This window comes from Silene latifolia, chromosome 3 (genome assembly GCF_048544455.1).
Source record: "Silene latifolia isolate original U9 population chromosome 3, ASM4854445v1, whole genome shotgun sequence".
In the NCBI taxonomy this organism is placed as follows: Eukaryota; Viridiplantae; Streptophyta; class Magnoliopsida; order Caryophyllales; family Caryophyllaceae; genus Silene; species Silene latifolia.
The window spans coordinates 45,886,441-45,958,529 of NC_133528.1; the positions used below are offsets into that span (position 1 = coordinate 45,886,441).

At 39.0% G+C, this 72,089-nt stretch overlaps 4 protein-coding genes across 4 annotated transcripts; 1 reads left to right on the top strand and 3 right to left on the bottom strand.

Annotated features, from left to right (window-relative positions):
- Positions 1–7,554: 7,554 nt before the first annotated feature.
- Positions 7,555–20,755, top strand: LOC141647612 (1,4-alpha-glucan-branching enzyme 2-2, chloroplastic/amyloplastic-like). The gene is made up of 22 exons (XM_074455881.1): positions 7,555–8,046; positions 9,653–9,801; positions 9,996–10,240; positions 10,659–10,757; positions 11,961–12,003; positions 12,495–12,554; positions 12,941–13,021; positions 13,762–13,878; positions 14,010–14,093; positions 15,345–15,466; positions 15,552–15,671; positions 16,044–16,173; positions 16,259–16,369; positions 17,263–17,391; positions 17,896–17,999; positions 18,344–18,488; positions 18,774–18,921; positions 19,024–19,124; positions 19,419–19,496; positions 19,648–19,803; positions 19,893–19,967; positions 20,322–20,755. Exons 1-22 carry the CDS (start codon positions 7,896–7,898, stop codon positions 20,427–20,429), a joined length of 2,556 nt encoding a protein of 851 aa, XP_074311982.1. The 5' UTR covers positions 7,555–7,895; the 3' UTR covers positions 20,430–20,755.
- A 326-nt stretch (positions 20,756–21,081) lies between these two features.
- Positions 21,082–23,862, bottom strand: LOC141647613 (growth-regulating factor 3). The gene is made up of 4 exons (XM_074455882.1): positions 23,554–23,862; positions 22,919–23,104; positions 22,433–22,751; positions 21,082–21,710 (listed from the first exon to the last, which is right to left on the bottom strand). Exons 1-4 carry the CDS (start codon positions 23,759–23,761, stop codon positions 21,290–21,292), a joined length of 1,134 nt encoding a protein of 377 aa, XP_074311983.1. The 5' UTR covers positions 23,762–23,862; the 3' UTR covers positions 21,082–21,289.
- A 4,842-nt stretch (positions 23,863–28,704) lies between these two features.
- Positions 28,705–29,538, bottom strand: LOC141649021 (uncharacterized). The gene has a single exon (XM_074457724.1). It carries the CDS (start codon positions 29,536–29,538, stop codon positions 28,705–28,707), a length of 834 nt encoding a protein of 277 aa, XP_074313825.1.
- A 6,709-nt stretch (positions 29,539–36,247) lies between these two features.
- LOC141649022 (uncharacterized) lies at positions 36,248–37,107 on the bottom strand. The gene is made up of 2 exons (XM_074457725.1): positions 36,717–37,107; positions 36,248–36,579 (listed from the first exon to the last, which is right to left on the bottom strand). The coding sequence occupies exons 1-2, from the start codon at positions 37,105–37,107 to the stop codon at positions 36,248–36,250; spliced, it is 723 nt and encodes a 240-aa protein (XP_074313826.1).
- Positions 37,108–72,089: the final 34,982 nt, after the last annotated feature.

A 72,089-nucleotide genomic window follows, 5' to 3' on the forward strand; every position in this document is an offset into this window, starting at 1 on the left:
GTGCTCGTGCCCCAATGAGGCCTCCTCTTGCTTTTTCAGCGAAATTTTGGGCTTTGGTCTAATTTCCCCACCCAAACTATCAAATCTCAAACGACGGCAATTAAAACCGTCATTTCAACAATAATAGTGAAAATTCCAAATTCACTATTCCTTCAAATTCCAACGACGGCGATTAAAAACCTCATTTCGAAAATAATGGTGAAAGTTCAAAATTCACTATTCCTTCAAAATTCAAACAAACGGCAATTAAAACCGCCATTTCATTTCAAAATAATAGTGAAATTCAAAATTCACTATTCCTTCAAATTTCAACGACGGCAATTAAAACCGTCATTTCAAAAATAATAGTGAAAATTCAAAATTCACTATTCCTTCAAATTTCAACGACGGCAGTTAAAACCGTCATTTCAAAAATAATAGTGAAAATTCAAAATTCACTATTTCTTCAAATTTCAACGACGGCAATTAAAACCGTCATTTCAAAAATAATAGTGAAAATCAGAACTCACTATTTTCCACGGCGGCATTCAAAAGCCCCCATCTGTCAAAGACAAAATCAATGGCAAGTCTTAAACCCGCCATTCCCACAAATTTTCAAATCATGGAAAGACGAAATTGAAATCGTCCTCCCCAAACACACATCAAACAACAGAGCACTCATCTGTCTCTTTTCTATAAAATCAACGGTAACAAAAACCGCTATATCCCCTTCGGATTCAAAAATCGTTGCCGACCCTGGTGGCTAGGCTCACAAACCTATCCCTTTCGAGCACCAGAAACAAACACCGAGATTCCCCAACAGGATATCGGGGGCTTCCTCATGAAGCCGACCAATTCAAACAAACTGCTCAAAACAAGCCTATCATGGCTATTTTCCCACGGTCGATCAATCGACCTTCGATATGGCTGGCGAGCCTCAAAACGCAGCACAAACGCATATGGCTGGCGAGCCTCACAACGCACCATGGCTGGCGAGCCTCACAACGCACCATGGCTGGCGAGCCTCACAATGCACCATGGCTAGCGAGCCTTACAACGCACCATGGCTGGCGATCCTTACAACGCACCTTGGCTGGCGAGCCTTACAACGCACCGCGGCTGGCGAGCCCTCTTCATATACGCACCGCGGCTGGCGAGCCCTCTTCATATCCGCAACACAGCTGGCGAGCCTTTGTCCGCAAACAAGATACAAATCAAGGACGTACCTCGAAGATGCCTCGGGTACGACTCCTCCACATAGCTGGCGAGCCTTTGTACGCAAACAAGATATGATTCAAGGACATATCCCGAAGATGCCTCAGATTAGTCATGTATGACTCCTTCTTATGGCTGGCGAGCCTTTGTACGTAGTCTAACGGACTTTAAACGACCGACATGGATAGTCGACATACTCTAAACTGTTCCCGACGACAGGTCCTTGGCTCGTACCCTCGAGTCGCCTTGGCGTCGCCCTTCCCGACGGTAGGTCCTTGACCCGAATCCTTTCGAGCCGCCTCGACATCGCTTGGGTCTCCAGGTTGTAATTTTCGATTGACCTGGGGGCTCTACTTTGACTTTCGCCCTGTCCAAGCCTCAGTCAAAGTGGGGGCTCTGTAGATACCCAGTATCTGCTGAGACTCAACAAACACCCGATGATTATCGGACTACAACATGCTTTGGAATCGCGGCGTTTGATCGACAGTTTGTGTACAACTTTACGTCGGAAAACTTAAAACGATTTCGAAAATAAAACATTTCAAAACATTTCAAAAGTACCTGGAGTGTTTAATGCATGACGACGGGGTCGCAATGACACTAACTAGAGTCAAAACCGACACCGGACCAAAAACCGACTCAAAATTCAAGTCCCGACTGCAACAACGAGTCAAACCGATTCAAACACAAAAAACAAAACCATTCAAATGTTTCTATGTTAAGATTTCCCGGAATCTTACATAGTCAAGTACCAAACATGTTCATCCAAATCCTAGGATAGAACAAATCATGATTGCACTTGTGTGAAAGCGACAAGACACCTCGAAGACGTGCGACGTGGCTCGCGCCTCTTTGAGCAGCCCAGGTGGCCACGTCGCTCAAAACTCACACAACCACTCATTTTTCCTATAAATACCCCTCAAATGCAACCATTTGAGAGTTACGCGAGCGTCCGCCCCCTCATTTCTCCCTTAAAATTATCGACTCGACTTCCTAAGTTACAATCCGACACGTGTTTACGACCTACCGATCGTAAATACAAGCCTTACACATTGTTTGGTACCGTCATCGTGCATTAAATCATTTGACCGACCATCTCGACCACTACACCATCACTAAACTTAACAAAACACTCTTTTTACTTACCAAAATGGTTTTAAACCGAGTTTTTCCGACCAAACGAGTTGATACACTTACGTCGGTTTCTCGCCATAAGCCAAACATGTAAGTATGAGGGTGTAAAAAATCTTCTTTTATCATGTTTTCATTTGTTTTATGACTATAACATGCTAAATCATGCATAACATGGTCTAAAACATGGGAAGAATGAGCCAAAACCGGATTTTTGGTTGAGGCAGAGGCTACTTACGTAGCAGATAGGCTCGCGCCTAAAGGACCCTGTCCAGCCTTAAGTCCAAACCGTGTTTGGTCTCTTCATCTCCCTTATTTTCATTTTCATATTTGTAATCGGTTTTTACCATTTCAAGTATTTTCAAATCATTTTTACAAGTCTTTAACCATAAAATATTTTTCACCCTTGGTTCCTCATACCATGACGGTTTAATCCGTGTTTCGGTGATAATATTTGGTTAATTACATTTAAAAGGTATTTTAAAGCCTTTTATTTCATTTCTTTACATTTTGGAAGGTATTTTAAAGCCTTTCATCATTTCTTCACATTTCCAAAATAAATGTATTAGTCATCAACACAAAGTCATCCTTGGTTCCATATACCATGTCGGATTTTAACCCGAGTACGATGATGAATATTGACTAATTATATTCAAATGAACTTAAAACAATTAGTTCATAATCATTTTCAAAACTATTCATGTCAAGCTTGCAAAGTCGAACCCGACATCGAATATCGTCAAAATAATGACGATTATTCAAGTCTCGTTCTTCAAATCAATACAAAAGCGGTCTAAACGGCCTTTTCAAAACAAAGCGGGTTCAAATACCCATTTTTCAACACGTTTTATAAACGTTTTTCAATGGTCAGAACACGTCTTCCATCGTTGACTGACCCGCGCCTAAACAGGCCATTCCTTTTTCTATTTTTCAAACCAGGGGAGACCCTCTTGCATCGCCAATAGGCCCGCGCCTCTTCTGACTGCCTGATGCAGGGTCTGTTTCCTTTCCAGCACTAGTCTAGGACGATCATGACTTCGGTTAACCCGAATACAGGACGGATCAGATGACTAGTTTGCTCATTCAAACACCGTATTTGCAAAATGCCTTATTAAGACAAATGGATCACGTTATGCACCATAAACCTAATTGGGTAAAGGATGTTTAATTTCCGTCTTTTATGCAAATCAACATTAAATCCAATTTGACATCTTATACTTGATACTTGGATTAAATCAACGGAATTAGAAAGCTCTCACATATTAGGTTTAAACCAATGGATGCGCATTCATGCATTTAAACCGTTTTATCAACTTTTGCATTCAACCAACCAAGATCGATCAGTAGAGGCCGCTACCGCGGGCGAGATTGGGTGTCTGATTAAAGGGCTTCCCAATACGTACCTTCACCTCTTATTCAGAAACTTTGGATAGCGGACGACCTTATCCAGGGCGTACGAGAGTCATTCTAGAGATAGGATGCTAAAGAGGGACGATTCCTTATCTTTAGTACCTATGTCAAACACTGCTTTGTGCTTCGTTTGACCGAGTTATAAAGTGGATTCGAACGGGTTCCAAGCATCCCACAAATGCTTGGTGGCGACTCCGAACATCTCTAATCGTTTCGAGACCCTTGCCAAGACGAAACCGACCGATCTAAAACGATCCGGTCGAAAGCATTTTTACGCCGTCGAGCGTGGCTTTCAAGAGACCGATGTATGTTCATAGATCGAGCTGGGCGCGCAGGTGGGCCATGTCCACAGATACATGTGGATTTTTAGTGTTTTTATTTAATTTTATAAAATTAAATCATATTTAGTGTTTTTATTTAATTTTAAAAAATTAAATTATTTGTTCTTCTCTCCTTTATTACACTTTTTTACCAACCACTTTCTTATATATTTTACTTGGTTTACTTTTAAGGCATTCCGGATCCTTAATTCTATTTCGGTTTTCAAAATCGTTTTAATCTTTTCTCTCGATTTAAATTTTAAGTTTTTATAAAAGAAATTCGGAATTCGATTTTAAAACCTTTAAGTTTACCTTGACTTTCCATTACATTTTCGCTCTCCCTTTTGTTTCTCATTTTCCCTTTTCTATTCGCATTTAGAGGTGTGCGTTCACCCGCGGACGGTTCTAAAGGGTGATTCATGTCAGCCGACCCCAAATCATTTTGGGATTAAGGCTCTGATGTTGTTGTTGTTGTATTTACACTTGTAAACATATTAGTCATAATTCATAATCATCCTTGGTTCCTTATACCATGTCAGTTTAATCCGGATACGATGACAAACTTGACTAATTACAAAGAAATGAACTTAACATAATAGTTCATATCAAACATTTTACATTTTAATTTGTAAACTATTTCAAACTTGCAAATCCGACAACGAATATTACTAACATAATAGTAATTATTCCGAGTCATGCAAATCATACTTGCAAATCATTTAAATACAAATACGGTTTTAAACAACCTTTTTAACAACCAGGAGGCATCTCTTGGCTCGCCCCATGGCTCGCGCCCCAAGAGCCTGCCTATTTCCACCTTTCAAAACCTGGACAGGCCTTGTTCCCTCGCCAATAGGCTCGCGCCCTAATGGGGCTGCCTAGCACTGTTCTGTCACATTTTGGTACTTGTCTAGGATGATCCCGATTACGGTTAACCCGAATACGTGACGGATTGGATTGACGAGTTTGCATTTTACACTTTATCCTTTAAACACACTTTTCAAATAATGGATCGTGTTAAGCACCATAATCCGAATTTGGTAAATGAATGTTTAATTTCCGTTTCACATGTAAATCAATCTAAATCCAACTTTGACACCAATTTCTTGGTACATGCATAAACAACCGAATTAGTAAATCTTCACATGTTAGGTTAAGACTTTTGGATGCGCATTCATGCATTTAAACCGTTTTATCAACTTTTTCACTTAAACAACCACGATCGATCAGCAGAGTCCGCTAACGCGGGCGGGATTGGGTGTTCGATTAAAGAGCTTCCCAATACGTACCCTCACCCCTTACTCAGAACCTTTGGATAGTGGATGGCCTTATCCAGGGCGTACGAGAGTCATTGTAGCGATATGATGCTAAAGGGGAACGAGTCCTTATCTTTAGTACCTATGGCAAACACCGCTTTTTGTCTTGGTTGACCTAGGTATAAAGTGGATTCGAACGGGTTCTAAGCATCCCACAAATGCTTGGTGGCGACTCCGAACATCTCTACATCGTTTCGAGACCTTTGCCGAGACGAAACCGGCCGATCTAAAGCGATCCGGTCGAAAGCATTTTCAACGCCGCCGAGCGTGGCTTTCAAAAGACCGCTGCATGTCCACAGATTGGCTTGGCATGCAGGTGGCCCGTGACTACAGATCGGTAGGTGCCCGATGTCCACAGACCGGTATGTGGCCCATGTCCACAAAATGTATATGACTACAGATAAGCAAAACATCATGTGGATAATTTGAAGAGGGAAAAAATACAAAAGGCAAAAAAATGAGGCAAAATCAAAGGTAAAGAAAATGTAAGGTATAAACTCATAAGTTATGAATGTATTGTTTATTAGTAGATAATCTCAAATAAAAGAGCACATATTTTGTGTAATATGTCAATGGGTTAGAAAGTTTCTGGAACAAATTTTGGATATCAATTTTGTTCAAATAACGATAATTTATTTCATAATGTCATATTTGTTTTCGTAATTGACACAAAAAATTAAAATATTTGTCTTCGTAATTCAAACTATTTTTTTTAAAAAGACGTAATTGTCTTGTACTATATATCGTGATTTGTGCAAGAATTTGTTACACATTTATACTCAAAGTTAAACATTGGTGTTCAATTTTACGTTTAAAAATAAACGTCAAAATTCTAATAAAACATAATTATTTTGTTGGTTAATTCGTACTAATTACTGAGTTATTTTTTTTCATAGGGACGATTCATTGGAGAACGAAGACGATATGTAGAAGTGAAATAATAGAATTGATCAAACAAATATATATTGGAGACTAACTACAAGATTGACGACATCAACGTGAATGACTAATATTTTTTTTTTCAAATGTATGATTTATTTTGGTATTTGTTGGGTTTTTTCATCATTTTACCTTTGAAAAAGTAGCACTCTTCACCTACTTGACTGATTTAATTTATCGATTTTGATCTTTACGTTAACATGTCAATGCCCGTTATTTAAGTACACGATCTATCATCAATTATTCATGAGGCGATCTTACTATGTGGTTTGATATTTTACAAAATTACAATTTCTAGAAACACTAAAAACATCACACTAAAAACAAAACATCCAGTGAATTTCACGGGTCACAAAACTAGTTTTAATTTGATTCACATAAATTTTTTAAAAGAATTGGGATTTTAGATGAATTTTTAGGGTTTGAAATTTTGATTTTTCTGAGTTTATTTGGTTGGACCAAAAACCAATTGAGAAATTGCGAGACAAAGTGACAATGGACGTGTCGAATTTGGTAATAAAAATTGAAAAAAAAAAATTGAAACTTAATGTTTGAAAGTGGTTTTAGCATTAGAGGAGAAGTGACAGCGCTGATAAGAACTCCAGGTCAAAGACGGCGGTGCTATCTGCTATCCGGCAGCTCCTCAACACCATCGCTACCTTCAACGCTGACGCCACAGAGTGTCCCCTATCTTTAACGCCCTCTCTTCTCTTACTCTTCAACCGAGTAATCCCTGATGTCAGAGCAGCGCTGGTTTTGAAAAGTTGTCAGAGTACAGCGGAGGTATGGTGATGTTTTTTACGGTGTTGATTTTGGAGGTTGTTGAGTGGTGGTGATGGGTGAATGGGAATTATGATAGTGATCAGGAAATTACATGCTTGAAACCATTTACAAGCCATAGATACCCAGATAACATGTTGGGTGAAATAAGGTTTGTGAAAATGAGGAAGTCTTACAGGTTATTAGGATTAATATTCAGGAGAAACCGGTTGTTAAGGTTGCCCTTCCACCAGTTTACTAAAAGTTAAACTGTAGTTTGGATTAACATGAAAAGAGTAGTTGAGTATGGATTATTCCCGTGAAATAACCAGAAAAAGTAATACTCCCTCCCATTCAAAATAAACCTCCCTATTTCCTTTTCCGTCTATTCACAATAACCTCCCTATTTCCTTTTTTGATAAGTGTTTGTGTGGTCCAAATTTAATTATATGGTGGGGTAGTGTATTTGTGTGGTTCAAATTTAACCAGAAAAAGTAATACAATTTTAAGCAAAATCTACCCAAGAATTAACGACACAAGGGGAATATACCAAGAATAGAAAAGAATGAACGGAGGAAGGAAGAAGAAGACAGAAGACAAGTGAGTAGAGTAAGGGAGAGTGGGACCTCAGGCAGCAATCGCCATGCAATCTGTGCAGCACACGTTTCAATAAATCTTCATAATCTTGTTAATACAAACAGCATCACTCCCTCACTCACTTATTACGCACTCTTTTATCACTCAATTTCCTTTTTTTTTCTCTCTTAATAAATTAAATAAATATCTCCATCATCAACATTTTCTGCAGAAACCCTTGTGAAATAAAATGGTGTATACAATTTCAGGAATTAGATTACCTTCTTCTCTTCCATCTGTTCATAAGCTTTCTGGGTCTACCTTTCATGGCAGTAACAGTAGCAGCAGCAGCAGAACTTCTTCTCTTCCTTTCTTTCTTAACAACACTGGAAACAACACTAGTATAATCTCTGTTTCTTCTACCCTTTTTGATGTTTGCTTCTTTGTTTGTTTGTTTTTATGATCTTGTTCTTCATTTTGTGGGTACTGGGTTAGTGTTTGATGTTTGTGAAAAGTTGGGATTTTTATGCTCATGGTGGTGAAAATGGTGGGTGTTAAGTAGTGTTTGCTTGCTTGCTGATTGATTTTGTCAAAATTTTGAACTCATGTCAATTTTTTGATTTTGGGCAAATATAGGGGGTTTGAGAGAAAATGTGATATATTCATGTCATTTTTGTGGGTTTTGATTTCGGATAGCTACTTTTTCGCCCAAGGTCATGTGATATTCATGTTATTGTTGTGGGTTGAAGTTTTATGATATGCATTCGTAAATTATGGCAGGAGAGTTTGGGGAGAAATGACTGATGTCTTCATGATCTTGACAAACTGAAAATTCTGCTCTGTTTGATTTCTAGTGCTACAATGTAGGCTAAGATCATTAAAAAAACCGACTTGGGAAAGCTGATCCGATTTGCTCCCACATTCCTATCATCCAACACTCGATAATAAGACAAAATCACAACACCCAAAATTGATCAAATCTGACCCCATTGAGGATTCTCCTTTGATAAAACAGTTATACAGCAGAATAAGAACTATTGAAAGCATGGCGCCTGTTTGTTTTTGATTGTTCATGACATGAGAACCAGGGTTGTGTGTTCTTTTCAAATTGATTGCTGGGTATTAATTTTCTTGCACATACTGAACTTGTGCTGTAGAGGTGGCAAAAATTATTGATTTTGCTAATTTCATCAGTTAGTTCATTAAGATCTGCCAATGGGAGCTTTGTAGACTGCACGATGGATGTGTAAAAAACTTTTTAACATCTGTGCTGCTGTGAGCCTGATAATGAGGTGGCAGTCACACCTACTGAACGATGTGCATAAAGAAATAGAAATCCTCAAACTAGACGGTCTCACATAATATTATTTTTTGTGAGGCTCGTCCATTTACGCACTAATGTTCTATTGATAAATTTAATACAACCCTTGTTGATTGCATGTCTCACAGATTTTAGACATGAAACATCCTCACAGGTGGAGACTAATTGTAAAGAAAATGGCTGGCTAAATAAATTGTGGTTTGGGAATGCTGTAGTCAAAATATTTACATGGTACTTGAAGGCAAATTTGAGCTGCTTAAGACACTTATAGAATCTGCTCATCGTTGGTTTGGATGGCTGATCTTCCGGGCTGCTGGGTACTAAGACCATGGAGTTTGTTTGATAATGACTGTTACATTTTTTTTATGTCTTATACCTCCACCTAAAGTGACTTTCTGCAAAAATTTGTCAGCCTTGAGGTCTAAACTTGCCAATAAACACTTTTCCTATGAACTGGTCGACATCTAGCGACTACTTGAGTGCACATTTAGTGGGATAGAGTTAGTTATTAAAGCTATATAATCCTGCTTGGGAATTTTTGATATAATTGAACCGTCATTGTTGATCTGCCATATGTCCTTGTACACTTTGTCTAGTTAGCTGAGACGGTTGCTTCTCTACTATTCTCTGGTTACACATATTTGTTAGTGTTTCTTATAAAGTTTTAATGATTGGCCTCTTTTTAGGTAAGATGTTTGCTAAAAAGCCATCATATGATTCTGATTCTCCATCAGCAACACTGACAGAATCTCAAAAAGTACTTGTTCCTGGCGTTGAGAGTGAAGGTCCCTTATTAGATGATAGTGTGGAGTCTGATCCAGTTAACAATCCTGAAGTAAGGACTTTCCCATCTCTACTCCTAGCTATTTTACGGCTTCAGGACCATTGTTTCAAATGTTTTGAGGAATGATCATAGCTGTAATTTTGTGGTGCATGGTTCTTTTGGTCTTTAATAGAACCGAGTGTTGTTCCTTTTGATGTCTTTGGGCTTACCCTTACCATTTTGTTTCACCGGTGTGCTCTTCATAGGATGTTCATAACCTAGATGTACAAACAATGAAAGTTGACCAGACGAGCGAGGTTGAAGAGAAACATATAAAAGCTACAACTGTGATTGAGGTGGAACACGAGTCAGAAGTTGGACCTTCTATTCTTCAAGATGCCACAGTGCAAAATTTTGCGGCCAAAAGTGAAATTCCCCCACCTGGCGACGGGCAGAGAATATATGAAATTGATCCGCTTTTGAAAAATCACCGCAGTCATCTTGATTACCGGTGAGTTCATTTTTTCTACTCTTTTTTTACAGAGTATACACTTACTTATCACTTAATACTCTTAGAGAGAATAATGTTATGTTATATAGCTTTGTGCTTAGTGTTAGTTGAGAAAAATAGGGTTATTTTTGCCTCTACTACTATTTTGAGCTGATCACAATTGTTGTGTTTCCATCTCTTTAGATGATCAGGCAGAATATGATAGTCTATTGGTCTCATATACCCTTTATTAAACCAGGATCCTGTATGCTTCTTTGATTTACAATGGAACATAAATTTTTGTATGCAACAACAACTAATTGCAAAGTAAACAATCCATCAACTTTGATACATTTTCTGATGGCTTTGTGATTACGTGTGTTCTAACAAAAAAAAAATATAAATCTTCAACTTATGTTTTAATGGCAATTATATGCAGTTACTCACAGTACAAGAGATTGCGTGAAGAGATCAACAAATATGAAGGTAGCTTGGAGGCCTTTTCTCGTGGATATGAAAAGATGGGTTTCAGTCGAAGGTACAGAGTTCCATTGATCCGCTTGAACGTATGTGATCAACATGGCTTCTAAAGCTGAAAAACAGTTTAGTAGACAATATGGCGAGTCACTGAAAATTAAGAAAACAACAACCTGACTAGTTGAAGAACCTACCTCCATTTAAAAGACACTGGGTATCGGGCATATGTTACATGATTTTAGACTGTTACCCTTGGTCAACCATCATAATATCTTGTGTTTGGTTTAAATTAAGTAAATAATAGACATAATTAACATGATTTTGGATATTTGTTGGAATACTGTATAAATTTCTTTAGTTTTATCTGATTGTCCGCCCCCCTTCATCCCCTAATGTGAGTTTCAGATTGTCCAAGATTTTAAAATGTTTAGTTCCAAGTTATCGGTCTACCGAATCTATGTTATTTCGATACTTCACGTTGGCAGCATGTCACTCGTCTGTCAGAATGACATGATATACCAGCTATTTAGTTATTTTCGGACCTTACACTAGAAATTTTTCACAAGATAACCGTGCAGTCGTGTACTACAATCTGACACAATTGCGTATCCGACACTTGCGGCCGAATCGAAGTGGCATTGCGCTGGTTACTGGTTGGAAAGAAAAAACTGGAAAAAGACTTATTGTACTCATACTGTTAAATTAATAAAAGCCCTTAATTATTTCTAAATGATTAAGTTTGACACTTATTTGAAATCTCATTTTGATTTTATAGCAAGTTTATTGATCATCCAACAGTAACGTTTTTTCCCTTGTGAAATGAGAAGAGGTTGGATGGGGACTGAAACACTGATAGCATCACACTATCACACGTATATATTTTTTTTATTTGTCAATGGATTGTGATTTGAGACTATTGTTATCAAAGTTATCTGAATTTTGACTGTTAATTGAACTGTTCCAAAGATCATCAAATGAGGAGATAGACTAAGATCTTGGAATTGATGATCAAGTGACTAAAATGCAGGATTATGAGCTTCTATTTTTTTCTCAACATAAGCTAATTGCACTGTATAGCCTGTCTTGATTGTTAAATGAGTGTTCCAGACTATTTTCAGTGGCATTTGAGCATATACATGCCTTTATTGTTGATTTCTCTCTGTTCATACTGCAGGTCTGACAAATGTCAGGCACTCTATCACAAAGCTGAGATTCCCAATTGGTTACCAATTTCTAATTTTTTCTCGCACTTATAATTATGCAGTGAGACAGGGATAACATACAGAGAATGGGCACCGGGAGCTAAGGTTTGTTCTGCCTTACCGTGTTATATTCATGAAAACTCCGTAGATCCACCTTGAGTTCAAAGCGACTACATTTTAGTAATGGTAAAGAAGTTCAGATATAAAATTTGCATCCAAAATGTAAAGCTCAGGAAAAATAACTTATTTTTTGTTTTATCTTCTGATTGTGAATTTGGGAGGGAGATGCTCCTATTCGTGTTTAATGGCACACTATTGTGGTTTTTAATAAATGTACGGTATAAAATTTGTAAAACAACTTTTCAAGGTGGTGCAGAGCTCAAATCAGGTAGCAGGGATACTTATGTACGATTTAAAACTAGTAAATACTAGCAATAAGAATGGTCATACACATAGATACCTTAATAACTACCTCAGAACCAAATGGCAGCTTCTCTTGTCATTCTTTTGCTTCTTAGTTTAATTAAAGTCTTTACTTATCTGTTACTTTACTGCTCTTTGTGAGGTTAACATACTCTGATGCGTTTTTGTCTCAGTCGGCATCATTAATTGGAGATTTCAACAACTGGAACCCTAATGCCGATGTCATGACTCGGGTATGCTATTTATCATCTATTGAGTGTCCCTTACATAATTCATACGATAGTACATGCTTTTGAGATGTTCTTGGCTCGAAGGCCCTTAACAAATTCCCTCTCATGAGATCCATTAATTTGTGTAATATTCTTTTGATAATAAGTACCTGTTCCTCTTCCAAGAGAAATCCACCACACTTCTTTCTTATTTCCCTTGTGCCCTTATATTTTGTCATGTATAGCAATTATTTATCGTGACAATTTTAAACTCGGTTTAGTGCAATTTCTTTTAGGATTGGCCGAGGTAATTGTAATCCCTCACTGCATTTCGTGCTGTTCTCAACCATTTATACTCAATTTAGCATTATGTTTATTTGAAACTTACAGCATTGCTTGTTTCTGTACAGAATGACTTTGGTATCTGGGAAATCTTTTTGCCTAATAATGCTGATGGTTCACCAGCTATTCCTCATGGTTCCCGTGTAAAGGTAAAAATCGAAATTTAAGTTTTAACTCTTTGACAATGAACATCCTGAGGAATAAAACTGTTCTCCATTCTGGTAACTTCTATCCAGTTTACTCGACGATAATATCTTTTACTCTCTCTCCGTTCACACAATCCCCCTTTCTCAAACGTTTTTGTCCCAGTATCATGTATTAAATATAGGCCGCGATGCCACATAGCAACCGTGTTGTAAAGGTTCTCTGAGGTTACCACATTTGAACAAATAACAATATCTAGAGCCTAGACATCACATTTACGAAGGCCATACGCACACCTTACGCATTCACACCAATCATTTCAAAACTTCAGTACTTCACAGTGGTTGCTTCTTACTTCTTGCTGACAATAATGTGAATCGTTTTGCTTGGTGTGTTTAAATACTAAAAATTCCTGTTGGTTAAATGCTCAAAAAGCCAAGTCTATTGCTGTTTCTTTTAATAATCAATTTACTTCTAGCAATTAATTTATATAGTTCACATTAACTTTAACTTTTTACTATGGTGGATGGCCTTGATTGTATGCGGTTCTTTTTCACTCTTCTTTCTTCGTGTTCGCTTTAGAATTGCTTCTCTCGTTTTTTTTTTCCCAATAGCTGTTCTTTATCAACATATGTTTTGCGGTTTATTCATGTATTAGCGGGGTTAAACTTGTAAAGTTATATGTCTCATGAGTTAATATGAGCATGGTTTTATAATAAACATTGATACATATTTCCATCCTTAGATTCGTATGGACACACCTTCCGGGATCAAAGACTCTATTCCAGCTTGGATCAAATTTTCTGTTCAGGCGCCTGGTGAAATCCCGTATAATGGGATATATTATGATCCACCAGATGAGGTATGAATATAATGTGCTATTTAGTTCAAGTAGCCTCTACGTGGGTGTTATATCTCTATCCTAGTTAACCATCTGTTCCCATCTTCATGCCCCATTTGGGTGTTATAACTCCATGGTTGAACACTATACAGGAAAAGTATGTTTTCAAACATCCTAAGCCAAAGAAGCCAAAATCACTAAGGATATACGAGTCACACGTTGGCATGAGCAGTACGGTGCGCTTTCTTCTCCCTCAAAACAACTAAATGACTTACTACACATAATGTTTGCGCAGCTTTCAATGTTACATACTTACATCAATACTTGACTTACATGATTCTGTTGACGGTGCTTATGTGGTATGAACTATGATGACGTGATGAATGTGATGCTTCTTTCCCGCATAATGTGTTTTTTTGGCTGACTATAGGATGATTAACACCCTCGGATATCGCTCGTAGTTAATAATGGAATAGTTTCGAAGGTTGTCAGATCTTGTGCCTTGGGATTATTCAGTCATGGTTGGCTAGATAGATGTTCGAATGTGAAAATTGTAGAAGAATATTCAACAAACTGTTTAGCCATCAATTGATTAAGATGAAAGGATCTGGGGAGATTAGCTTTCACAGTTTCACCTTGCTGTCCCAAATTTTTCGTGGTTGGAGTTAAGGGTAGAATTAGTGATGTCAATCTTTTTTATTCCTTTTGCACATCTTAACAAAATTCCCAGTAACAACTACACTTTCTCGTAAAGAAATTTTTGCTCGCTTTCGTTGCTATAGGCCATATTCATTGACTGTGTTAGCGGTAATATTGTTTGAAGGTTCAGGAACCGGACTTCCTGAGGACCCTGAGTGGACAGATTTTAACAAAGATTTTCATTCTTTTTACTAGCCATGGGCTGGATCCGCCCATGCTTTTGAGTAAAAGAAACTGGACAAGTTCTTAGTGTAAACGTCTCCTTTGGACATGCTGACCTTGTTCCTGCTGATGAGGCACTTGTGTGGAATCATCATCTGTCATTCCCATTCACTTTCTTGAAGCTCCTAGCTGGCAAACCTCCCACTCTCCCTGATAAGAAATTTCTTTGTATTGATGAAATTTAAAAAAAAAAAGGATCTTGAATTTGGTCTGAGTATGATCTCTTTAGGCTTGTTCCACTCTAGCTTAATCTTATTGGGATTTTTCTTCATTCATACTGTCCATTGTTCAGGTGTTTTACTTGTATTTTGGACAATGGGTTCAAGTGTGCAGTGATCTAACGTTGAGATATTTGTCTTCGTGATATTCCTGTCCTTGTCCTCACATCATTTCATGCCACTATGTCTTCGTGATATTCTTGTTTTTGCTAACTTAGAATCTGTTTGATTCCTCATTTCAGCATTTTATTATTTATATTAACTTCAGATTTAAATTTGTAGTATTTGTCATTTTCTTAATTTCAGAAAATTTTTATGGTGTTAAGATGCTTTCGCTTTGATGTTCAGGAACCGATGATTAATACTTATGCCAATTTTAGAGATGATGTGCTTCCGCGAATAAAAAAACTTGGCTACAATGCTGTTCAGATAATGGCTATCCAAGAGCACTCTTATTACGCCAGCTTTGGGTACTTCTAATTCTTCTCTGGCTACTTGGTGTACCTTGTTACTTGTATTGTGCCTGTTGCTGAAACATCATACTTTGTGCCAAAGGTATCATGTGACAAACTTCTTTGCACCAAGCAGCCGATTTGGTACTCCAGAAGACCTCAAATCATTGATAGATAGAGCTCATGAGCTGGGTTTGGTTGTCCTTATGGATATAGTGCACAGGTAAAGTTGAATTTGACCGCTAGTTTGTGAGTGCAATAAGCATTTGCTATCCGTGTTCTAAATTCATTCTGTTCCGGTCATTTTTGTTAGTCAATTTTTGTTGGTGTGTTAGCAATGGTCTATTTTCTATTATTTTTACTTGTCTGTGCGTAAGTTATTTTCTATTATTTTTAGTTAGTCACAGACGGACTTTGAGAACAATCTGTATTGATTAATATCCTCAGAAGTTTCGTTTGGAGTTATGCTTATTGTAATAATTACTGGCTTAAACTCTTAACTATTATTTTTGCATCGAGTGTTCTTATGAGCATAATATGTTTCCAATGATGTATTGTCGACCTTATCGATTCACTGATATTTGATCATATGCAGCCACTCATCAAGTAATACTCTCGATGGGCTGAACATGTTTGATGGAACTGATAGCCACTACTTCCACTCTGGCACACGAGGTTATCATTGGATGTGGGATTCTCGTCTTTTTAACTATGGAAATTGGGAAGTACGTATGACTATATACTGTGAAGGAACACACTTCATTTTATTTCATGTCTGCTATTTGTATACTAAGTTGCTACATCATATAGGTGCTCAGGTACCTTCTCTCTAATGCAAGATGGTGGCTTGAAGAATATAAATTTGATGGCTTTCGATTTGATGGTGTAACTTCAATGATGTATACACATCATGGACTGCAGGTACACTTGTGCTTATTTGTTCATCGCTCCATGGTCTTAAATTTCCAATATGGCTCTTTCGTTTACTTGTTTGTCTATAAGATACAATTTCTCCAGCTTCATGTTTATTTGAAAATTAACATCAAACATCCAGACCTACATCTGGTACATCTGGAACCAGTAGAATGTTCAGTTATGTTGTTAGATAATCACTCGTACAATGTAAAGGTAAAGAAAATTGAAAAATGAAGTGAGGTTCTGGAAGAACAAGTAGAGAATTGAAATTGAATGCATCTTTTTGATGGAATAGCAATTCTTCAACTTCAACCCTACTAAACACTATGACGTACTAGTATTACATAATTAGAGGCATTCATTTAAGCTCGCTGTATTGAATCTTGGTTTCATTCTTGATTATGGATTCGGTCATCGCTTGCATGTCTTGGCAAATTTCAACTGAAAAGCTTTGCATTAATAGGCCACAGGTAACAGGTTCCTGAATCACATGCGACCCAGCTTGTACCTATACTTCCATCTATTTCAGCTTTTAGTGTTTTTTTTTCTCTTCATGTTCTTTTATCTAGTGAAGCTATTCTTGAAGTAATACTTAGTCAGACAAAGCAAGGTTAAGTTATGGATTACCTCGCATTGGCCAATAACCTGTAAATTGTTCTTGTGAACAATACAAAGAGTGATTGAGACCAGCCTCACTCGATGCTATTGACAGGTAAAATGACAAATGTCTGCAATTCTGCACACTGTTTTTACTCTTTAGGTTTACTTTTTAGATTTTGTAAGATCACTGAAATATTGTTTAACTTGATACCTACTCTAAAAGAAACACTAGCTTTGTGTGCAGTTCCCCTAATATGGGCTAGTGCAAATGTTTGAAAGATTGTTTTTGTCGTGTTTAGGTATCTTTTACCGGAAATTACGAAGAATATTTTGGTTTCGCGACGGATGTTGATGCTGTGAATTACTTAATGCTGGTGAATGACATGATTCATGGGTTGTACCCAGAGGCCATAAGCATAGGTGAAGATGTATGTAGCTGAACATCATCTCTCTCACCCTTCTCTCCGTCTCTCTCTCTACAGAGTATTCTTCTTATTAAGATTATGCTCGCTTATAGAGCAAGACAAATTACTCCTTAGTTTGTTGCTTCATGATGTTTCTTTCCATTTTTAAGACTTCTGAGCTACGTTACTCCAACTCGGGTGAAGTGTTGGACATGACATAGTGTCAAGTGTTGGACAAGAGTATTATTTTTGGACTAAAATGAAGTATCCAAGTGCTGTATACTCGTGTCGGAAGGATGGAGTTGTGTTGGACATGTGACATGGAGCCAAAGTAAATTGTCGAAGTATCATAGCTTATGAAGTTATGAGTTATATGGCCTTTGCTCAGTGTTTATGGCCTCACATCCATATTACTTGAAATCTAATTAGCCTGCTTATTAATATTATGGTTTGGCTATGCCTTATTCCCCCCCCCCCCCCCCTAAATTATGTAATCTATTGAGATGTTTGATTCAATTCTGCTATCAGGTTAGTGGAATGCCAACTTTCTGCCTTCCTACCCGAGATGGTGGGGTTGGATTTGATTATCGTCTTCATATGGCTATTGCTGATAAGTGGATAGAGCTTCTCCAGTAAGTCCTCTTCAATCTTATCCGCTCCTTGAGAACCTTTTTGGGGAATATTTTAACGATAAAAACCTGTAAATTGAATAAAATGGTAAGAACCCGGATCAATGATTCATCGGTGAAGAAGCTGGATTCTAAAATGATGTTCCAACCCATGTTATATGTTCTTATTAGCTTAATTTACTTGGTGGGTTTCGGTTCGTCATTGCTAGATAATCCTTCTTAAATACATTTTTTATTCAGCTGGCATTCATCTTTGCCTTCACAATGAATATTTTGAACGTAAGTCCTGATTTTCCTTATGAAAAGGTGTAAAGTTTCTCTTTGTTGTCCTTGTTTGGTGACGACAGATTAAGAGACGAAGATTGGAAAATGGGTGATATTACTTTCACCCTGACAAACAGAAGGTGGGATGAGAAATGTATCTCTTACGCTGAAAGTCATGACCAAGCTCTTGTTGGGGATAAAACAATTGCGTTTTGGTTGATGGACAAGGTCAGATTAGTCATTTTCTTGTCACTCAAGTTATGCCGACATAATATAGCATTGGATATGTCAAATATCATCTATTTATCGCATCTCCCCTACCCTCCCTTTTCCCCCTATTTTTCTTTTCATTGTTTCATCTGGTATTCACGGTTTGAATACCCAACATGGTATTAAGACTTCTAGTACGTGATATCTGAAATACCAAGTTCAACAATTGGGCTAGGAAGTGAACTATTTAAGACCTTTGTCTGATCACCAAAATCTCTTGTTATCACTTCATTTCTATTTCAGGATATGTATGATTTTATGGCTTTGGATAGACCATCTACTCCACGTGTAGATCGTGGAATTGCGTTGCACAAAATGATCAGACTGATTACAATGGGATTGGGTGGAGAAGGATATTTAAATTTCATGGGAAACGAATTTGGACATCCTGGTAAAAACATACTGTTCTAAGTTCTAACCTTTGTATTTGTCTGATCCTGCAATTTTCTCTTTAGCTCCTAAATCACTGATTTTATCAACTGAAATAAATCAGAATGGATTGATTTTCCTCGATGCGATCAACATCTTCCAACTGGTGAAATTATCCCTGGCAACAATAACAGCTTTGATAAATGTCGGCGCCGATTTGACTTGGTATGTTTTTAACCTACAGAATAAGCTTCATTCTTTGACAGCAACTTTACAATTTGTAGCTATGATACTTTTGAAAAGGCCGTTAACTAAAACAAAATTATAGACAGATTTTGCAATTACTTTGATTCCAAGTTTGTGACGTCAGTTGTTTCTGATCTAACTGGATAGTTTATGAAGCATGATTAGCTTCAAGAAACTATCAGTGGCGTTATCATTAAATCTTCCCTCATACAGATCGAGCTGCCGTTTTCTGTTCGTCTCAAAGATTTCACTTTACACGTTTTTTGTTCCCAGGCAGATGCAGACTACCTAAGATATAATGGTATGCAAGAATTCGATCGCGCAATGCAGCATGTTGAAGGAACATATGAGGTACGTTGTCCCGTGTTTTAGAAAATGATTTCCTAATGCAAGAACTTTACCCCTTTCTTCAATTATCCATCCACCTCTGTTTCGCTCTATATGGACAGTGATAGGTTTATAGAGTTAAATGACATCAACCAATTATCGACATGTGTTACAGTTCATGACTTCAGAGCACCAGTACATATCACGTAAAGACGAGGGTGATAGGGTGATTGTCTTTGAAAGAGGGAACCTAGTGTTTGTCTTCAATTTTCATTGGTCAAACAGCTACTTTGATTACCGTGTTGGTTGCTTAAAGCCGGGAAAATACAAGGTATGCATCTCAGTTTCATACCTGAATGTCAGACATCTTTATACTTGAATCTGAGCTTCAACTTGACAGTAAAATGATTTATCTGGCAGATTGTGTTAGATTCAGATGATCCACGTTTTGGCGGATTCAACAGACTCGACCACAGTGCAGAATACTTCACCTTTGTAAGATTCCACTTTCACCTTCTGAGCAAGTATGCATGCTAATGTGTGTGTTGCTTTCATGCAAAAGCTCATCATATTTTTTTTCCACACAAGTTTTATAAAGGTAAAAAGTGTAAAACCCATTTGCCAAAGCAGGAAATAGTTCTAACCTTAAGAGAAGTAAAAGAGGTAAAAAGACAGTCGAAAATAAATAAATAAAGTAAAAAAAAAAAAAGAAAGAAAAAGAATCAGGAGTCCCAGAGTTTTGTAACCTCTCAAGGAACATAAAGCTCATCATATGCATATGGTAATGATATCATTACCTCGAGTTTTGTGACGCAATGCTAATAAAAGAGTATCAAACATGATTTGCAGGATGGAGATTATGACAACAGATCATGCTCTTTCTCAGTGTATACTCCTAGTAGGTCGGCTGTTGTCTATGCTTTGGTAGAAGATGAACCTGAGCTAATTCAAGTGTGACAGATAGTTTTGTTATGGTCGAACAAAGGTCTTCTTGTGCTGGAAGACATTTTCGTGGCAAATTAGCAGTGCTAAGAAAAACGAGAAGCAAGGAAGTCGAAGAACCAAGTAGGTATAGCTACAATAATAGTCATTGTTGAATGACCTAGATAGGTTAGTGAGCATGAGATATTCACATCCCTTTATCAGCTTCTATGTCTTTGCTAGTTGTAATTCCAGGCTTTGGTAGCAGACGCATGATATGCTCACTTGTTCATCTCACCTTGTATATATATTGCACAATGTTCTTCGTATGATATGTATTTGAAGGTTATGACTTCTGCTAACTGACCAGACTCGAAATTCAACTACAAGTGAGACTTAGAAACACCCAAGTCCCGGGCCCAAGTCTTTGATACATGACCCTTAGTTGGGGAACGGAGTAGGCGATTGGGGGGTAAGGGCATCATTTTTATCATCATGATCTTGGAAGTGCTTAGAAACTGCAGTTAATTTAGCTGAAAACTGCCACCAAATTTTGCATTTCACGTTTGTAAGACTTGTCAACAACTTTCCAATGTTCATATGGTTATCAATTATTTAGACAGCACAAAACTGTCAGAAGTTCTGTTCAGAAACAATGTTAAGAGGTCCAAACATATACGAGTAGTAATTAGCATTGCTTGATAGGAGTAGTTAACACAACTTGTTTTTATTAAAAAGCTTTGAATATGTAAAAAATTAAAAGATTTTGCGGCCAGTCAATTTGTTTTCGTTCTATGACGGGGAGTCGGGGACTGCTCCAACAACTGGTAAGAGAGATTGTTTGTTATGGAGTACTATAACAAAAGAAAAAGTAGCTAGTGTCTGGCTAAGACTACTTAGGCGACTGGTGTAGAACAGTGGTAGCCAGTTGGAGACGAATTGCTTGATGATCTAAGTGCTTCGGCCAAGGGCCCACCCATCGAGACTACTGGATTTCCGGCCCATGCACCAGTCCAACTTATCTGACCACGGTCCCGGTCTGCGGTCGCATATCCGTCCCTATTACCCTGATCGTCCCCATTTCCAGTTGATAGTTTCAGGAAATCAGACGTGGAGTTTCCGGGAGTAGGGGTAGATATGGAGAGGCTTGTTGACGACAAATTATTACCATTAGAGTCAGGATTGTCGGAATCATGTAGCGATCTGGGCCAGTCGTCAAAGAAATGCATTAAGACCTTGTTGGATTTGGCATGAGTAGAGGCTGAGTCATGTTGGGTATCAAATAGGGATTTCTTGTCAGATCTCAATTCTTCTGACCTAAGAAGAAGAACATGTGACATGATAGTTTGTACAAAGCAAAGAAGAATAGAATATTTAATAGAAGGAATCAACAGTACATGACAAGTAAAGCACAAATGTCAGTTTTCCTACTAAAAACAAGTGGTTTAGGTCAGTCAGGTTCCTGCAGAATAAATATTTCCTGTCTGCTCTAGATCTTGCTTAGATTTCTACAGCCTTGCTACTCCAAATTTCAACTAGCAGGAACAATAATACTTCAAAAGCTTGATCCAAAACCCTACTTTCTTTTTTCCAAAAAAATAAAAAAAGAAAAACTAAAACCCTCTTTTCTTTTTATTTTTAGTAAATCCAGATCTGATACCCTGTGGTTAAACCCCAACCTCAGATCAAAGAACATGCATGAGATGTCTAGGATACAAATATCAAAGAACATGCATGAGATGTCTAGGATAGTAATATGAAAACTCAGCGGGGGCCAAACCCCCTCCCGACATAAATAAAATCCTCCACTGGAAATAACTAATAGGATAACATAAGCACCTTTATTTTCTGTTATTGATAGATGATAGTCACACCAGAAGAGCCAAAGACACATTTAAACATAATTTATTTATCATCTTAACCTCACAAATGTGTTAGCTTAACATTTGAATTAATTGGATTGAGCATTATTTGCCTAATGATAGTTATGATTGGATATTATGATAAAAATGCAAAGGCAATTAAGCACAGCAACATACCCTTTATGAAGCTGGAAGACATCAAAAGAAGCAGCCCCAGACCCAGGGAGCGAAAAACGGGCTGCTCCACTGACAGCTCCACCATTAAAGGTGGCTGAAGGTTTACTGATAGACTCACCACCACTGCTCCCAGTGGCGGCAGTAGCTGGAAATTCCACAGGCTTTCTTGAACGGTTGCGGCCACGGTGGACGTGGCGCTCGCAATACTTGTGACCAGCCACAATATCCCTTGAACACCTCCATTTCTTCCCGTCTGTTCTCCTACATCTCCCTGGCTCTGGATCCAAACCTCCTTTTCCCCAGTATCCTCCTTGCATCACTGCATACCCAAAATCTAATGTTAACAATTTACCCTATCTACTACCAAAAAAACTAAAAGTCTGATTAGAGGATCAATAACTTTACTAGCTATGCTAACTGACATCTACCGTCACATGATTAATTTGAGAATTGAGAATAAAAAAAAGGTGAAAGAGTAAAACTTACAAGCAGCAGGCTGAAAATGGGGAGGATAATGGTGGAGGTAATAAGGAGAAGAAGAAACAAGGCTGTTCTTGACCAAATAAAGAAGGTCAGGAGGGATTGTTGCACCAGCTACCATATGCCTGTATATCAGTGCTTGTACTTCCAGTTCTTGCCATTGTGCTATACTGAAGCAATTCCTTCCTCCCACTCCAGAAATTTCATCATTATTAAATGATCAACAAAAATTAGTCATGATCCAGTAAAACCGTTTTAAAATAAAATATCGTAAAACCATCTACTAAAGACAATGATGCCCTTGTTACAAAGAAATGGTAAGTGGTTAAACTGTGAAGGTTATTTTTACCATTTGGTTTTATACTAATACTAGCCTATCTAAAACCATTTTATACAAGACTGTGTTGGTGTTCTATATTTAACATGAGAGGTGTTTTTTAAGAGACAAATTGATTGATGAAATAAGAGGTGAAATGAAATGAGCTAAAACAAAAGGCACAAATTCTTGTTTCAGACAAGCTATTTTCGTCTGAAACAATAAAACAGGGTTTTGTAACTATTTTATGGTCAAATGTAACAACCATGTAGTCCGTCTTAAGGGAAACCAACTCAAAAAAGGAAGCATTAATAGAGAAAATTACTTGAAAAAGAGGGGGTAGAAGTGGGAAATGAAGAAGGAATAGTAGAAGAAGAGTAAGCTTCTGACACAAACAAAGGAAGAGCAGCAGGAACATGGTCTTGTTCTTGTTGATGTTGGTGATTTCTAGGGATTTTGGCAGAAGGTTGTTGTTGGTGTTCATCATCTGACTCATGCTGTTGATCTCTCCATTGCTTCAAACTGAAGTCCATGGAGAGAGAAATGTAGTGTAGAGTGAGTTAGTAATTAAGTAAGAAAGATAGTGAATTTAGGAAGGAAGGAAGGAAGTTGTAGTTAAAACCCTGAGAGTGCAGTGCAGTGGGTTGCTTTTAATGCTAATTGGTGGGGTGTTTGAGGAGATTTGTTTTTAGTGTGTAAGTGTGTTGTTGGGTTTTCTTTTATCTTTTTTGCAGGTGAATGCACTGGCATTCTGGCATGCAAGGGTTTAAAGTATGAGAGTGTGTGGGGGAAAAGCCTGCACAGTTTGTTTTTAACACCTACCTTACTAGTGGAGGTAGCCTTGTTGTGCACTTGAGGTACCCTATACACTACTAAACTTGACAAGTTGACTACTGATAAATGCCACATTGGAGTATGTTTTGATACTAGTTATTTAGTTGTTCCTAACCCCGCAATTTGGGGGAGTTATTGAAATACTAGGGTAATGCAGTTGTTATTGTAGTATTAGTTGGTTCTTTAGAGGATAAGAAGAAACCTAGATTGATAATCTATGATAGGAATTAGGATCAATATATTTCATTTTTTGGATGAGCAAGATAAGTTGAAGTTAAAAACATTCAAATTACCTTATTCTTTGGGTGAGAGAGGTAAGTTGAAGTTAAAAGCATTCAAATAACCTTGAAATAGTTGGACAACAATGTTCAACAGATGCTATAAAGTCTAATTCTTTAGTAATATCACCTAAATATTAGTTGTGTTGGCATCTTGAGATTTAGATCTTGTTCAATATCGTGTGATATTACTAATTCGTTTTAATGTTGAAATAACTTGTACTTCGTATTCGATAGTATTGTATTTAGTTCACTAAAGTTGACATTGTCGTATGATCTAAAAATGTTTTGATTATTTTGATATAGCCATTTATTTGTTTCCTCATAAAAGTAGGAGCGTTTTTAGGATGTGATGGACGGAGTGCGTAAAATATTCTAAGAATGAAAAAATCTAGTTATGGATTGAACCCATGACCTTTAACTAAGAAATAGTATAAAAAACTATTAAACCCACACAATTTTTTTTTATTCCCACATAATTAATGTGCTTTTTTACTAAACAAATTTGGTGGCAAAAGGATGTGCAAATGCGCTTACTTCACTCCTCTAAACACACCCCTGTATAAAAGTAATCTTAATTATTCTTCGAGTTAAGAAGTCGGTATTCTCCGGATAAAATTGTTCCTTGAAGAGTCGTTTGAAATCGTCCCATGACTCCAGCACTCTGCTCCCTGCCTCAATCTCGGCGTATTTGGAGCGCCACCATTGTTTGGCATCATCGATTAGATACATGCTTGCGGTAGTAACCTTCAGTGTCTCGTCGAGCGCACTCGCTCGGAAGAATTGCTCCATGTCGAAGAGGAAGTTGTCGACTTCTTTCGAGTCTCTCGCCCCACTATACTTGTGCGGTGTAGGCGGCTTCACCTTGGGAGCCCCACCAAAATTCTCTTCTTCGGCCATTTTCATCAATGTATTACACATGTTATCGAGCTGTCCGAGTCTCTCGTGGACATAGCCCATCTCTTCCGCGTATTCACACGGGATTAATGCATCTACGGCGTCAAAGTGAGCCTCATGCCCCTTTATCGTCTCGTTTACGGCTTCTAGGCGAGCCTCATGCCCCCTTACCGTCTCATCTACGGCTTGGTGAGTGTCCCCGAGACTCACCACGAGTCCTTCCAGATAAGGAAGTTTCTCCTCAAGTAGTTTCTCTAAGGCCGTCACCCGGGCCCTAGTTTCTCCTTTGTTCCCACTCGGTTCTGCGTTCTTTCCCGTCATCGTAAGCTGCAGCTCGTCGTGAAGACCGAGCTCTGATACCAAGTGTCACGGTCCGGGACTGAGCCGGATCGTGGCGCGCACCCTTGTCTAACACACGACAAGAATGCAAGCGAGAGAGTCAAGCACTAGTGAAGGATCACTAGTGCATTCGTAATCGGTCTCGGTCGGCGTGTGTCGGGAATCCTAGTCACGATTATCAAGTCCGGCACACGAAAGCAATAAAAGTAAGCAATACGATTATTGAAAGTAAGCAACAAGCAACAACAAGCTTTTGGATGAGAAGCGGTTTTTCATTGACTAGCACCTCTCATAGAGGCAAATTTGATAGTTTGGTCCTGGTAGCAGGATACATTGATTGTGCAGAATAGCGATATGTTTTCTAAACCCTAAAAACATATCTTAAACTAAAAACGAGACTCCAAGATTCGACACGCAGGAAGTAGTCTTGGAGTACTAAATGAAACTAAAAACAGAAATGAAAATACATGAGTACAAATTAGAAATCTAAGGGTTCGAAGTGGAAGGACCGCGAGCGCAATTTTTAGGATTGTGCACTACAACTTCGGCTCCTTACACTCTCCCCCACATAATTTGTTGCCGTCCTCGGCAACGCTTGAAACTCTGCATGGCTGGTTCAGTCGGCTGATGTTGCTGGAAGTTGATTGGAACGGATGTTGGCACGCTTGCTCTTGTTGCGGGTGGGATCTTCAGGATCTGGATGGTAAGGTTTCATCAGACAGCGCACATGAAAGACAGGGTGACACTTCATCCAGGCAGGGCGGTCAAGCTTGTATGCTACTTCCCCAATCCGCTTGATCACTTGGATGGGGCCTTCGTACTTCCGCACTAGTCGCTTGTCTCATCCTCGGAGGAATCTCATCTGCTCTTTGTTCAGCTTCACCATGACCATGTCGCCTACTTTGAACTCCCTTGGTCTCCGATTCTGATCTGCCCATTTCTTCATGCGGCGAGATGCTTTCTCCAAGTAGGCTCGAGCAATCTCGGCGTTCATATTCCATTCTTTAACATACTCATGAGCTTTCTTTGTCCGGCCTCCATAGGTATCTGCAACTGTGGGAGACAATAACGGCTGTTGACCTATAACAAGCTCAAACGGGCTCTTGTTGGACGAGGAGCTCGTCTGAACATTAAAGCAGAACTGGGCAACATCAAGGAGTCTCACCCACTCCATTTGAGTTGCCCCCACAAAGTGTCTCAAGTACTCTTCCAACATGCTATTGAATCGTTCAGTCTGGCCATCCGTTTGGGGATGGTAACTTAAGGACATCCGCAGCTTGGAACCCAGGAGATTGAACAACTCTCCCCAAAATAGTCCTGTAAAGCGAGAATCGCGATCACTGACTATACTTTGAGGCAATCCCCAGTATTTCACAACATGCCTGAAGAACATTGTGGCAGTTTCTTCAGCGCTACACGCCTTAGGAAGGGGAATGAAAGTCGCATATTTCGAGAATCGATCCACAATGACAAGGATCACACTTAACGCCTCTAATTTCGGTAACCCAGAGATAAAGTCCATTGAGATACTCTCCCATGGTCGTGTTGGCACCAACAAAGGATTAAGCAGCCCTCTCGACTTCTGTTTCCCTCCCTTATGTTGCTGGCAAATGAGGCATGTCTTCGTATACTCCATTACATCATCCTTCATTTGCGGCCAATAGTAGTTCCTCTTCAATAGGCATAAAGTTCTCTGTCATCCCGGATGACCCGCCCACAAGGTATCATGGCACTCTTGTAGGAGGATCTTCCTCAATCCTGCCACCTTCGGAATGAAAATGCGGTGTCCCTTCGTGAATAGAAGTCCATCTTCCATCCAAAACTTACGAGTTTTCCCTTCTAAAACCAACTGTTTCAGAGTCCTCGCCATTGGGTCTTGGTCGAGGTGTTCCTTCGCTTCAGATGGAATATCCGTGACCACTGTAGTAGTAGACAAGTGAGCAATCATATGTAGTGCCGACAAGTCATACCTACGGCTTAAGGCATCAGCGACCCTATTCGCTGCGGTCGATAAATGAATTCCACATCGAACTCCGCTAACAACTCTTGCCATCTAGCTTGTCGGCTGTTGAGCTTAGGTTGAGTCAGGAAGTGGGATGTCGCGGTGTTATCAGTCTTGACGACGAACTTCGACCCCAAGAGATAGGGTCTCCATCCCCGCAGGCAATGAACAATAGCGAGAAGTTCATTCTCTTGAACAGCATACCGAGTCTCGGCCCCATTCAACTTTATACTCTCAAAGGCCACTGGGTGACCCTCTTGAAGGAGTACTCCCCCAAGGGCATAATCAGACGCATCCGTCTCCACTTCAAAGGGTTTTGTGATATCCGGCAGCGCCAATACGGGCTCTTGCATCACCGCTTCCTTGAGCTTCTCAAAGGCCCTTCTCTTGTCGATAGACCACTCCCATTTGATATCCTTCTTCAACAGATCGGTAAGGGGGGCGGCTATTTTTGAATACTCTCGAATGAATCTCCGATAGTAGTTTGCTAGCCCTAAGAAAGAGCGAAGCTCAGACACGTTTCTTGGGGTACCCCAGTCCTTGATGGCTGTAATCTTTTTCGGATCCATTCTAAGTCTCCCTTTTTCCACGATGTGGCCGAGAAAATTGACTTCAGGTTGGGCAAACTCACACTTCTCCTTTTTGAAAAATAAGTGATTGTCTCGCAGTTTTGCGAACACAAGCTTCAAGTGTTCTGCGTGTTCAGCCAAAGAGCGACTATAAACAACGATATCATCCAGGTATACCACCACGAATTTGTCCAAGTACTCTTGGAATACATGGTTCATCAGCGTGCAAAACGTGGCAGGTGCGTTCGTCAACCCGAAAGGCATGACCAACCATTCGAAAGACCCATACCTCGTCACGCATGCTGTCTTTGGCTCATCTCCTTCGGCAATTCGAACTTGATGATAACCCGATCTCATATCTAACTTGGTGAAGTACACAGCGCCCTGTAACTGATCGAACAAGTCCGCTACCAGAGGAATGGGGTAGCGATTTCTCACTGTCAACTTGTTTAAGGCCCGATAGTCAATACACAATCTCAGACTACCGTCCTGTTTCTTCTGAAAGAGCACAGGGGCTCCATAAGGAGCTTTAGAAGGTCGAATCGACCCCGAGCGAATCAAATCATCAGCTGCTTTCGAAGTTCAGCTAATTCCGGAGGTGCCATGCGGTATGGTCCTCGAGCAGGAGGTCTTGTCTCTGGGAGTAACTCGATTTGATGGTCTACCGAGCGTCGAGGTGGAAGACTCATCGGTAAAGAATCTGGCATCAAGTCCTTGTTGTCCTCCAATACCCGCATTATCGAGGGTTCCTCTGACTCGGCAGAAGTGTCCTCTTTCATGGACACGGTACACAAATAAGTTGGCTCGCCCTTTTGAAGTTCTCTATTCAATTGCATCACCGAAAGGAGGGGTCCCTTCATCTTACGATCTCCTCCCACGGCCTTCACTAAGCAAGGGTTTGATCCGACCATCATAAGGCAACCATTATGGGGTTCCAGGAAGGTCGGTGTTCGCTTTAGAAAATCCATTCCAAGGACAATCTTGAAGTCATCCATCGGGACACTGATGAAGTCGAGCTTCCCGCTCCATTCACCCATCTTGATCACTACATCTTTGGCCACGCCCTGAATCGGCTTTGCACTGGAGTTAACAACTATCATCCTTCCTCCTTCTCGGTTTATCTCCATCCCGAGCTGCTTCGCTTCATCTGGGGTAACAAAATTTTGGGAGGCTCCCGTGTCTATCGTGGCACGAGTGCAAATTCCGTTAATTTTTTCTTCAACGTACATGAGCTCAGTGGACTTGGCCTCGGAAAGGTTGGTGCCTTTTCCCATTGAACACATCATGTGCATCGCGTCCATCCGGGCCACTTCTCCCTGTTCGTTTAACTCGTCATCATCCCCCGGGTCGACTTCATGGTCCGTCCCTTCGGGGTTTGGTTCAACCGACATCTTATAAATTCTTCTTGAGGGTGTTGAACTCCCCCTGGTGCGGGCACTCGGACATTCGGTGTGGTCCTTTGCATAAGAAACAGGCAAACGATTTCCTAGCAGTAGACGCTTCCGACGTGCTCCCCTTTCAGGAAGTAGGGGTGGAATTAGCTTGCCACCACTTTCTATAATCTCCTCCTGGACGGAATCGACTGTTTCCCGTAGAAGGAGTTTTGGCTTGCGACGTGTTTCCTCCAAATCTGGGGTTGCCCCCACTTGCTGCTGGGAATACCTTTTTCTGCGCCGCTTACCGCTCAGTATAATAATCGACTAGTCTCTCGGCCGCGGTCATTGCAGCGGAGAGGGACTCGGGTCTCTGTCGCATGATCTCTCGTTGAACCCACTCTTTTAAACCATCGACGAACTAGAACACGCGATCCTTATCGGTCATATCAGATATCTCTAGCATATACGTCGAGTAGGCTTTCACGTACTTCCGGATAGAACCCGTATGCTTCAAGCTCTTGAGTTTTCTTCAAGTTAGGAAGTCGGTATTCTCCGGATAAAATTGTTCCTTGAAGAGTCGTTTGAAATCGTCCCATGACTCCAGCACTCTGATCCCTGCCTCAATCTCGGCGTATTTGGAGCGCCACCATTTTTTGGCATCATCGATTAGATACATGCTTGCGGTAGTAACCTTCAGTGTCTCGTCGAGCGCACTCGCTCGGAAGAATTGCTCCATGTCGAAGAGGAAGTTGTCGACTTCTTTCGAGTCTCTCGCCCCACTATACTTGTGCGGTGTAGGCGGCTTCACCTTGGGAGCCCCACCAAAATTCCCGTCTGCGGCCATTTTCATCAATGTATTACACATGTTCTCGAGCTGTCCGAGTCTCTCGTGGACATAGCCCATCTCTTCCGCGTATTCACACGGGATTAATGCATCTACGGCGTCAAAGTGAGCCTCATGCCCCTTTATCGTCTCGTTTACGGCTTCTAGGCGAGCCTCATGCCCCCTTACCGTCTCATCTACGGCTTGGTGAGTGTCCCCGAGACTCACCGCGAGTCCTTCCAGATAAGGAAGTTTCTCCTCAAGTAGTTTCTCTAAGGCCGTCACCCGGGCCCTAGTTTCTCCTTTGTTCCCACTCGGTTCTGCGTTCTTTCCCGTCATCGTAAGCTGCAGCTCGTCGTGAAGACCGAGCTCTGATACCAAGTGTCACGGTCCGGGACTGAGCCGGATCGTGGCGCGCACCCTTATCTAACACACGACAAGAATGCAAGCGAGAGAGTCAAGCACTAGTGAAGGATCACTAGTGCATTCGTAATCGGTCTCGGTCGACGTGTGTCGGGAATCCTAGTCACGATTATCAAGTCCGGCACACGAAAGCAATAAAAGTAAGCAATACGATTATTGAAAGGAAGCAACAAGCAACAACAAGCTTTTGGATGAGAAGCGGTTTTTCATTGACTAACACCTCTCATAGAGGCAAATTTGATAGTTTGGTCCTGGTAGCAGGATACATTGATTGTGCAGAATAGCGATATGTTTTCTAAACCCTAAAAACATATCTTAAACTAAAAACGAGACTCCAAGATTCGACACGCATGAAGTAGTCTTGGAGTACTAAATGAAACTAAAAACAGAATTGAAAATACATGAGTACAAATAAGAAATCTAAGGGTTCGAAGTCGAAGGACCGCGCGCGCAATTTTTAGGATTGTGCACTACAACTGCGGCTCCTTACACCAGGCCACCTATAGCTCTCATGAACAACAACAAGTCTTGCTATAGACGGATATATCCGTCTATAGCAAGATATCCGTCTATAGCAAGAGACGGGTCAAATACCCTTAAAGTGGTGATATCCGTCTATAGCAAGAGACGGGTCAAATACCCTTAAAGTGGTGACAATTTTGGGCCCCACCACGCAAGTTGTTGTTTGTCTTATGCGTAATGTGGTATGTTACTTGACACGTCTTTAATTATAGACGGATAGTTACCGTCTATAATGAGATTTTGTACATGATAAGAATTAAGAAGTCTTGCATGACAACAATTACAAACCTGGCCATGAAATTGCACAAATTTATAAATTTGATAGAAAGACCAGAGTCGGAAAACCAAAGAAATGATTGCACAAAGGCCAAAACCAAAGCCAGGCAAGGCGGCAGGACCAAACAGCTACATTGCATAGGGCAGAGCAGGATGCATGATGCCTGGTGCCTGGTGCCTGGTGCCTGGTGGCCCGTAAATCAGTAATCATGATTATACATAATGCTGAGTGCTAACATGTAGGCATGTCGCACAGACAATACTTAAATAGAGTACATTAATTGCAAGACCTTCTGAGCATCCAATGATGGGTTATAGTACTAACTACGAGTAATTCTCAGCTTCACCACATTAATTCCTCTAATTTCCCCCAACTTCACTTGAGACTTTTTTGTGATCAAGCTAGCGCAGAGGGTTGTAAATGAGCTGGGCCCGCTCGACAAAGCCTACGAAATCAGCTCGGTTATAGTTCGGTTCAAAAACGGTTAAACAAAGTTAGAGCTCGGCCCGCTCTGGATTGAGCCCCCCGAGCATGCAGAGCCTCTCGCTGTGTTACTTCGACTCTTCTGATTCCCCCATGTACCCGTGTTCGACACTCGACACTCGGATAAGGGTATGACACTTCGACACCTCATTTGAAGCCAAAATATGCATAAATATGGCCGAGTCCGATACCTGGACACGCATCCTTATCGAATACTTAGCTTCTAAACGCGTCTAAGCAACATAGGTCTCTCGCTCGGAAGCTCGTTCAGAAATAACATATAAATTATGTTATAGGCTACTTAACATATTAATTTAGAAATGAAAATAACATATAAAGTGTTATTTTAGGCTAATTAACAAAAAGATCTACTTAAAAGCCTGGAATACAATGTTTAGATAAAAAGTTTCATTAGAATTAAAATAATTTTCAAAAAGAAATGTACTCAAACAAAGCCAGAGCTTGTAAAAAATCATATGACTCGATCTTGAGCTTTGATTTCAAGTGTTTTGATTTTGGCCATTTGTTTAGAATTATATTCTAAGGGTTATTAATTACTACTAAACATAACATAAGTTAGCCCTATTTTAGAAAACGGAAAATTTCCATGGTACCCTTAATGTTTGCCACTTTGCACGAAATATCCAATTTTTCAACCCAAAAAATTTTAAATGACCATAACTCGTATTTCCAAATTCAGAAGACGATGATTCTTTTTTTCAAATTGCTCGTCTTTTCGAAGGCTACGATTTGAAAAAAAAAACAATTTCCTTCGGAACTCCTAAGTAAGAGATACGGTCACTCAAAGTGTAATAAATCAAAAATACTTTGACATACAAGAACTCCGAGCTACGGGTTCCAAATGCAACAATTTTTTTTTTAAATCGTAGCTCTCGAAAAGACGAGCAGTTTGAAAAAAAGAATCATCGTCTTCTGAATTTGGAAATACGAGTTATGGTCATGTAAAAATTTTCTGGTTGAAAAATTGGTTATTTCGTGCAAGGTGACAAACTTTGAGGGTACCACGTGAATTATCCGTTTAGAAAATGAAACTAAATATTTCTGTGATACCAAAATGTAAAACATAAACAGCATAATACCTAGCTTATGTCTTATCCCTTTCTTTCCATTCTCCATAATCATATTTTCTTTGTTTGTCCTCAAGTTGGAAGTTCCCAAGTTTCCAAGTCATAAGTCATGTGCCTTAATTGTCAAAAAAAAAAAAAAAAAAAAAAAAAACTACCTCTAAACATATTGTTTATGCAATCCGAGATATTCCCAACACGCTAATAGTTATGCAACTGGTTGTTGCTTAACTTTTTTCTCACAAAAATGTTTTATTTTAGTAAAGCACATGCTGCACCATCTCATATTCTCGTGTGCGCTCTCTCACAAGCAAGTCTGCCATTTTAAACCCACGGAACAAAGCAAAGTATTTTTTTATACACTTCTTGTTTCTGTGTTTGGACGTACTCAATAGAAAGAGGGCCGGAGTAAACAAAGTTTTTTTTTTCCATATGTATCTGGTATTTTTATCTGACTTTTATTTCATTAAAGATGTGTTTAGATTGAGAGATTCGGAGGAAAAGGTAAGAAAGGGAGTAAGGGATTTTGTAGAGACCAGAAATCCCAACAAATACTCTAGAGGGGTGGCGGTGAATAGAGTATGCACTCTTTTTCGTATAAATATATTGTATATTTCGATAATTGCAACTTATGAATCAGGTACAAGTTTGTCGAGTATGTTGATGATTTTGCAAAACGAAATGTAAAAACAATAAAGTACTAAAAAGGTAAATAACACACAAGTTTTTAACGTGGTTCGGCCCAATTGAAAAGCCTATGTCCACCCCTTTTTATTAACTGTTTACCACGAGCGCCTAATCCGGTCTAGCGTACAATAAACAACTAATGTCACACGACTAACCCTAATCGTGCCTTTTGAAGGATGTTATGCTTTCGGTGTTTGAGAGATGTTAAGCTCTCGGTGGGGAAGGATGTTAAGCCTTCGCGGTGTAGGATGTTAAGCCTACGGTGATGTGAGATGTGAAGCTCAAGCGAAGAAGGATGTTAAGCCTTTATTTTTGTTTCAATTTCAACGATTACAACCAAATCTAAACAAATCAAAATTACAATTCAATTGTCTAGAAAGGTATTGTAAAACTACGCACTTTTAAAAAGATAAACTTTAGACACAAAAAGTGCTTAGTATAAATCAGACTTTCAAAAACAAGTTTTGCAAAAAAAAACTTTAAGAGTATGCTCAAATGCAACGGAAATGTTTTTTTTTTTTTTTTTTTTTTTTTTTTGCAAAATATCGATTTAATTAAGGTTTTTTTTTTTTTTTGCTAAAAGGTAAGAAATTGTATTAATCATGAAGCACAGCAATACAAGTACATTTTTGGTTACCATACAATTTTTAGTGCTAATGCTTAAACAAGATGCACTCTAGACAACCAACAAGTATCTTTAGCAGATATAACTTGTGGTTTACAATGATGAAAACGCTGAGAAATACTAGACTTTATACACTTGACTACATTCTCAACTCTCTGAACTTGTCCATTAAGCCTGGCTTCATTCCTTTGATTCCATATCTGATACCACGCAGCCAAGATGGTAATGGTACATACTTGCTTTCTTAGTTTGCTCCACCTCTTGTTGGCAATACTGACTAGAATAGAGTGACAACTAAAATCAGCAATCAACCAGGTGCCCAGCAACTGCAAAATCTGATGACTGTATATACATTCTGAAAAGAGATGTATATGGGTTTCAGTTTGACTCAAGCATATACAGCATAAATCATCAGTGCTGATATGAAGTTTGAACAGTTTATGTTTCAGCATCAGAGCTTCATTGGCAATTATCCACGCTATAAAAGAATGCTTTGGTATAGCCATGGAATTCCATACAGACTTACTCCAAGGAACATGATTCCTTTTAACTCTCAACCAATTATAGCAAGAGCTGACACTATAACCCCCTTGACTAATACTCCAACTCTGATTAACAAACCCATCCTGTATGAGATCTCGAACTTGGCATATCTTCCTCCAATGCCAACTAGCAGAGGAGGTAGGTTGATGCAGATACCAAGCCCCCCTTACAAGTAAATATGATGAACCCATTGCACCCATAACTTGTCTGGTTTTTCTGCCAACCACCAAACAAGCTTCCCAATGATAGCTTGGTTCCAGATCTGGCTTTGCTTGAGCCCTAACCCACCTTCCTTCTTAGGAACACAAACTTTTGACCAAGCAATGAAGGAAGCCCTATTATGCTCTGTGCTTCCTTCCCAAAGGAAATTTCTACAAATGGCATCAACTCTGTGCAACACTCCTTTAGGAAGAACAAACATAGAAGCCCAGTAATTATATAGAGTAGCAAGCACCGAATTCACTAGCACCAGCCTGCCTGCATAAGATAGGCGTTTGGCTCCCAAACTTTTAATTCTAACAACAATCTTATCAATTAGAACAGCACACTCCTTCTTTGTCAGTCTTCCTGCAGTAATAGGCACCCCCAAATATTTAAATGGAAGTTTACCCTCCAGAAATCCAGAAACAGAAAGAATATCTCTCTTGATCTCTTCATTCACACCATTAAAATATGCACATGATTTCTGTGCATTCATATTCAAACCAGAGGCTACAGAGAAAGCAGCATAAGATCTCAGAATGACCATGATAGACTTAGTATCACCCTTACAAAACAACAATAAATCATCTGCGAACATTAGATGAGTTAATTTCATTCTGTGACATAAGGGATGATAGGAGAAAGGCAGCTTCCTAGTAGCACACTGAAGTATCCTACTTAAATATTCCATACAGAGTGTGAACAAAAGTGGTGACATGGGATCACCCTGTCTAAGCCCTCTCTTCCCAGGGAAGAAGCCAAAAATTTCTCCATTTAAAGCAATAGAGAAGGACGTACTCTTAACACATTCCATAATCAACTGACAGAAATGAGGAGGGAAATTGAAAGCTTGTAAAATCTCATCCACAAATTGCCAACTTACAGAATCATAAGCTTTCATCAAGTCCATTTTAAACATGCACCTAGGAGAGCTAGACTGCCTATTGTACAGTTTAACCAAATCCTGGCATACTAATATATTTTCAATAATGCTCCTCCCCTTGATGAAGCCTCCTTGATTTTTACTCACCAACTCAGGCAACACATCAGCAAGTCTAAAATTGGGTTACCTGAGTGGGCATATTGCACTTTGGTATGAGAGTCAGTATAGTAGAGTCTTTTATCCAAGCTGCCTTAGCTTTCTGGCTCAAAAAGAGAGTACAAGCATTCTGCAGCTCCTTATATTCACTAATAGCCTCCTGTTCTTTTTGGAGCCATAAGATATCTCTAGGATCTGTAGCAAGCTGGGCTTGAATATATTCTAAATTTTTCAAAGCAAGAATGGCACTATTCTCAATATCAGAGAAGTAATCCTTATTGTATTGTCTAAAGGAAGGCTTCAACTGGTGCATTTTCTTAACTAGACAGTACATTTTAGTGCCATAGCCTGAACTTTTCCACCATCCCTGTAAGCACTGAAGATAATAAGGAGATTTCCCCCACATATTGAAGTATTTGAATGGTTTTTTCAAACTGTTCTGTTGACCGATAGTCTTAAGCACACGGGAGTGTGGTCAAAAATACCCTCAGGTAGAAAGTGTGCATACATATTAGACATTTTATCACTCCACTCCTGATTAATGAGTGCCCTATCCAATCTGCTATAGACTCTAGAACTGACATCCTGTTTGTTGTTCCAAGTGAAAAAGGAACCCTTAGCAGGACTATCCACTAACCCACACCTGGTCAGACAACTTTGGAAATCATCAATTTCATTATCACTACTACTACCTCCTAATCTTTCAGCATGTGACAGTACACAATTGAAATCCCCACACACAAGCCAAGGATCCTTGATATGAACAGACAAGTCCACCAACTGAGCCCATAATTCTTCCCTTGCATGGATATCATTGAAAGCATATACCATAGAAAGATAGAAAGAAGTAGCAGAAGCCAATTCAGTAACCTTCATATTGATACATTGAGCAGAATAGATTTAATTAAGGTTGAAAGCCATGCTGATTTAGATCTAGAAATGTGTGTATATAAACAAGTCAAAGCCGAATGAAGACTCTAGAATCTTTCGAGCTTGAGTTTCACGGCCAAATGACTTGTTGCACAAATTGAATCCAAATCTTTCATAAAATATCAAGAGACAATCTTCACTAAAACATTTCGGCCAAAAACAGTTTAGAAAAGATAATATTTAAGAGCTATATTTTATAAAAAGATAACTTAGAAGATATACTTCTATCTTCAAAGATTTTGGTTAGTTTAGAAATATATTATATAAATGCTTTAACCGAATAAAATATAAAGTTAGAATAATTTTAAAGATATTTTGAAATCATAAATATATAAAAGATAGGAGAAGTGATTAAAGAAGAAAACCTAAGCTTATCTATCTTATTGTCAAAAGATTCTTTCATATCTTGAAAAACAAGATAAAATAAAATATTTATTTAAAAGATATCTAAACTAGAATTCCATCCTAAAATAACTCTCACGTTAAAAATAGGGTACTGATTTTCGCAGTACACATTTTACTCATCGCAGTACTCTTTGACAATTATACCCCTTTCATTTCCCCTTTCCATTTTCCCTCTCTAATTTCTTTCTATGCTATTCTCTCTAATTTCACCCTCATTCTCCTGCAACAAAAATAATTTTTACGAACATATACTCCTTTGTGTTCATAAATATAGATATACAAGTACATACTACATTTTAGAAAAAAAAAAAATTAGAAAAATCTAAATAACAATGAACTACGCTGCTACCTAACACCACCTATGTAAATGCTCAATTTATGTTACTGGGTCTGTGAATGAAAATGGTTCGATCAATGCATTATAGGATTACACCCTAGAAATAAATTGGACAAATATCTTCATAACAAGACAATGACGCCGTAAGAAGTATCATCATATGAACACCCAAGAAATTTCGATCTCGATCCTATTTCTGTCGAAGGCCGGATTTATGTCACTCTCATATTCCCACCATTCCCCGCCAATTACAATAAGTTTCGAACATAAACCCTAATTAAAAAAGAAATATAAAACTATTTGAAAGGGTCAATTTAATTATTAGTAACAGATTAGTGAATTAAATACTTTTTCTATACTTGAGTAATTAAATAATTTGAAAGAGTTGATGAAAGTTAAGGATTTCATTAGAGAGAAGCAAGAGAGAATTAGGTTTGATGTTTTAGCGAAGGGTAGAGAAATGGAAATTTTAGTGTAAAAAGTACTGTAATGAGTAAAATGTGTACTGCGAAAATAAATTCCGTAAAAATAAGATATTAGAGCCTTTAAAAAATAATATCTCAACAAAAATAAACTCTAATTAATTTTAGAAAGGACTCGAAAAAATATAAGTTATTGCAGACTTGAGGGCACCGTCCCCTTAGGTTCAGGCAATACTCAATTTCACCTGCGGTTACCGTTCCCTCATTCTGAGGACACCGTTACTTCAAGTGTAACTTAAACAAGTGCATAGTTCTAAAATTCCTTTTTAGATTGTATGTCCTTAATCTTTACTCTTGGACTTTTGAACGACTTGGTAGATCTTCTCTTGACCATTGACTTTATGCTTCTATTGAATACTAGCAAGGTTCCTAAACAATATACACTAAAAATATACCAAGCTCATAAACGCATAAATAAGATAAATTTAGAAATAAAACAATCTTTATAAAAACTTGTCATGCTTCAAAACGTAACAAGACCTAGGGTCAACAAATTCCCCCTTTCTGATGATGTCAAGTCTTTCCTAAGATTATATGAGTTTTCTTTCTAAGGTCATTCCCCATCAAATAGATATCGTATCAACTTCAAAATAAATGTACGAGATAGAGGATTGAAAGCATTAAATCCAAAACCTACATCAAACCATTAGACGATATTAAAACAGAAACCATATAGAAAGATAACAAGATCAAAAGTCGTTCTAAACGATTGACAACTAACAATGATCTAATCTTAGGTCTAATTTCCCCCTCTTGACCTCATCGAAAAGGACAAGAGACTAGAATAATACCATGAAAGATTAGCATACATTGTCAACAAAATAAGGAACATGCATAATATAATAGGGAAATAGTCAATTAACAAGACCAAGAACTGAATTAAAATTGTTCACACACAACTGAAATAGAAAGAGAAAAGAAAAACAAAAGATATAGAAATAATTGATCCTAAGGTTGGCTGACTACTTTTTGTTAGGGTTACTGGCATCAAGGATGTAACGACTTCTAGAGGTATCATCATAGATTTGACGAAGACGATCCATGACCTTGTTGTGTCGTGAAGCTGGAATAGTTGATTTATTACGCACCAACTTGGTTGCTTTGGTCAAACCCGCAGCCAGCTTATCTCCACCAGTTCGCAGACCATCCATATCGTGCATTAGGCTTGAGACTAACAATGAAATTCGATCCATACATGTTTTCACTGTAGCCAATGAAGCCAAAGATTCGAGTATTGTTTTACTAGTCGACTCAAAATCAGTTGTAACCGTGTCTAGCTTACGGCTTATCAACAACATCCAACCCTTAATTTCATTAATGCCCTTCATCACTTAAGCATTACCCACTGATCCTCTATCTGACCCTTCACCAGCCTTCTTTTCATCCATTTTCTCAAACACTTTCTTTTCAAGCTCATCAAATTTCGATGCAAGAAGAGCTTGAATGCCATCAAATAAAACTTGATCATTACACAACCGCATTCCTCCTATTATAGGTTCATTAAGTACCTCCTCGCCAACCTCAGTAGCCACACCACTACCATCTATCCCACCTTCTCTTTTTCCTTACCTGAACCAGAACCCATTCCCTTCAACAAACCACGTTCGTCCAGCAACTTCATCTGCCTTAAAATCGTGTCAGACATATAGTCCTCACATACGACTGGTTTAACCAATTGTCCGACAACACCCTTTGATTTTAAGAGAGACGACGGCCACATGCAATAAGGTATGATAATAGTACCATCCACACTTGGTTTAGAAACTTGATTTACCACATATTCAATATGACTGAAAATTAAGAATGGTATATTTACCTTATCTCTATTGAGAATGTGATACAACAACCTGACGTCCTGGCTATGCACCTTGCTCTTTTCCTTCTTTCTTGGTAGAATGAAGTTATGAACAACATTCAACCACAGCTTTGCAATAGACGACAGAGAGAAGGAGTTACTTGAGAATTGAACATAGCACCTCAATCAAAGGACCGTTTATACCTCAACTTTGCCTCATCATCAACCGATCTCCAGCCATCCCACGTCTGAATCTCAATCCCTTCGGAACTAAGACTCACCATATTACCAAATTCCTCCATTGTTATCTTGACGAATTTCTCACCAAAATTAGCACATAACATCTTTTCAATCCTCAAAGTACCCCAAAACTGAGCTAATTGGACTAGGTAATGTCGTGTGGGGTAGTAAGAAACTTGCCCCAACCTTGCAATTTTAAATCAGCTTTAAAATCTCGTGTCCGATACATAAGCAGAGGATCGTGTACGAATGTTGCTTTTAGGAGTTTGATTTGTCTTCTTAGGTGCCATGGTCAAAGGTAGTTTGGAAAGAGAGAAGCAAAAACTTGTTGATGTGTTGTGTTTTGTTTTGTTTTACGCTTTGATGGTGATAGGAGAAGAGTAAAGATTGGTTTTTTATATAGGTATAATTATTAGGTTTAGGAAAGATTGTTTTTGAGAAAAAGAGAGATATGACGTGAGGAAGAAGAGAAAAAGAAAGATATGAAAAGATTTGATAGAGTTTTGGCAGGAGTCAAATCTTAAAGATTCCCTTATCTTTTCTTATTTCAGCAAAAGAGTATTCGGAAGATATTTTGTGACGGGAGTTTTTGTGTGAGACTCAAAGACACAAAATAACTAGCAAATTTTTTTAAGATTATATCATACTACATATGAGGAACTATTTCATTCGAAGAATATTTTTATCTCTAAACATACTCCCTCCCATCCAAACCAAAGGTAACACTTCAATATAATACTCCTTACATATATTGAAGAAGTGTTACCTTTGGTTTGGATGGGAGGGAGTATTTAGGAGTAATAATACGGGAAACAATGAAATATTAAATCATATGATATAAGATAAATTGCATGAACAAATATTACGTTTTGTACAAGAAAAACAACTAGATTCATATAATAAAATACACATTCAAATCATGCATAAAAAATGTATTCATCTAACATAATATGGATACAATTCAACTTTATCCCGAACTCGTCAATCATTGGGAGAAAAATAAACATTAAAACGTCAATTATCATTAATTAAGATAATTTCTAGACAAAGTTTTTTCAAATCGTTCTCTAGCTAAAGGTTTAGTAAACAAATAAGTTTTTTGATCGTTAGTAGGACAAAAGACTAATTCAATGTTTCCTTTTCTACATGATCTCTCAAAAAATAATGACAAATATCTATATGTTTTGTTCTAGAATGTTGGGCAGAATTTTTGGAAATAGCAATAGTGCTAATATTATCACGGTAAATAGGAACACACCCAAAATTACCCCATAATCAAATAAGTGTTGCTTAAGCCAAATAACATACTAGTAATGATGCTATGTACTCACTTTCAGTTGTAGATAATGCAACTGTAGCTTGTGTAACACCCCAACTATCCGGCCAAGATAATTGGGGCGTTACCATCTCGGTTTCCCGAGGTAGGGTTTCAAAACTCCAATCAAAGAACATTTTATTAATGTAATGTTTAATGGTTTACATAAACATAAAAAAATGAATAAATAAAATACAACTCGTGACATCTATACTCTTCTAGCAAACTAGACTCGTCTCGTGATATCATCAAGCTCGTCCTGTCTCCCCCGTACTATCCAAATAACCTGTACTTAACCTGCTCCCCATATGACCAAAGGATATCATATAGATTGACACAGGCCACCCCAAAAGAGATAAGTGACAAGGACACAGACACACAAACATCAGTTTCATTAAATGAATAAAGTGTGACACGACCCGAGTGTATGAGCATACAACATGACCATGATATGAATGAACCACTGTCACGCAACCTCCACCACGGTACCGGGACACGCCCAGACATACCGACAACCACACTGGTACCGAAACACGCCCAGATATATCGATAATCACAAACAGGTATCGGGACACGCCCAGACGTACCGGGTCCGGAAGCCAACCGAATCCCATGCCAGATGTCGTGTCTCAACCACACGAGTCCCTCCGTAACTCAAGCCATTAATGTGCACATTCCTCTTGGAGTGGGTGTAACACCCCCTCATACCAAGGTGTCTTACCAGGACCACCCTACCATGAAAGTGTGTTACCATCTCGGTTACCCGAGGTTAGTACATATCAAAAGCGTCTGAACTGAGCACATTTATTAAATGCCATAAAGAGTTAAAGTTTACATCAAACCAAAATCCAAAAACTGATTCAACAATACAAATCCAATGTCTGACAACTAATAAAATCAAAACTAAGACTCGAACGGTGATGCTATAACTGGTGTTGACAACGCTCCCATGACTGCCCCAAGCTCACCACTAGCAATACCTGTCAAGCCTGCTCACCATCCCTGAATGGATCACCGCAGATTCCACAACAACAACGGGGTCAGTATTACTCAAACAATATAAGACAAACAGACGAGATAACCAGCTGATCATCCTCCAACTCCAGTCTCCCGATCTCACACAGTAACCGACTACACACCAAAGTGTGTAGCCCTGCCAGATTACCCATCGCAACAGGTAATCCTCGCCGCCAATGGGTGACCCACCGCTCCCACCTAGTCCAGCTCATCAACGAGCGACTAACAATCCCTGTCCCTTAATGTGCACATCCCCTCCCGTGGCGGGTTCCACGGAGGGCGAACTAGGGTGTGAAGCCACTCCCGCAAGTGACTCCACCACAATCACAATCACACAACATCACAACCGTCACAACATCTCCACACCAACACCGTCACCACAACACTCATACTCTGATGATCAGCAGATAACAATATTTACAAAACAACATGTCTTAACAATGAACAGTAAACTGAGTAGGGAAATCCTACCTTAGCAATCAACAGTAGAACGAAACTCGGACAATCAGAAAGGCTCCTCTACGAAGTCTTCTCCTATACAATGATCACATAACACAATTACACATTGCACAATCCCCCATATTCCCAATTCCATATATGTATACAGTAACCCCAAAGAATACAAACGACATAGAAATAGAACTTACCAACAGTAGAATGAGGAATTATACACAAGAACCACGAAGATCGCACACACCACGATGCTAGGGAATGATTAGGAAGTGATTAGGGAGTGATTAGGGTAAACGTAGAAATGATGAAGTTTGAAATAAGGTTTTGGAAACTGACGCGGGATATAAAAATAACCTTAAACATTCCCTAATCAAACCGTCAAAATACGCTTCGCCAGACCGGATACTCGGTCGAGTAACGTGTATACTCGGCCGAGTATCCTCTACTCGGTCGGGTATTCACTATACTCGGTCGAGTATTCCTCGGCAGAACCAAAACAGACTATAACAACAGCACTACTCGGCTGAGTAGGCTCTACTCGGTCGAGTAGTCACCAAAGAAAATCCGTAGTATTACAGTCTTCCCCCCTTAAAAAGAACTTCGTCCCGAAGTTCACACTCCACCCCAAAACAAGACACTACACAACGCAAAAAGACCACACTAACAAGCATTTATCAACGCCAAAGAACCACACAAGACACCACAAAACTCACTAACCCGACTCAAAAAAATAAGACAAAACACAACCGCGACCATCTCCTACCCCCCTAAAAAGACAACGGTTACGTCCCCGTAACCTAACATACCTGATCAAAAAGACTAGGAAAACGTTCTCGCATGGCTTCCTCGGGTTCCCATGTGGCCTCTTCCACATTATGATTAGACCAAAGGACCTTGAGTAAGACCGTCTCACCATTTCTTGTCTTACGAACCTTGCGATCAAGAATCTCTTTAGGAATCTCGGCGTAGGACAAGGATTCATCAAGCTCGATGTTCTCCATCTCAAGGATATGCGATGGATCACTCACATACTTCCGAAGCTGAGAAACATGGAAAACATTTTGGACTCTATCCAAAGCTGGTGGCAAGGCTAATCTATAGGCTACCTCGCCTATACGGTCCAAAATCTCATAAGGACCTATAAACTTTTGACTTAGCTTACCACGCTTCCCAAATCTCATCACACCTCGCATAGGCGACACTTTCAAAAGGACCTTGTCACCTACTGCGAACTCAATGTCCCTGCGGTGTAAATCGGCATAGCTCTTCTGACGATCTTGAGCTGCTCTCATCTTTTGCCGAATTAACTGGACTTGCTCAACCATATCCTGTACCAGCTGTGGCCCTAAAACCACTGTCTCAGAACTATCATCCCAACAAACTGGACTTCGGCACTTCCGGCCATACAAAGCCTCAAAAGGTGCCATCCCGATGCTCGTATGATAACTGTTGTTGTATGAAAATGATCCGGTCGAGGTCGTCACTCATCCAATCAAACACATTTATAATACTCAACAAACAACTACTTAGCGGTAAGTCGAGGTCGATCCATGGGACGGTGTGCTTTGGGTTCTAAGTCTATCCATCTCAATTTATGCTAGTGTCACAATTTGTTTGGGTTTGTAGTTGTGTCTAAACTAATGCGAGCAATATAGTAAAACAAACAATAAAAGGAAGGATGTAAACAAATGGTTAAAAGTGCTAGGATATCATGGGGTCATAGGGGATTCATGGTGTTGATCATACAAACACGTTTACAATTATATGCAAGCAATTAATGTTGTGGAGAAACCGAGTTGGTTTATGTCTTACGGTTCATAGGAAGAGTTGGGTCCCGGAGCCGAATCGATTAGATTGTACAACACCTACAAGTCGACTTACTTTCCTCCTATTCAACTTCTATGCATGGTCTAACAAGACTCGAGTTGGTTTATATCTTACAAGTCAAGTTGAGTAGATAAGAGATGGTTGTAAATGCAAGGATTCATAGGCTTAGCATTTCATCAAACATAACATGTGCATAAAGTTGACATCACAACAAGCAAGCAATTTAATCATGTGAACATATTAGATTAAGCATGAATCAATTCCATGTTTGTTTCCCCTAATTACCCACTAATCCTAGCTAAGTAACTACTCACTCATTATCAAGTTTAACATGCTAACAAGGTTGTCAATCATATTAACAAGGTAAAACATGATGAACAAGTAAGAAAGATTAACAATAATTAAAACAAGGATTAAGAGAGTTATACCTATGGAGATTCCAAAATAATAATGCAAAGAATAATAGAAGAACTTGATGATTGATGGAAGGTTGTCAATCTCCCAATAATAACCCAATAATCTTCAATTATCCAATAATAAACTTGAATAATAAACTTGAACAATAATTATGGAAAGATTAATGTGTAATTTGTGGAAAGATTAAAGAGTAATCTATTCTAATCTACTCTTAATCTAATCTAAAGAAGGATTTTCTAGCTAAAAAGATGCGTCAAAGGATTATTACAAATGGGGTATTTATAGTAGAAATTAGGTGGATGCATTAGGGTTAACTAAGGGCTAAACTAGTAATTACACTTTTGAGATTTGGGCAGGGAGGAGCCGGTATTTTTCGAAGGAAGGGAGTCTTTCACGGAGCTTGATTCAAAAGCCTAGATCGCTTGATTTTCGACGCCGTTCCATCTAGCATATTTTCAGAGCCAAAGGAGCAACCCTTGGTTCGGTTTTCGAGCGATTTCTTCTTGTAATGCCTTCCCTCTCGTCATTCTTACTTTTAACCCTTTGATCCTTCTATATACACTTTATTCCTACATACTTGGCCATCATTCTTGCCTCCTCTTCATACTAGTCCATCTAATATCATCAATAAGCTTCCAAATATGCACGAAAGACGGGAATTTCCGCCTTATTATCTCCTTTTCTACAAAACATATGAAATGCGATAGAAAAGCAAATAGGAAGGTTTTGACGGATAAAATGGCCATAGAATGTTATAATAGTATGCAAAATAGGTTCAATTAGGGGACTAAATGTGCGCAAATAATGTTCACATCAAATATCCCCAAACCGAACCTTTACTCGTCCCGAGTAAAGAGGTGACTAAAACTAGACCTTTATTTAAACTAACCTAATATCATAGCCGATATGAGACAATTAGCGGGTCTCACTCCGCCCCTTCAACTCACAACAAGACAACCATGAGGTAGGATGCCTTCTTGCAAGGCAAGGTGGGTCTTGCCAAAATGGCGACACGTCCAAGCATTAAAGCACACAAAATCAAGTAATGGATGCATCTACAAAAGGAATAGCCACTTTCCTCATCTAAGTGGCGGAAATTATCTACAAGGGAAGCAATTCAAGGGTACACACTCCTTCATAGATGCAATTTCTTCAAACTACTAAGCCTAGAAGGATACCAATAAATCACCTCCAAATTGTGTCAAGCTAGGGTACCTTTGTCCTCAATCGTTAAATGCTTTTGTCAAGAATAGACTCCCTATGGTGTTAGAAACACTGAAGGATCGCGGAATTCCCCCTCTTGCCTAGACAAGAAGAAGGGTCGTCCCCTCTCTACCATGCACAAAAATGGATACGATGGATAAAGGGATCGATAGTATTTGAGTTTCATTTGGGAGTTTGCTTTGTTGTTATTTTCCCCCCCAATTTCTTGTGGCATATAACATTTGAGAACACTTTCTTTTTGCCATTTCTTTTTGATTTTTGGCATTTTAACACTTGACAACTTTCAACTTTTTGCATTTTCTTTTGAACATTTTCAAAGTCACCCCATATGTAGTGAGGGTGCCTTATATTTGAAGCTTTTAGGAGTCTATTTTTGCTCCTCTTTTCATTTGATGCAATTTTGCAAACTTTCTTTCACTTTTCATTTCATTGAACTCAAATTGATTTCTTTTTGTGCCCATTCCCTTTGATGACAAAATGTGTGGTAGAACATGGATGAATGATGGATGGATGCATAGTTTCAAGGGTCACCTTGGAATAAACGGTAGCCAAGGAGTTATCACACCACAAGGTACTCTTGACTAGGCCTTAAACCATGGGTCAAAGGATACTAGCATGACACATCCTAGGGTGTTTTACAAGTATTCTAACAAGCAAAGTCTTAAGAAGAAAAAGCATCTACTAGGGCCTATATACACTAGTCAAGCTTCCCAAGTAGACGGTTTCGCAAAAATTTTTCTAACATGCAAACTACATGCCATGATGCAACTAATATATATACATCCTAATGCAAATGATTCTACCAACTAATATGCCATATAAACTAAATGCAAGTCCTAAGTTAACATTGTTTTTACCGCATCAATCAAAATAAAGCCACATAGTCATTAACATAAAGAGGAAAAAGGAGATTGGAAAGATCATACCATGCGGTCTTCAATATCCTCATGTCTCGGATGTGGCGTAGTCAATCAATGTGAAAAAGGATGAACAAACACAATATATACAAAACAATATATACAAGTTTACACTACAAAGGAAATGAACTTGTTTTTGGATTTTTCAATTTTTCAAATTTTTATGGGTTTTGTTTTTATGAAATTAAAAGACATATTTTTGTGATTTTTCAAAAATTTTCAATTTTTATGCATTTTTGGAATATAAATTCCCATCCCCCACTTTATTTTGGACATTGTCCTCAATGTACATGTAGGAATAGGAATAAAAAGGAAAACACGTTTTTGGATTTTTGAATTTTTTGAAATGAAGTAGAAATGCAATGATATGATATGAATGAATGCATGCTCTAACTAAATGCAATTCTATATGACGTATATAACAAATGAATGCAATCTAAACTATATGATGCATGATTTCTAGTAAACTATGGTCACCCGTGATCAAACCTCCCCAAACCGATTTAAACACTATTTCTAGTGTAGAAATGAATAGGTTTGGCCATTAGTGACTATGCATGAATTCTAGTCTATATGCAACTATCTACATGAATCATATGAAATATATTACAATGCAAACTAATGTAAATGAACTAACTAATGCAAATGCAATATGAAATATAATACAAATGCAAGCTAAATGTATATGTATATAGCTAAATGCAAGTGTAAATGTAATGCAAAGTCAAAGGAAAGGATATCTTACAAATGGTGGTTTGAGGGAGGACTCCACCAAACTCATTCATATTCCATTATCCATGGAGCTTAATGCTCTCAATAGTTGATCAAAGGTTTGTGAATGGTCCTCAAGTAAGCATGAATAAGTCTTGAACCATTTCAAAATGGAGTAGGGCCAATCCATGAGGGACCTCCCTTTGAACTCCTTCCCCTTCTCTTTTGCTTTGTGATGGTGGCCTTCCCGGCTCTTAAAACTAGCAAACTTGAGATTCTTGTCATGGGGGCTTTTCCGGTTGCTCCTATTTCTTCCAAAGTTGAAGATGCGAATGCTTGGACTAGTCAATTCTCCAAGGATAGAAGGCGAACTTTCATGGCATTGATGATGGGATGTCTTAGGATTTGGGATAGTGGATGCCAAATTTCCACATATAGACTCCTTCTTAACCTTTTCTTTGAGCTTCCCCACTAAGTAATTCTTGTATGACGATTTGACTTTTGTGAGAAGGTCCATAATGTCATCTCCAACTATCATGGGCTCCATAGTGGGTGCAAAAAGGTTCTCATGAAGGCATTCCTCCTCTTCATCGAAGCAATCTTCAAACTTCTCAAGGATGGGTTCCTCAAAAAAGCTAATCCCATAACTCCCTTCATCATTTGAGTCCATATTTCCCTCATCATCTTCTTCCATAGATGCATCATCATCGCTTTCTCCATATGAATCATAAATAGGGGCTTCACTCTTCTTCACCAACTCATTCTCCAACACCTCAACATCTACTTCAAATGACACACCCTCATACTCACAAAGGCTAAGAGTATTTGGCTTACTCAACTTCATGTCTTCATCATCAAATACCACACTTTCATACTCACAAGAGCCCAAAGAGGTTGGCTCTTCCCACTTCTCATCAAAGGTAACTCCTTCAAACTCACATTCATGGTCAATGTCCAAGGAGTGGTGGGGGGTGGTTTCTTGGGATACTCTCATTTGGGCAATTTGAATCTCCAACTCCTCACCTTGGGCAACAATGCCTTGAAGAACATTATCCCTCTTTTGGCTCTCCTCTAGCATTTGTTTGAAGAAGTTTTGTTGATCTCCCATCATTTGGAGGATCACATTTTGAATGGGTTCATCTTCTTGTTGTGGGTAAGTGTGAAAGTGGTTGTATTGCGGCAATTGAAACTCATTATGAAGTGGGTATTGGGTGGGTAGTTGTTGTTGGTATTGGATGTGGTGATTTTTGTGGGAAAAGTTGGGGTAGTGGTTAGAATTTTCATTGTACAAATAGTAAGGTAGGTTTGTGTTGACTTGCTCCTCAAACTCCCCATACCCATAGTCATACTCAAAGAATCCACCACATACTCCATATGTCAAGTCTTGAGTCATCATCATGGTTAAGACAAGGAAACAACTACAAGCACGGAAACTACAATAAAACGGTAAAAATAATCCTTGAGGAACAAGTTCCTCAAGGTGAAAGCAAAATCAAAATAGACAAACAAGTAAGAACTTAATCACATAGCACCATCCCCGGCAACGGCGCCATTTTGATCCGGTCGAGGTCGTCACTCATCCAATCAAACACATTTATAATATACTCAACAAACAACTAGTTAGCGGTAAGTCGAGGTCGATTCATGGGACGGTGTGCTTTGGGTTCTAAGTCTATCTATCTCAATTTATGCTAGTGTCACAATTTGTTTGGGTTTGTAGTTGTGTCTAAACTAATGCGAGCAATATAGTAAAACAAATAATAAAAGGAAGGATGTAAACAAATGGTTAAAAGTGCTAGGATATCATGGGGTCATAGGGGATTCATGGTGTTGATCATACAAACATGTTTACAATTATATGCAAGCAATTAATGTTGTGGAGAAACCGAGTTGGTTTATGTCTTACGGTTCATAGGAAGAGTTGGGTCCCGGAGCCGAATCGATTAGATTGTACAACACCTACAAGTCGACTTACTTTCCTCCTATTCAACTTCTATGCATGGTCTAACAAGACTCGAGTTGGTTTATATCTTACAAGTCAAGTTGAGTAGATAAGAGATGGTTGTAAATGCAAGGATTCATAGGCTTAGCATTTCATCAAACATAACATGTGCATAAAGTTGACATCACAACAAGCAAGCAATTTAATCATGTGAACATATTAGATTAAGCATGAATCAATCCCATGTTTGTTTCCCCTAATTACCCACTAATCCTAGCTAAGTAACTACTCACTCATTATCAAGTTTAACATGCTAACAAGGTTGTCAATCATATTAACAAGGTAAAACATGATGAACAAGTAAGAAAGATTAACAATAATTAAAACAAGGATTAAGAGAGTTATACCTATGGAGATTCCAAAATAATAATGCAAAGAATAATAGAAGAACTTGATGATTGATGGAAGGTTGTCAATCTCCCAATAATAACCCAATAATCTTTAATTATCCAATAATAAACTTGAATAATAAACTTGAACAATAATTATGGAAAGATTAATGTGTAATTTGTGGAAAGATTAAAGAGTAATCTATTCTAATCTACTCCTAATCTAATCTAAAGAAGGATTTTCTAGCTAAAAAGATGTGTCAAAGGATGATTACAAATGGGGTATTTATAGTAGAAATTAGGTGGATGCATTAGGGTTAACTAAGGGCTAAACTAGTAATTACACTTTTGAGATTTGGGCAGGGAGGAGCCGGTATTTTTCGAAGGAAGGGAGTCTTTCACGGAGCTTGAAGAACACGAAAATCGCTGGAAAGGAATCCGAGCGGATTAGCCTCGGGACGCTTGGATTGTAGCAGGGGAAGGCGGGCGGATTTGGAGCAAGACGCTTGGGTAAAAAGAGAGGGAATCCGAGCGGATTTGGAGCAATCCGAGCGGATTGTAGGGAAGACGAGCGTCTTCAGCTCGGGACGCGCGGATTCCCGAACAGCTTCTTTGTTTGACCTCGGATTGTAAAACTGACGTCATTTTCACATCCGGACTCCTATTGGAGTGATTCAAAAGCCTAGATCGCTTGATTTTTCGACGCCGTTCCATCTAGCATATTTTCAGAGCCAAAGGAGCAACCCTTGGTTCGGTTTGCAAGCGATTTCTTCTTGTAATGCCTTCCCTCTCGTCATTCTTACTTTTAACCCTTTGATCCTTCTATATACACTTTATTCCTACATACTTGGCCATCATTCTTGCCTCCTCTTCATACTAGTCCATCTAATATCATCAATAAGCTTCCAAATATGCACGAAAGACGGGAATTTCCGCCTTATTATCTCCTTTTCTACAAAACATATGAAATGCGATAGAAAAGCAAATAGGAAGGTTTTGACGGATAAAATGGCCATAGAATGTTATAATAGTATGCAAAATAGGTTCAATTAGAGGACTAAATGTGCGCAAATAATGTTCACATCAGAAAACTCGATCAGATCAAGCCTGTCTTCCCAGCTGCCCCCAAACTCCATAACACATGCCCTCAACATGTCCTCTAAGGTCGTGATGGTTCATTCCGTCTGACCATCTGTTGCTGGATGAAAGGCTGTACTCATCTTCAAGGTTGTACCCATCAACTCCTGCAATTCTTGCCAAAACTTGGATATGAACCTCGCATCACGATCAGAAACGATATCTTTAGGTATACCATGTAACCGAACCACATGCCTCCTGTAACCCAGTGCCAACTGCATCTTAGACCAAGTATCTTTCATGGGAACAAAGTGAGCTGACTTGGTTAACCGGTCAACAATCACCCAGATCATGTTGTTACCTTGCTGTGACCTAGGCAACCCCACAATGAAGTCCATAGAGATTGACTCCCACTTCCACTCAGGTACTTCCAAAGATTGTATCTTACCTTGAGGTCTCCTTTGTTCACCCTTGACCCTTTGACATGTCAAACATCTGGCCACAAACTCAGCTACATCTTTCTTCATGTTTGGCCACCAGAAAGTCTTCTTAAGATCTTTGTAAAGCTTGTCACCACCCGGGTGAACTGAATAAGGAGTGCAATGAGCCTCCGTCAAGATCACTCTCCTCAACTCTGCATCCTCAAGGACACACCATCTCCCATCAAAACGAACACTCCCATCTGTATGGATAGAAAACCTGGCAACCGTCCCACTCTCTACTCTTGACTTCCACTCCTGAATCTTAGGATCAAGCTCCTGCTTACTCTTGATGTTCTCATACAACTCTGGCTTGATCGTCAAATCCCCGATGGTATCTCCCTTCCTTATCATAAAGATCCCCATCCTAGACATCTCATCCCTCAGCTTTAGCAAGGACATGGCTGTACATAGCGAATGAACGCTCTTCCTACTCAGAGCATCTGCAACAACATTAGCCTTACCCTCGTGATAGATGATCTCCATGTCATAATCTCCGATAAGCTCCATCCACCGTCTCGTTCGCATGTTAAGCTCCTTCTGAGTGTAGATATATTTTAAGCTCTTATGATCAGAAAACACCTTAAAGGTCGCTCCATATAGGTAGTGCCTCAAAATCTTAAGAGCGAAAACAACTGCACCCAGCTCCAGATCATGAGTAGGGTAGTTCTCCTCATATGGCTTCAGCTGCCTCGAAGCATAAGCGATGACTTTCCCTGCCTGCATCAAAACACAACCAAGACCATTCTTTGAAGCATCGGTATATACCTCAAAGTTCTCACATCCCTCTGGCAAAGCTAGGATAGGAGCTATGGTCAAGCGTTCTTTTAAGGTCTGAAACGCCGTCTCACAACTCTCGTCCCAAACAAATCTGGTCTCTTTCCTCATCAAAGATGTCATAGGCCGTGCTACGGTGGAGAAATCTTTCACAAATCTCCTGTAGTAGCCAGCAAGCCCTAAGAAACTCCGAATCTCAGCAACATTCTTCGGGGATTCCCACTTGGTTACAACCTTAATCTTACTAGGATCCATAGATACCCCCTTCTTAGATATCACATGGCCCAGAAAAGCCACCTCCTCCAGCCAGAACTCGTACTTATATAGTTTGGCATAAAGTTGATTCTCTCTCAGAGTCTGCAAGACTATCCTCAAGTGCTCTTCATGCTCTTCCTTAGTCTTAGAATAGACTAAGATGTCGTCGATGAAGACAACCACGAACCTGTCCAAGAACGGTGTAAAGATCCGGTTCATCAAATCCATGAAAGCTGCTGGTGCATTGGTCAACCCAAAAGGCATCACTACGTACTCATAGTGACCATATTGAGATCGAAACGCGGTCTTAGGAATATCCTCATCTGCTATCCTCAACTAGTGATAGCCTGACTTCAGATCAATCTTGGAAAACACACCTGCTCCACTTAGCTGATCAAACAGGTCATCAATCCTAGGCAAAGGATACTTGTTCTTCACTGTGACACGATTCAGCTCTCGGTAATCAATGCACAGTCTCATACTCCCATCTTTCTTCTTTACAAAAAGAATCAGGGCTCCCGGTGACGGTGACACACTAGGCCTGATATAACCCTTGCTTAGCAACTCATGTATCTGCTTTTTCAACTCTGCTAACTCTTTAGGTGCCATACGGTAAGGTACCTTGGATATCAGACCTGTTCCCGGTTTAAGCTCCACGCTGAAATCAACATCCCTCTTAGGAGGCAAACTCGGTATCTCCTCAGGAAAGACATCCTCGAACTCTCTCACCACAGATATCTCAGAAGCTGTCGGCGGCTCTACTCGGTGATCCCTCACATGACAGAGAATCAAGGGGCACTTCTTCCTCAAACATGACTTTAAAGTCATCACAGCTATGAACTTACACTTAGGTTTTACCACAAACCCTCTATAAGACACCCTAACACCCTTAGGCCCCTTTAAAGACACTCTCTTCTGCCGACAATCTATCCTGGCATCATACTTACCCAGCCAATCCATCCCGACAATCACCTCAAACCCATCCATAGGAAACTCTAACAGATCTATCGGTAAATCTACCCCTCCAACCACCATGGACACACCCTTATACAACCTGAGACACGACACTGACTCCCCTGAAGGTATGAACACATCATCTCTTACAACCTCAAACTTACCCAAACCCATAGACATGGCATGACCCTTAGACACAAAAGAGTGTGTAGCCCCTGAATCAAACAAAACAAAGGATGGTACATTATGAACAAGAAAGGTACCAGTAACTACATGAGCATCATCCTGTGCTTCTTGTTTGTCCATCATGAAAAGCTTCCCCTTTTTTTTTTGTCCTCCCCCCGAATGAAGCATTGGAGGTACTTGGCTTGGGCTTCTTGAATCTGGGTGGTCTTTGTTGTTCTGACGTTGATATGACCCACCACCACTGCGGTTATAACTGCCCTGGTAGCCCTGTTCACCTCTGTTGCCCCATGATCCTCCCGGTCGGTTACTAGCAAAGCTCTGAGTTGGCCCATGAGAGAAATTCCTTCTTTGAGCTCTGAACCGTCTGCCGGGCACGTAACTCGTGCATTCCCGTCTCCTGTGGCCTACACCACCACAGTTGAAGCATGTAAGGTTAGAGTTGTCACTCACACTCCGACCTCCATTCTTTCCCCAGCCACGAGATCCCCCCGAGAAACCAGCTCCACCAGAAAAAGCCTTTGCATGATTGAAGTTCCCTTTCTTGTTGGCCGATCGATCGTTGCTTCCCTTGTCGACTTTCCTCTTTTCAGCAGCAGTCCTCTCATCAATCTCTCTTGAGAGATCCACCATTCTCTCAGCTTGGCCCGCTCTCAGGTACACTTCCTTGAGGTCAGTAGCAACCCCAGCTGGCATACGACTCACGATCTTGGCAGATAAACCCCTCTCAAAACGGAGAGCTAAACCCCTCGGTCCTAGCTGCATGTCGTCAACATAACGAGATAGCTCCATAAAATGATGATAGTAGTCAGTGACTGTCATCTCCTCAGTCATGGTGAAGGAATCAAACTCGGATCTCATCTTATGTCGGATATGCTCCGGCACAAACTGCTCTCTCATAGCGCTCTTCAACCCAGACCAAGGAATGGCTCCCAGACCCTCAGCATGATAATAAGCTCTAGCATCCTCCTTGACATTTTGCCACCAAACTGCAGCTTCACCTCTCAGGTAGTACACTACCTGCTCAACGATCATGTCTTTGGGGCACTTGACCATTTCCATGAGAGCTTCAATCTCACGGTGCCACTTCTCGAGTAGCTTTGGTTCACCTACCCCTTCATATGTGGGAGGGTTGAAGCGAGCAATGATGATGCTGAGCTGAGTAGCATCCATCGACTTCTCATTGCCCTTTCCCACATTTTTGAGAGCTTCAAGGAGAGCCTCTTGTTGCTCAATCATGCGAGCAACCTCATCAAGAGTCATCTCAGAAGCTTGGATCTGTGAGGGGGTTCTTTTGGGCGGCATTTTGAGCTGATAAGAGATAAAAAAACGTAAGCACAAAAGCCTACGGCTCAAAATGTAACAATCTCCCGCCAAAGGAACACTCGGCCGAGTATACTACAATACTCGGTCGAGTAACGACTACTCGGTCGAGTATCCCAGATACTCGGTCGAGTATTCGACTCCAGTAGCTAACGTCAAAAACCCAGAAACAACACTCGGTCGAGTAAAAACAATACTCGGCCGAGTAGTCACTACTCGGTCGAGTAGTCACTACTCGGTCGAGTAGTCACTACTCGGTCGAGTATACCTATTTACTCGGTCGAGTTAGCACATACAGTAGCCATTGCTACTCACTGCCAAACAACACTCGGTCGAGTGCTTGGTTACTCGGCCGAGTACTCCCTACTCGATCGAGTACCTTGTGGGATTTATCTGTATGCATCCCTTTAAATTTAAGGACTATAACGAATATATCATGATGAATGCTAGTCATAAAATTAAATTACATAAACAAAAGAGTAAAGAGAATTAGAAATAACCTTCGGTCCTAGCTAATTCGGCCTATGAACAATATCGCAATGATATTCTTCTATCAGTTGCACCCAAGATGCTTCGAGAAATACCCCTCAAAATTGCTAGAATGAGATCCCTAATTTTCTGTAAATATTAGGGTTTTTGTGTGATTTTCTGATGAGAGAAATGATGAGCAAAACTAGGTTAAAAATTAGGTTAGAAAATAATGATCTCCCATTACCTTATAAAACCGAGTATAAGGTTTAATAGGGTAGATATTTTCCTTCCAAATTTTCGGCCCATATACCGAAATTAATAAGGAGTATAATTTCCTTATTTTCGGTTATTCCAAAAATGTATAAAATGTGTTAAATATAAATTGTCATCTAGTGAGGATCGAACCCATAACCTCTTGGTTTGAGTACCCTTACTATTACCACTATGACACATTCATCTTGTTGATTAAATATAACCGATTACATTTAATTACGAATTAACATATTAATTCGTCCAAGCTTAACATTATATACATTGATTAAATATAACATATTATATTCAATTTACGAATTGACAGTTAATTCGTCTCAACTAATATTATTTAATCGGCATTAAATAATCGTCTCATCAACACATTGACTAACTGTTTAGTCATATAAGGCATCAATGTGATTACATTTCCATAACCACATCTCTCAAACACATCCTTTAGGTGTGACTTTTAGGGACAAGTTGATCACCGCCATCTGTATGATAATAACGTCAAACTCTCTAGCAAGCCAACCGTTATTAGGTAATCGTTAATCAACTGATAAAATACGAAGTATACCATTGTGAACTTTTAAGAGATTTACAAATGTTATCACACTAATTTGTGGAGGACACAAGCTCCAACAAACTCCCACTTGTCCTCACAAGTGTATGTGCGATAACTGATTCTCATATCCTAAAATTTCTCCCACTCAATGTAAAACAATTTGCAAATCCGTATTCACAAAGGTCGTATTTTACAAGCAATCATTATCAAGAGTGGTTTCCCCGACTAGAGAGTAACTTAACTGATAAACGAATCATCATTCGAGCATGGCCATGCATTTCAGTTACAACTCCTCGAGTGGCCCTGAGAAATAACTATACCTGATAAGGGTTGGATATTTTCCTCAACTCGAATCCTGCAGATGTAAGCACAGTATGAAATGACCCAGAAAAAATCTACTTAGCCTCCAGTTAAGGCAGACCGTGAGAAAGAAACCAAAGTCACCCAAAAACTCCCTTAATCTCAAGAGACAGTCGATAGTCAAAAGAATCGACTCTAGGAACACAATGGATGTCCTATCCACGACCTGGCACCGAATGTTTTTAAACATTTAGGACTCCATTACGTTGTCACAAAAATTTGTCCTACAAGGTATCGTTATAATCTCGCATCTGTGATCGATCAGTCAACCGTTTGACTTATGGCTCGTTGAACCCACCATCAATCAACTGCACAATATAATAGCCAGAGTTATCAGCTCTTGTAGGCAATTACGGACCAAACAAAATATAATGTAATTCAGTTCACTTTGTGGCGTTCAAAGTTGTCAGTACAATCCACATGAAAAACAAGATATTATATAAAAACGATGAAGTTATAAATAGTATATGAAAGAGATAATGTATCAAATCCATAATCAACTATTACCACTCAGGAACACGTTTAATTCCCATGGAGATAACGTGCCCTTCATGCTTATCATAATTCAGTAGTAGAATCTGCTACAACATCCTGTTTGGAATTCTTCCAGCTGACCGCAACACCATTAAGAGTGAAGACGAACCCGGACTGAGACTTTGAATCATCTCGATCCGTTTGGAAGCTAGCATCTGCGTAACCGATTGCGCATAGCTTAGTATCGCCTCCATAAGTCAATACCCTATCCTTAGTCCTCCGTAGGTACTTGAGGATATTTTTAACAGCTATCCAGTGTGTTTCACCTGGATTCTTTTGGTACCGACTCGTCATACTCAATGCATATGCCACATCTGGACGTGTGCATATCATGGCATACATGATTGATCCTATTGCAGATGCATAAGGAACACGACTCATGCGCTCAATCCCTTCAGGCGTCGTGGGTGACTGAGACTTGCCCAACTGCGTCCCAGACGTCATTGGAAGGTTCCCCTTCTTGGAGTTGGTCATGCTGAACTTCTCAAGAATCTTATCCAAATAAGACTCCTGACTAAGTGATAACGTCCGTCGTGATCTATCTCGGTAGATACGGATTCCCAAAATGCATTGTGCCTCACCCAGATCTTTCATCTGGAAATGGTTCTTCAACCATTTTTTAACCGAAGATAGGAGAGGAATGTCATTCCCAATCAGGAGTATGTCATCGACATACAATATCAAGAATACAATCTTTCTCCCACTCGACTTGATACATAAGCATGGTTCTTCGACCGATCGAGTGAAACCATACTCTTTTATCACCTGGTCGAAACGATGATTCCAACTCCGAGAAGCTTGCTTAAGTCTAAAAATGGAACGCTTAAGCTTGCATACTTTCTTAGGATGTTCAGGATCTATGAAACCTTCGGGTTGCACCATGTACAACTCTTCCTCCAAATAACCGTTTAAGAAGGCGGTTTTCTCATCCATTTGCCAAATTTCATAGTCATGAAATGCGGCAATCGCTAAGATTATCCGAATGGAACGTAGCATGACTACAGGTGTAAAAATTTCATCATAATGCAATCCGTGCACTTGAGTGAAACCTTTTGCCACAAGTCGTGCCTTATAGGTATCTGGTTGCGCGTTTACAGAATGCTTTATTTTGTAAAGCCATTTGCACTGTAGAGGTTTTACCTTATTAGGTAAATCAACTAGATCCCATACGTCATTCTCATACATGGAGTCCATCTCGGATTGCATGGCTGCGAGCCATAGCTTTGAGTCGGAACAGGCCATAGCACCTTTATAGGTAGCGGGTTCATTACTCTCTAAGAGTAAAACGTCATTCTCCTCGTCCATACCAATGTATCTGTCCGGAGGATTAGAGACTCTACCCGACCTCCTAGGTTCCTCAGGAATATTAACCGTGTCATCAGTTGGAGGAACAACTTCCTCCATCCGTTCCTCGGTTGTTGGTTCTGGAATCTCCGACAGCTCGAAGGTTCTATTACTTGTCTTGTTCTCGAGAAATTCTTTCTCTAAGAACGTCGCACTAGCCGCAACAAAAACTCGATGTTCGGTAGGCGAATAGAAGTAATGACCAAATGTTCCTTTTGGATAACCTATAAAGTATGTCTTGACCGATCGCGGGCCGAGCTTATCCTCGTGTCTCCACTTGACATAAGCCTCGCAGCCCCAAACCCGAATAAAGGACAAGTTAGGGACCGTTCCCTTCCACATTTCATATGGAGTCTTGTCGACAGCTTTAGTCGGACTTCGGTTAAGTATAAGAGCAGCTGACAAAAGAGCAAAAACCCCATAATGAATCAGGCACTACCGTGTGACTCATCATGGATCGAACCATATCAAGTAAGGTTCGATTTCTCCGTTCGGACACACCATTCAATTGAGGTGTTCCAGGTGGAGTTAACTGTAAAACGATTCCACAGTCTTTGAGGTGTTGATCAAACTCATTTGAAAGATATTCGCCACCCCGATCTGAACGGAGCGCTTTAACCTTTCTACCCAGTTGGTTCTGAACCCTGTTCTGGTATTCCTTGAATTTCTCAAAGGACTCACTTTTATGCTTCATTAAGTAGACATATCCGTATCTACTCAAATCGTCCGTGAAAGTGATAAAATATCTATAGCCATCTCTAGCGGTAATTGACATAGGTCCATAAACATCAGTATGTATGAGTCCTAATAGGTCACTAACACGCATTCCAACACCTTTGAAGGAAATTCGAGTCATTTTGCCAATGAGACATGATTCACACGTGCCATATGTAGAAAATTCGAATGCGGGAATATTCCCATTATCGACGAGTTTCTTCACGCGTTTCTCATTTATGTGTCCCATTCGACAGTGCCATAGATAGGTTTGATCTTTGTTACCAACCTTTAATTTCTTATTATTCATGTGTAATACTTCCGTGGTTTGATCTAAGATGTAAATTCCATCCATGGAAACCGCTTTGCCATAAATCATTTCATTAAAAAGAAAATACAGCTATTATCCTTTATTGAAAATGCAAAACCGTCTATATCGAGTACGGAAATAGAAATAATATTCTTAGATAAACTAGGTACATAGTAACAGTTATTTAAAAATAACTCAAACCCACTAGGGAGCTGGATTACTTATGTTCCTTTGGAGACTGCAGCAACTCGTGCTCCATTTCCAACTCGCAGGTCCACATCACCCTTTTCGAGAGGTATGATGTTCTTTAGGTCCTGCAAATAATTACACAGATGAGAACCACAACCAGTATCAAGTACCCAAGTTCCGAAACTTGCATGGTTAATCTCAATCATATGAATATAAGATGACATACCAACAGGAACGACACGGCCTGCTTTAATGTCCTCACGGTACACGGGATAGTTCCTCCTCCAATGTCCAGTCTTGTGACAATGGTGGCACTCAATGTCACCGCCCTTGATCTTTGCCTTGCCCTGTGAGCCACTAGTCTCACCGGGCCCACTCTTATCGATTCCCGGCTTCTTGAATTTTGGCTTACCTACAGTTAGGTCGCCTGGAGCTTTGCCCTTACCTTTACCCTTGTTGGAAATCGTGAGAACATCCTGCTTCATGCTCCCACTCAATTTCATATCCTTCTCGGTCTGTACGAGAAGGGAGTGTAGCTCATGAGGACTCTTTTTCAAGTCATTCATGTAGTAGTTCACCCTGAAAAGGGCAAAACCATCATGAAGAGAATGAAGCATTCGGTCAATGACAATGCTCTCACTGATTTTGCAATCAAGAGCCTCCAGCTTCTCGACATTCTTAATCATGTGAAGAATGTGTGGGCTAACCGGTTGGCCCTTCTGGAGTTTCGCATCAAAGAAGCGACATGTATGCTCATATGTAACGATTCTCGGTGCTTTTGAGAACTCGTTAGTGAGCGTGGTGAAAATCTTGTTCGCACCTTGGGCAATGAAGCGTCTCTGCAAATTGGTTTCCATTGCAAAGATGAGTACGTTCTTTATCGCACCTGCTTCCATAATGAAGTCACTATAAGCGAGTGACTCGTTGACTCCTGCATTGGGGCCTGGGTTTACCGGTATTGGCTCAGTTAAGTACCTGAGCTTACCGTCAGCAATGGCAGCATTCCGTAGTGTCTTTGCCTCCCATCCAAAGTTGGACCCGTCGTTTTTGGGACGTGTGAACTGATTCATTTGGTCCATGAATATTTTCAGCCAGGACTCGCGTCCAAGTGTGGCACTAGGCATTTGGATTGCGTTATTTCCAGACATTTTGTTGTAACAGTAAAATAAACGTGTTCTACACTGCGAAAAGAAGAATAAATAATTAGCATGTGCATCGATTTTAATTTAAGTCTAATGAACTAGTGTCATAACGCGAAGACTCAAAACATTTATACAATTGACCTTCCTCAAGAATTATATAAATGATCCCAAGATTCAATTATCTGTAAATTGATAAGCTAACCTTTTAGCTAATTCTACCGTTAGAATTCTTGGTCGATAAATTTCTGTAAATTCTATCTTTAGTCCATCATAATCACGAGAAACTCTTCGGACTATAATGTTGAGATAAACTAAGTTAACACAAACTACTTACCCAACGTAGAAGGGGTCATATTATGCCTACCGACGAAGAAGGGATTCATAGTTGTTTGCCCTTATAAAAACTAATCTCAATTTCCATTTTAGAGGAAGATCCCATCAACTTTATTTTAATTCATTTTAAGTGAACTAATATCTAGCATGCGTGAATGAATAAACTAAGATGATGGCTTAATAAACATGTGACATCTGTATGTCTATGAAAACTAACATACAACCTATATGTGTCAATTTTTATGCATTTTAGTAGTAGGTGGTTTGGTTTTAGGCGGAAAATGATGCATAAACTATCATGTGAATGAAAAACAATAGGAATGAAAAACGTAAAAACAATAAAAAGTCCTAGTGTGGCCTATCCTATCAAAATGAACATTAAATACAAATTTGGAATCCATCCTTGGACCCGAGAAGCTTGTCTCGATGTTCCATCTTAATCCATGTAGCGGGAGTGAGCTCCAATCTCCATCTTTAGTCTTCTTCGAAAATTACAATAAATAAATTTATATAATAAACCTATTTATTACATTCTAATTTCAAAACCCAAAAACTAAAGAAAAATAAAGGATATTCGAGATCTCATAATTACATAAAAATTATGTTTCCTTCATTACGAAAACATAATTTGACTAAGGCCACACTAAGTATTACAAATTACAACTGATTGCAAAAATACGTAAATAAATTTATTCAACGATTCATTCAACAAAAGAAAAGCATCAACTAGAAAAAACATGCATGACATAATTATTTAATTATGATGATTAATTTTATCCAAACCACCTATTTAAATTGATCAAATTAAGTGATAATTCCTCAATTAATCACATTAATTTTAATCTTAATTCATATTAAACTTGTAATATGAATTTAATCCATCAATATTTTAAACTGCTTTAAAATAATTAGGTATCTTAAAATTTGTGAACCGCTTCACAAAAATTATCATACATTATAAATTTAATGTATAAACAAAATTGGCCAAAACAAAAAAAATCATTTTTTTTTCTTTTTGGTCTTTGGTCTCATTTCAATGATAAAAAAAACAATTTTTTTTTTTTTTTATAATTTCAAGCATGGCTAAACTAAAAAAAAAAAACTTGACTTTCCTTATTTTTTTCTTGTTGCTCTCAATGAAAAAAAAACAGAAAATCCTCCTTTTTTTTTCTTTTTATTTGAACAAAAATAAATAAAAAGAACCTTTTTTTTTTTTTTTTTTTTTTTTTTTTTTTTTTACGGCATACATGAAAAAGAAACAGAAACTTATTTTTTTCTTAATGCAATCGGCTGAAAAAAAACAGCCCTAAAATATTATCTTTTGCGGCAAAAATGCCCTAAAACAAAAATCGTAGATGAACTAATTCGTTTATAGTAGCTATTAGAACAAGATTAGCATACAAATTAATGAACCATGATTAACTTATATGCCAAAAACTATATAGCAAAACAAATTATCATCATCAACAAGACGATCCCATTCATATTTTAACTTAATCTTCATTAAATCAAAATCTACCAATTCTTCATATGATAACTTTAACTGATTAAAACAACAATATGAAAAATAAAAATGGAAATATCGCATCAAAAACAAGAACAAACCGGCTGCATAAAAAAAATTCAATCGGCATAAAATAAAAAAATTCCAGCCGTGTAGTTTTTTTTTCGATTCATAAACCCTTTGTACAATTCATTTTATAAAAATCATCAAAATAAAATTCGTGGCCTTGGCTCTGATACCACTTGTGGTATTTATCTGTATGCATCCCTTTAAATTTAAGGACTATAACGAATATATCATGATGAATGCTAGTCATAAAATTAAATTACATAAACAAAAGGGTAAAGAGAATTAGAAATAACCTTCGGTCCTAGCTAATTCGGCCTATGAACAATATCGCAATGATATTCTCCTATCAGTTGCACCCAAGATGCTCCGAGAAATACCCCTCAAAATTGCTAGAATGAGATCCCCAATTTTCTGTAAATATTAGGGTTTTTGTGTGATTTTCTGATGAGAGAAATGATGAGCAAAACTAGGTTAAAAATTAGGTTAGAAAATAATGATCTCCCATTACCTTATAAAACCGAGTATAAGGTGTAATAGGGTAGATATTTTCCTTCCAAATTTTCGGCCCATATACCGAAATTAATAAGGAGTATAATTTCCTTATTTTCGGTTATTCCAAAAATGTATAAAATGTGTTAAATATAAATTGTCATCTAGTGAGGATCGAACCCATAACCTCTTGGTTTGAGTACCCTTACTATTACCACTATGACACATTCATCTTGTTGATTAAATATAACCGATTACATTTAATTACGAATTAACATATTAATTCGTCCAAGCTTAACATTATATACATTGATTAAATATAACATATTATATTCAATTTACGAATTGACAGTTAATTCGTCTCAACTAATATTATTTAATCGGCATTAAATAATCGTCTCATCAACACATTGACTAACTGTTTAGTCATATAAGGCATCAATGTGATTACATTTCCATAACCACATCTCTCAAACACATCCTTTAGGTGTGACTTTTAGGGACAAGTTGATCACCGCCATCTGTATGATAATAACGTCAAACTCTCTAGCAAGCCAACCGTTATTAGGTAATCGTTAATCAACTGATAAAATACGAAGTATACCCTTGTGAACCTTTAAGAAATTTACAAATGTTATCACACTAATTTGTGGAGGACACAAGCTCCAACATACCTGCCCTGCTCGGCCGAGCCATACTGTAGACGGGTTTAAACAGTAAAAGTCCCCTATCATGCTTTCTATTTCCCCCAACAAACATGTATCAACAGGAACTGAATGCCACGTTATAACATATAATCATACAAATCATGCACAAGCTAAATCCGATACACCAAAAGTTCACAAACCCGTCCCCTCAACTATTTCTCAAATCACCAAACTACAAATTCCACGTATACGTTTCCAACCATCAATTATCATCAACAATAGCCTTCACAAACATGCACATACAAGACACAACTCTCTCATCACACTTCCCCATGTGACCGGATCGAGTTAATGAGGGCCAAATTGCGACTCCGGGACGTCTCCCGAGTCTTTGCGGTAGCTCCAAACAACTCTCCCCGGGTTCATTTTATTTAGACTCCCTAAGTTCATTAGATTCATTTGTTTAGGTGCGGAATCTTCTCTCGATACCACTTTGTAACACCCCCTCATATCAAGGTGTCTTACCAGGACCACCCTACCATGAAAGTGTGTTACCATCTCGGTTACCCGAGGTTAGTACATATCAAAAGCGTCTGAACTGAGCACATTTATTAAATGCCATAAAGGGTTAAAGTTTACATCAAACCAAAATCCAAAAACTGATTCAACAATACAAATCCAATGTCTGACAACTAATAAAATCAAAACTAAGACTCGAACGGTGATGCTATAACTGGTGTTGACAACGCTCCCATGACTGCCCCAAGCTCACCACTAGCAATACCTGTCAAGCCTGCTCACCATCCCCGAATGGATCACCGCAGATTCCACAACAACAACGGGGTCAGTATTACTCAAACAATATAAGACAAACAGACGAGATAACCAGCTGATCATCCTCCAACTCGAGTCTCCCGATCTCACACAGTAACCGACTACACACCAAAGTGTGTAGCCCTACCAGATTACCCATCGCAACAGGTAATCCTCGCCGCCAGTGGGTGACCGCAGCCGCTCCTACCTAGTCCAGCTCATCAACGAGCGACTAACAATCCCTGTCCCTTAATGTACACATCCCCTCCCGTGGCGGGTTCCACGGAGGGCGAACTAGGGTGTGAAGCCACTCCCGCAAGTGACTCCACCACAATCACAATCACACAACATCACAGCCGTCACAACATCTCCACACCAACACCGTCACCACAACACTCATATTCTGATGATCAGCAGATAACAATATTTACAAAACAACATGTCTTAACAATGAACAGTAAACTGAGTAGGGAAACCCTACCTTAACAATCAACAGTAGAACGAAACTCGGACAATCAGAAAGGCTCCTCTACGAAGTCTTCTCCTATACAATGATCACATAACACAATTACACATTGCACAATCCCCCATATTCCCAATTCCATATATGTATACAGTAACCCCAAAGAATACAAACGACATATAAATAGAACTTACCAACAGTAGAATGAGGATTATACACAAGAACCACGAAGATCGCACACACCACGATGTTAGGGAATGATTAGGAAGTGATTAGGGAGTGATTAGGGTAAACGTAGAAATGATGAAGTTTGAAATAAGGTTTTAGAAACTGACGCGGGATATAAAAATAACCTTAAACATTCCCTAATCAAACCGTTAAAATACGGTTCGCCAGACCGGATACTCGGTCGAGTAAAGTGTATACTCGGCCGAGTATACTCTACTCGGTCGAGTATTCACTATACTCGGCCGAGTATTCCTCAGCAGAACCAAAACAGACTATAACAACAGCACTACTCGGCCGAGTAGGCTCTACTCGGTCGAGTAGTCACCAAAGAAAATCCGTAGTATTACAGTGGGAAACTCCAAGAGGCGACTTAAGCGCAAGATGGTCTCCCAACCGTCTTACGTCTCCAAAACAAGTAACCAATCAAACCACCATGTCCTCCGACACAGAAGACAAGACAACAAATACGATATACCATATAACATGCCAATTACCGACTCACTCAATGCAGATGACTGATAAAAGACTCATTTTATACATAAATGCAACAAAGAAACTGAGTAGGATAAACCTACCTCAGAGCAAATCTGCATAAGAAATCCGTCACACAAGCTAGGCCCGTCTCGTAAAACCGTCTCACAAAACCCATTTCCTAAAATACGATAATAATACAAATATGTATAAATATACCAATCTAATATGTATACGAATACGTATAAACATACTAATCTAATACGTATACGAATACGTATACAACTAATTAAACTCGTCTTATACATTTACCCAAAAACGCGACTCACTCAACCACCACCACTCCCGCTGCCACTGTGGACCACCACGGCACCACCATTAGCCACGGTGGCCACGGCCAGCGGCATCAACCCACGGCCATCACCAACCACAACCGACACCAAAAACCCCACCCTCAACAACCACACCCAACACACACACACACACACACACACACACACACACACACACACACACACACACACACACACACACACACACAAACCCCCACCACCGTGGCTGCCACCACCACCAATGCGCCGGCCTGACCACGGTGGGTCCAAGGGTGGCCACCATGCCGGCAGCCACCACCAGCAACTAGGGCTGAGCAAAAAATCTGATTATCCGAACCGATCCGTTATCTGATCCGAAAAACCGGATACCCGATCCGAAAAAGACATTCTGATCGGATATCCGATCCGAAAATTTCGGATACGGATCAGATATCGGATATTAATATTTGAAAAATCGGATATCCGTATCCGATGCAAAAATTACCAATATGCTTTTTTTTTTGGATTTCTGAACTTTGGGCTTCGTTGGCCCATACCATACTTACCCATTATTTCATATATAAGGTAAAATTTTCACTTAAAACCTAGAATATTCCTTCATTTCAGCCGTCTCCTATCCTTTTTTTTTACCTCACTTTTCTGATTCTCTCTCTCACAGTCTCACTCTCCCATCAAATTATACGAAGAAGCCAAGAACTCATATCTTATCTTCATCTTCACCAATTCAAATGATTATCTTCATCATTTTTCGATTTTGGTCTTTATTTTGCTATTTTGTGTGTGCCAAATCTATGCACGTCAACGTCTTCATTGGCCATGGACGGATCTATTGTGTACAAGATTTCTTCTTCACTTGAGTTTAGTTAACGGTGCATCTGAAATACTTAGATTACTAAGATTTTTATGTCCAACATTTCATTGTTATATTTGTCTGTATTAATTTTTTATTAAAGTTCTTCTATTTGCTATTTTGGTGTATTATTGAAAATGATAATTGAACATGAGATCTGATTTTAACTTCTTAGAAACATGGTTCACACCCTAAACATCTTGATTTTGGAGAACTAAGGACGAAAACTTAAGCCAGGATGTCAAAAAATTACACCAACACCCTAGAGTAAAGTCTCCGTTAAAACAAGCCCAAATTTCTAGTAATTCGGATCGGATATCGGATGTTTGGATATCCGATCCGTTATTTTCTGATCTTAAAATCGGATATCCGAAGTGATTCGGATTGGATATCGGATAATGAAAATTTGAATATTCGGATCGGATATCCGATCCGAAATACGGATTCGGATCGGATATCTGATCCATGCTCTGCCCTACCCGCAACAGTGACGACAACAACAACAACAACAACCGCATACAACAACAACAACAAACCCGAGTCCTTCCTCTCTCCCTCTTAAACTGCCACCTCCAGCCCCCCTCACGACCACCCACAACCACAACTCCACTCCCCTCTCTTCCCTCAACCTAGATCCGCCCAGAACCTGACCCAAACCGACCCGAAGCACCCCCAAAACCGAAGCCCTACCCAAGTCACCAAAACCCCATAAATCCCTTTTAAGAAGCTCGGTCAAACCCCTAAATGTGACGGTCAACGACGGTCAATTGGTTGATCAAGCACGGCCAACGGTGAGTCGGGGTCAAGGCGGGTCGATTGTATAATTAAATAATATAAAGCTAGCATAAGATGGTCTTACCTTACGAACTCGAGGCAGAGGGACAAAAGACGATCTCCATTGTCTTCTCTTTCTCTCTCTTCTTTCTTCTCTCTAATTTGATGGTGGATTTGGTGGATTACAAATGGATTGGGTTGGTTGGATAAGGTAGTATGTATATATGTATGGTGGGAGTATGTAATAGATGTATATACATATAACTTGTTATTATTATTATTATTATTATTATTATTATTATTATTATTATTATTATTATTATTATTATTATTATTATTATTATTATTATTATTATTATTATTATTATTATTATTATTATCATTATTATTATCATTATCATTACCACTACCACTACTACTACTACTACTGCTGCTGCTGCTGCTACTACCACCACCACCACCACCACCACCACCACCACCACTACCACAATACATGTATATACATATAACTTGTTATTATTATTATCATTATCATCATTATTATCATTATCATTATCACTACCACCACCACCACCACCACCACCACCACCACTACTACTACTACTCACTACTACTACTACTACTACTACTACTACTACTACTACTACTACTACTACTACTACTACTACTACTACTACTACTACTACTACTACTACTACTACTACTACTACTACTACTACTACTACTACTACTATTATTTTGCAGAGAAAGCTTAGGATTTCCATTATAAATAAGAGTGGAGTACAAATCCTAGTGCCTTAGTCTACAAAGGAAGCCAATGTAGCCCCCTACAAAAACCAAACGAAATAGCCCAAGTATCTAAGTCCAGTTTACATCCTCATCCACATTGAAATGGATACTTAACAATCTATTATAGACAACAAACTTAACATCAGAGAAAAGCTAGCCAGTCATTTTCTTTCCACTATTGAAAGTGCGAGTGTTCCTTTCCTGCCAAAGAACGTAGATCGCAGCAAGCAAAGCACATCTGCAAGACCTCTTCTAAGCACTTTGCCCTCGAAGATGAGTCTTATACCATGTGATGATCCGTGGTAAAGAACAAGAAACATTTCCAATCTTTAACCAGCGGGAGATAGATTGCCAATGACTAGCTGAGAAAGGACAAAGAAAGAAAAGATGATTTCGATCTTCCATAGCAGCTTCACACAAAGGGCATCTGTTTATGATCACTAAGGCCCTGTTCTTTCTGGCTTTTTAGAGCCGAATCGAATCGAATCGAATGGAGTGAAGCCGAATCGAATCGAATCGAAGCCGAATCGAATGAATGGAGCCGAGTTGAATGAATGAATGAAGCTGAATCGAACTGAATCGAATGAATAGAGTGAATCAATTGAAATGAATCGAATAAAGTGAATTGAAAGTGAATTGAACTGAAATAATCATATTAATAATAATAATAATAATAATATTATTGTTAAATATTATTGTTATTATCAACTATAATTATTAATATTTTTACTAATAATAGTTTTAATAACAATAATAAATAATAATGTCATATTAATAATGATATTAGTAAAATAATTGTTTAGAATAAAAACACTCAAGTAAGCGTTGCTCGAATTCAGGTCGAGTCAACGCCCTCCTCTCAGATGGCACCTCAAGCCTATGCTTGCTCTCTTCAGATGGATCTTTCACGCGTAACAAAGGCCTCAGAGGGTATGCAAAAAGTCCTTCTCTGATGCCTTACGGTACTGGTGGATAGTCGGGACCTTGCTTGAAGCTAGGGTCTCTGTGCCCTCTTGTAGTAGCTCGAGTAGTCTTACTTCTAGAGAGAGGAAGTTGTTGGTGACAAGTTTTTACCATTGATTGGTGAATAGTGAGATATTTATAGGTTTCTATGTGTACCTCAAATGATGGTTTGGCAAGCACGGTTACCATATTTGCTATGAATACGCCTTACCGATTCGCGATTCGCTTATAGAAAATGTGTTACATGTATTTTCAGTAATCAACTTGATAGAATTCACTTTTAACGATTCGTGATTCGTAGGGTACCAAGCGAATTTCTAACCATGTTGGCAAGCTTGTTGACTTGTAAGACCCCGTATTGGCAAGTGAGTCAAGTCGGTTGGGCGTGCCTCATTAATAATATTAATAATAAATGTTATGAATTTTAATAATAATACCAATAATAATTATAATAACAACGACAATAATAATAATAATAATAATAATAATAATAATAATAATAATAATAATAATAATAATAATAATAACAACAACAAAAACAACAACAACAACAACAACAACAACAACAACAACAACAACAACAACAACAACAACAACAACAACAACAACAACAACAACAACAACAACAACAACAACAACAACAACAACAACAATAACATTAACATTAATAACATTATTATCCATTTTAATAATAATATTCATCATCATCATCATAATAATAATAATAATAATAATAATAATAATAATAAATAAATAAATAAATTATTATTAACATTATTATTAACAATATTATTAATTATAATAATAATAATAATAATAATAAATAATAAATAATATTAATATTAAAAAAAATAGTATTATTGTTAACAAAATTAATAATAACTATTATTTAAATTAGTAAAGCTGAAATGAGCTGAACTTAATGGAGTGAATGAACTCAATGAATAGATTTGAATCGAATGAATTGAATCAATCGAATCGAATGGATGAATGAATCGAATCGAATGAATCGAATCGAATAGAGCCGATTTGGTCGAAATGGGCTGAAAATAAGCCAGAAAGAACAGGGCCTAACCCTCTTCTGTTCAGATTGTCAGTTGTAGGTAAGCAATTCTGAAAAGCGAGCAGGCTGGTGACCATGTGCTTAGGCATACATAGGCTTTCACCCAAGAGTGCTGCCCACCTGCCTTTGCGTTTTCTGCCCCTTACCAGATCATATATGATAGACCCAGGATAAATGCCAGTAGTATCTCCTTTAAGAACCAGCTTAACATCCTCAGTCGTCCCCATGTGTGCAAGAATCCAGTCCCTGACTTTGAGCAGGTTAGACCAGTATCAAGAGCAAGTGCTTCGGGAGGAGATCAGCTAGATGTCTTCACGTTGAATCACATAAGCTTGCACCCATTTCACCCATAAACTCCGAGGCTGATATTAGAGCTTCCGTATCTATTTTAGCAATTGTATTTTGTTCCAGGTAAGGACTTCCTTGATGTCAATTCCACCCTCTGCCCTAGGATAGCAAAAACTGTCCCAACTTTTAAACAGCATTCGCCTGGAGTCACAATCATAGCCCCAAAAAAACCGTCGACAAAGCTGATGAATTTTCTTTACAATCCTTTTAGGGAGTAAGATGCTAGCTCCCTAGAAATTTTACAGTCCAAAGATAATAGAGTTAATTAACTTTGCCTTCCCAGCATAGCTAAGTGAGTGATTAGCCCAGTGGGAAATTCTCTTAGCTATCTTGTCCAAAAGAGGTTGGAACATAGATTGAGTAAGCCTCGCAGGGAAAAGAGGAATGCCTAA

Bases quoted from the DNA above. Each gene is read 5' to 3' on its own strand.
- LOC141647612 (XM_074455881.1), top strand. From the start codon at position 7,896: ATGGTGTATACAATTTCAGGAATTAGATTACCTTCTTCTCTTCCATCT. The intron at 16,174-16,258 runs GTACGTATGACT...TACATCATATAG, and splicing joins TTAACTATGGAAATTGGGAA to GTGCTCAGGTACCTTCTCTC. The intron at 16,370-17,262 runs GTACACTTGTGC...TGTCGTGTTTAG, and splicing joins ATACACATCATGGACTGCAG to GTATCTTTTACCGGAAATTA.
- LOC141647613 (XM_074455882.1), bottom strand. From the start codon at position 23,761: ATGGACTTCAGTTTGAAGCAATGGAGAGATCAACAGCATGAGTCAGAT. The intron at 22,752-22,918 runs GTAAGTTTTACT...TTGGGTATGCAG, and splicing joins CCATTTTCAGCCTGCTGCTT to TGATGCAAGGAGGATACTGG. The intron at 21,711-22,432 runs GTATGTTGCTGT...TCTTCTTCTTAG, and splicing joins GTCTTCCAGCTTCATAAAGG to GTCAGAAGAATTGAGATCTG.
- LOC141649022 (XM_074457725.1), bottom strand. From the start codon at position 37,107: ATGAAGGTTACTGAATTGGCTTCTGCTACTTCTTTCTATCTTTCTATG. The intron at 36,580-36,716 runs GTATTTTTGACC...GGAAAAGTTCAG, and splicing joins TGCACACTTTCTACCTGAGG to GCTATGGCACTAAAATGTAC.
- LOC141649021 (XM_074457724.1), bottom strand. From the start codon at position 29,538: ATGTCGGTTGAACCAAACCCCGAAGGGACGGACCATGAAGTCGACCCG.